This window comes from Cariama cristata, unplaced genomic scaffold, assembly GCF_000690535.1.
Source record: "Cariama cristata isolate BGI_N322 unplaced genomic scaffold, ASM69053v1 scaffold45036, whole genome shotgun sequence".
NCBI classification, from domain to species: Eukaryota; Metazoa; Chordata; class Aves; order Cariamiformes; family Cariamidae; genus Cariama; species Cariama cristata.
In genome coordinates, this window is record NW_009621284.1 from 1 (window position 1) to 51,444 (window position 51,444).

Consider the following 51,444-nt stretch of genomic DNA (forward strand, 5'->3'; position numbering starts at 1 on the left):
AGCTGCTGAAGGGTCTGGAGAAAAAGTCTAATGGGGAGCGGTTGCAGGAGCTGGGGTTGTTTAGTCTGGAGAAGGGGAGGCTGAGGGGAGACCTGATCGCTCTCTACAACAACCTGAAAGGAGGTTGTAGCGAGGTGGGGGTTGGTCTCTTCTCCCCGGTAACTAGCGATAGGACAAGAGGAAACGGTCTCAAGTTGCACCAGGGGAGGTTCAGGCTGGACATTAGGAAGAACGTCTTCACTGTAAGAGTCGTTAAGCATTGGAATGGGCTCCCCAGGGAGGTGGTGGAGTCCCCATCTCTGGAGGTGTTCAAAAAATGTTTAGATGTGGCATTTCGAGACATGGTTTAATGGGCATGGTGGCGTTGAGTAGAAGGTTGGACTTGATGATCTTTGAGGTCTCTTCCAACCATGACGATTCTATGATTTTATGATTTTGTACATGAATTTTTCATACATAAATGGCACTTCATAATATCCAGCTTTCAAAAAAAATTTTCCCCAACTTTAAATATTAGAAAATTTCGAAATTACTAAAAATGCAAAGAAAAAAAGAACAGTAAATAAAAAAACCCACTTATGTTGTCAAAAGGAGTTCTATGACCTTAACTTTGCACAGAAGGAGAAAACATTTCTGTCTGTTCTGGTATCACAGAGCGTATTTATTGCCCTTTAAATGGAGAAACAGATGGAATTAATATCTTTTAAAATGCATTTAAATATCTCACTATTTTTAAGAGGCTACTTTTAAATGGGTTAATTTTATTCCACATGAAGCTGCATAGAGAGTTAAATTTAAAACTTGGAGGCAGGGTGGATATATATGTGGCCCAAACCCATCCCTAAAAGACACAAAATACTCTTTACACAAATGAGGCCCCTATGAGCTGGATCCTCTTGCCTGGCAGAGCGGGTGCTGTGTTCCTGAGGGTGCTGCTTGGAAGCTGTCGTGTGACACAGAAGTAATCTTACTTCTGGAGAAAGAAAACTTTGATGGTTCTCCATTTAATAGAAAAAAACTTCGCATTTGCCAATAAAAAACAGGGCCCTTATGCTGAATAGCATTTTAATTTCTCACTAGAGACAGACTTGCACATTTAGGGCCAGGTATTGAGAAGACGAGTAAGTTTAAGTGCTTGTGTATTGCTGCTGATTCAGGGGCTAGTTCTCTACTGCACCAAGCAGACCTCCATGGTTAAATCTTCCTGGGCACAGCAACAGTGCCATGTTAGGTAACGTGACAGCCTCTACAAACTCAGCTACAAGATGCTGGAGAGAGAATTTGATGAGAGGGGACAGTTGGTGGAAGGAGGTTGCAAGCAGGAGTGTGTTAATCTCTGGGCGTGTTTGAGAGCATCTGGTGGGGGGGGTCTATATGTGGGATAAACTGATGTATCATGTGGTTATTGCATTTTTCTACTTCTCCTTTTTTCTTGTGAGGCCTCTGCTATGGACCAAGGTCAGAGATCAGAAGCTGGGATAATGATTGCTGGTAGCAGACCCTCCAACAGCAGCTCAGCACCCCGATCTCTTTGCAGTCTGGGACCCCTCAAAAGATGCTCAGTGGTTCCTGGGGTGGGGGAAGCAGCAGTGGCAGCCCCAGGGCCAGCGGAGATGCAGACAGTCCTGCCATGGTGCGAGGCAGAAGGCGCATCTCTCCTGCCTTCTCTCAGCACAGAGACCTGAGTGCAGTTACAGACAGGACACAGGGCTGTTGCTGCTCCGCTGCTTCGCAGGAGGCACCCTCTTTGCTCAGGTGTACCATTTCATCTTTGCTGAGCAGCATGATTGGACTTTTCAGGCTTTTAAGCGACAAACGTGTTTTCATGCCAGATGTGTGCAAGGAGCCAGTGCATCTTGTACAGTAATGCTTTACACCCTGATGAAGTCTGCATCTTTCACATGCTTTCAGCATCATCTAACAGGCTTTTGAAAGTCAGGCCCTCTAGGCAAAATCTGCAACTCACTGGCTCTTCTGGAAAGCAAATGTTCACTTTGTGATGCCTACTTTAGGAGCTCTGTTTAATAAGCTAACTGCATGTTCAGCAATGCACCTACAGCATACCACTCTGTGCATAAGTTATTCCACTTAAGTGCTGAAATATCTTTCTTTTGCCTGGTGCAATCTTCATTTCAGTACAGTCTGGAGACTGAAGAGCTGATATTGATGATGGTGAGGGGAGATACTAATCTCTGCTTTCACAGGATCCATGGGAGGCTAGCTGGGCTGGAAAAGTACAAGCATTCATATTTGCAGCACAAAAGCCAGTCTTCAATTTTTTTATCATTTACACATCTACTCTACAGATCTGTTAAGAAGAGTCTGGTCTATGTGGTGAAACAGACACAAGTTGACACAGGGGAGGTAGACATACAGTGTTTGTGAATTGCTCATATAGTCATGTTCAAAAAAAAACTTCTGCTTAAAATGGCATTGATGATAGTTTTGCAAAAAGAGCAGGACAATTCAAAACCAGACCGGCTTCTGTTATTCAAAAGTGACTTCAGCAGAGGAAACCTAGCACATGTTGTTTTTTAACTGGGAAAACTATGCTCTGAAAGAAATACCAGTTTCTTTTTTACACAGCTTCTTGCAGAACAAATTCTTTCTCAATCATCATCATCAATCCTCTGATTTTTACAACAGACTGTAGTGCTTGTCTGCACCATTTCTGTGTACGTGGATGATGTAACTAATACATCAAACCACCGTGCTCACTTAAAGCAGTGATGTGCTGTTGAAAAACTGTCTCTCTGTTCTAGTAAAGGCATAAAAAACTAATCATTTAACCAGCGCAGAAATGGAGAATGTATTATATTTTCCACCAAAAAAAAAAAAAAAATTGTACCCATGCTGGCTGCTTGTATAAGATTGACATGCCATGGGATGCAAAAACTAATAGACCACTGCTAGTTTACGGAGAGGTAGGCTACGCAGCTGTTTATGAGAGTGCAATAGCTAGTGGGGAAATATAGCTGTTACACAAGCTAATACAAAATCTGCTAATTACACAATCAATCCTAGAAGAAAATGAGTACCAGAGGAGTGATTATATAGCTGGCTATCTTAAATATGCATACAAGAAATGTTTGAGAAAGAATTAAGAAAGTTTATTTTAGAATACAATTAAAAACCTGCTCTAAGTAGAAACTGGAGAGTCACAGTTGGCTGCAGTTAGCAGGACAACTGCATACCCCTCCCAAAAGGCCAAATTTTACTTGCTGGCGGGAAGCACACTGAGATTATATTGCAGAGGTGTGAAGAGCACTTCTGTGAGGTCTGCACTGCTGCCCTGGCTCAGGGACAGCCCTCGGTGGGCTGTCACCCCTCGGCATGCCCAGCAGCCTCTCTGGGCACAGCGGCAGTGGGGCACGGGCAGCCCCCACCATGTGCCCATGCCTGTGTCCCCAGCACTGTCCCTGCTGCTGATATGGAACAAAATATATTGGCAGAGGGTGTGGGGGTCAACACGCCATGGAGAGATACCCATTCCTGATGACTGGGACAAGGGCAGAAGGAACCCATCTGAGATGAAACTTTGCCTCCGTGGATCTCTCCCTCACCTAACCCCATCCATCGGTACAACAGTTTCATGATACTTTGGTTTTCTTTCTGGTTCCATTTTAACCTCGGTTTGGTGACTTTCTATTTTATAATGATCATAATCAGGATTGTTAATTAAGACATTTAACATTCTTTTTGTAATTCTCTGAAAACCTCACAGGATTTGAAAGAAGTTTTAAGAGTAAAATGATTATTGTCACACTCTGTCTTATCCTAACTTGCTAAAACTGTAAGCAACTTGTCACCAGAAAACTTATTTGGTGATATTCCTTTATAGCCCTTGAGACTGAAGAAGTGACAGTACAAGTAACAATAGAAGAAACAGACTTCATTCTTTTTAAGCAGAACTGTAATATAAGATGGCATACGCTGCAAAAATAGACCTATAACTTCAGTTATTCTATGCATGCAGTAGCATGCACATCCACAGTTTTGAAGGGATAAGGGTGATAAGCAGAATATATAATCTAAGATGACAGGATGCATAGATTTTGGTAGCATTATTTATCACTTCATGTAAGAAAAAAGCACTAATTTTTTTTCAAGCTGTTTTCTTACTACAACATTAAAATAATTTCTGCATTTAGCTTCTGTATGAAAGGAAACAAGAATTATGTCACTGTACTCAACCATGTTGACCACTATTCACAAATGAATTAGAAGTCTGCCTTTCCTAGTTAATATAGAACTGGATATATTACAGTCAGTAAACCCGATAACCAAGTCATTTAGGGTTTTTTTGCTTTGTTTTTAAAAGAAAACGAAGCAGACTTACTGAATGATGCTGTATTTTCAAAGCATTTATGAAACCAAAATGTCAGTCATATTTTAATTTAAACTGCCTAATAATGGAATTTTGACTCCTGAATGAAGCTTCATTGTTTCAGTCTTTTCTTCTGTGTGTTGGTATTCCCTCTGTACGACAGTTTGCTAATTTTAATATTAACCTCACAGCACCAGTTTCAGTCAATTTGAGCAACAGAACAGAAATTGTGTTGGAACATAAAAGCCCTCTGTGATCTCAGTTTTCTCTCCTTAGTTTAGAAATAGTGCCATCTGATAATTTTTGCTACATTTTTCATTGTTTCCCCTATCTTGTGTTTTTCTTTATGCAGTGGTGCTACTCATGCAAAGGCAGATAATCCAATAATGTGAAAGTGGCTGGAAAAGAACTGCAAAACCATGGTCATGCTCAGTTTCAGGGCAAAACAACTGGCAACAGCATCTTTGGGTAAATTAACTTAACAGCAAGCACCTCACCTAAGCTGAAGCTGCTATTATATAACATACCTGGTAATGCATTAATATATGCATGATGTAATCGTATATTTCTCCAGCAAGTCGGTTTTCTGGTCTCCAGGGAATAATAACAAACTGAATTCCTAATAAGGGCACCAGGATTAAAGTGGCTCTGACAGCTTTCATATACATGTTGGACTCAGCACGGTGGGTATCTCTTAGCTTTGTCACCAAAACTCGCACAATGTTAAGCAAAAAGAAAAAATTGACCTGCAAAAGCAAAGCCATTATAGGTGAAAGCATTCAAATTAAAAAGACATTCAAAATAAAAATACAGAGCACATAAATGGCAGTAAAATGTAACTTTCTAGCTTTATCGTAGCTCATAATTGGCAGCTCCTTGGGAGTCAGGCCTTGGAAAGTACCTTAAATGTCTTCAGAAAAGAGATATTAAGCTGCTCTACATGCTTCCCTTAGGAAGCCTGCATGGATGTTTCAGGTAGGCAGGGATCAGTTCTAGGAAGCACTGGCTGTTTTGACACTGATGTGTGCAAATTTAGGATTTCCAGGGAAGAATTAATCTCACTTTTACGTCTAAAGTTTAAATGGGATGGAAGAATTGTCCCCTAGGAGTAACCATGTCTCTCTTCTGAGTCTGAAGGTCACCGAGGTATCTTGCTTCAGTCGGCACTGAAGATGTCTGCAGCCAGGTGAGACAAACCCCAGTGTGTCCTTGGGTGTAAGGGACCTACGGGGACACACAACTTCTCTGAGGAATATGCTCCAGCTTACATGGAGCAATACTCCAGGCTTCTGTCTGAGCAGAGGGACAAGGCTGCTCCTGAGAAAAACCTAGGCTACTCCTTGCCTCCACCAGGCTGCATGGACCCCATGGTACACTACCCACAGGTAAAAGTTAACACTTGCTGGCTCAGGGCAGAAATGCCAGACACTTGAGAAAGTTTTGTCCCTGACCCTTATGGTCAGCAACGCCAACTAGCTCAGCATCTCATCTCCTCAGTCATTTCTGGAAATCCGCTCCCAGCTGTAGGTGCTCTTCGCCCTGGCTTCACAGAGAGCTCCTTGCGGGATGCGGTGAGAGCATGTGGAGGAAGAGGGAGGGCAGACCCAGGCTGATAATGAGCCCAGTGGGTACCCTCTGGACCTGCTAGGTATCACAGACCTTCTCTCTCTCCAGTGTACCCAGATCACTCTTTTCCACTCTGTTACAGCAATATCAGGCACCTATGCTTCAAAATTTGAATAGGCTTTTTTTTCAGATGATTTTTTAACATAAGTATGTAAGTTGCATAACTTACATAGGTATTTTAATAGCCCAAATTCCATATATAAGTGAGAAATTTCAGTTGAACCTTTTAGAACAATAAAACATGAATCAGTAAGCTTTGGTAAAGTATTTCATCACTTCTTAACTACAGAGAGACCTTTCAACTGTTTCACATATGTGCTCTACTGGAAAAAAGGAATAATAAATGACTTCTGAGGTCCCATTCAGCATTAAATCTAAACCTTATTCTCCATCCTATTCTGACTTCACTCACTCTGCTTAACCTTTACTTTTAGAATTTCTGGAAGTAACTGTGAAAAGTGCAAAAAAGACTTTACAAAGGTAAAAATCCTCAGCTCTTCTGAGTCAGTCTGTCACTATGAGATTTTTGTAGTAAATCATGCAAGGATATTCTGTCGTCATTGACACCTTCACAAGAAAAAAAAGGCTGGAAATGGCATAAGCACAAGCCAGAAATTATAATGTCTTATTCTGAAAGCAGTTAAAGATTGCTCTTCCATAAAAAACAGTCTCTGCTGTTTTCTTTATGTCCAAGATGTACAGACTTGGAGCATGGTAATAAAAATAAAGGTTGAATGGCCTCTCCTAGAAATTAGTTGGCATTACAACAGCAGAAGCAATCGAGATTGAACTAGTAAACCCACAACAGATGTGATTCTATGGGAACAGCGGACTATCTACATGGCAGGGAAGAATGGGCTTCTTCACATTGCTGATGTGCAAGACTGCTTCTCAAGAAATGGTAGAAAGATTTTCAGGTTTTTCAACTATTAAACAGAAAGTTGCTTCTTTATTCAAAGGTGTTCCCAGTATTCACTGCCCTACTGTTTGATCTCTGAGGTAATTACTGCAGGTATGTCCATGCAGATGTTTGCAAGCAAGAGGCAGCTCAAAAGCTGAAAGTGCATCTGGGTGACACACTGAGGTAAGCTTGGGGCTTGGGTTGAATAGAATCCTTTCTGCACCTTTGAGGAAGGTCAGGGTTACCATACCAAACAGCACCACTGGCATACAAAGTGCTATATGTATACACATTGCCAAGCTGCACTTCAAATCTTGTCCTCCTACTCAGACAGACCAGTCCAGTCCCTTCCCTGGACTAGATTAGCTCCCTACTTTTGGACCAGACCAGTTCAGCAACCAGTAAAACTCAAGCTGAGCAACCAGCCTGCCCTCAGCTCACCTCAGCTAAGACACAGCTAAATGCCTCATTGATGTCACATAAATGCAGTACATTTGTCACAAATAAGTTACGCTGGGAGACAGTGATCACCCTGATTTTCAAAAGCAGTCAATGATTCTGTTTGCCTCAAAATCTGATTCTTCACTGGGAGGTCCCTTTACAGGACTTGTTTCGGAAAAGTATTGAGAAGCTGTCCTTGTCACATTGAGTACAGAAAACCTCTAGCTACTTCTGAGTTTTGACCAAAACACTTAAAGTACAGAAACTTCTGTTTTGCATGGGTTAGCAGCATTTCTAAAATAATTGTTAAACTTTTGATAGCAAATAATATGCTTACCAATAAAGCTGCCATTACAGGTCCATGAACAATATACAGCAAGTGTGTGTCAACACTCATCCAGCAGCTGGAGGGGAAATATACCATTAAAATTTATTATTAACTCAAATAAAATGTGTTACACAGCTAAATAATGCTAAGTTCCTTCAAAAAACAGATATGCTACTCACTTGTCATTGAAGTATCTGGCTCTTGCAACAGCATGAATAGATGCTGGCACTAAAGGGAACCCTGAAATGATTAAAGTTATAGATCAGTCTCAGTATTTTTTTAGCTTGAATTCCATGTATCTCACACACTAAGTCTCTTGTCCACAAAACACCCGTATGTGAAGCCACAGCTTTCAGGAAAGAACTGCAATCCCATCGCACTCAGGGCCCTAGCATTACCTCGATGGTGAGACGCAAAAGGGAGTAACATTCAAGGCAGGCCAAAAGGAGAAGCAAAGCCCACGGACCATGCTCTCCAGGGCGGCACAAAGCTGCTGCTTGGCTCCCCTGTGCTGCTGCACCTTGTGCAGGCAAGGGTGTGAGCAGGCAGTGTGGGAAGGACACAGGGATTGTTCAGTTCTCAGCGGGAATGATCTGGGACACTTGTTAAAACCATGCAAATGACTACTGAGCAAGAGAGAGGCACATTAACTCGCATGCCAGGTTACGGAGCAATAAGCAACAGAGCAAGGAGTTGCTCTTTTGGAGTCTACGGCAAGAGAAAAACTTTGGAGCCAGGAGGTTTTTTGGGGGATGGGGATTTGTGATATCTTCCGCAGGCTCCCAGCCTTTGTGCAGCTAAACCCACCTCATGCAGCTTTATCTCAGCAAGGAGTGGAGCTGTGGATATGATAAATCCACATCTCCTGACTTATCGGTGAAGCCTTAGGGAAGACCACTGCTCTGACAGGTTGCTGACAGGAGGAAATTTTCACCGGGCCAAAGGCTTGGGAACATGTCATGCTTAACACACTGGAAGCCTCAGTTTCTTATTTCCAGTCTGCCATTAAGAGTGACAATCTGGTCTGCTCCTGTCCACCTTCCTTCAGCTTGCTGGTATGTTGTGTCCCTCTCCAATAGGCTAGAAACCTGGAACTGGGGAGTCTGCACTATAATACTGACCCCAGTTTGTATAACCTTGCACATACAGACAGCTGGCCAGTGGGGAGATGATCTTCTGCTTTGTCTGTCCTGTGCAAAGAGCTTTGTGGACACTTTTGGTGTTACTGCTGCCTGTTCCCTATAAACCATGGATGTTTCTTCTGAACTTTGGACATTTTATAATTATAAATAAAACTGTGTGAAAACGTCCTGCTGATACCGTGATTAGTCACAGAGCAAAGAATGTGGTTCCTTGTTTCTTCGGGTGTTAGTGATTTCATAAACACTTTTAGAAGAGACAGAGAATCCTTAGCAAAATTCTGTGGAAGTCTTACCTCAGAGCACAGGCCAGCCAATGCTGGAGTGAGAATAAGGTCAAAAAAGTATGTAAATAGGACACTCCGATGTCTCCTGGTATCTTTAAGCAACAGCTACTTACTCTACTGCCAAAAATGTTCTTACTGCAGTTTCCCTTGCGAGCACAACGCAGCTGTGGGAGAACAAACTGGATTGCCTTCTCCTTATAATATAATGTTAGAAAATGATTACTTGGCCTCTGGCTGCAGAATGCCATTTTGGGTGATGGTGCACCGTAGAACAATAAAAAGCTCAGAACAGAAAGAAAGGAGCTTCCAACCTCAGGGTGAGCTTATGGGACTGACAGCTTGAGAAAATCCTTTTGATTTGGAAATGAAGCAAGTCTGGGCCAGTTTTGTTGACAGACAGATTGAAGTGCAATTTTTAAGAGGCCTTTCTGTAATACCAAAAATTCTTTATCCAAAAGCTCTGGCCTGGAGTATCGCGAGTAGAGTGCTCCACTTGATGCCAAGGGACCTTTTTTCTTCTGCTAAACGCATTAGCCTAGAATATTTGGCTCAGCAAACTCAGGAGCAAATCTTCAGAACGCGACGGAAAGTTTTCATTAGTCAGTTACAGGGTAAGAAGCTCATGACTGTCTACGGCTCAGGTTTCCAGCTGCAGGTTGGATGGGTTTTTCTAGGGCTAGATGTTGCTCTTCTCTTGTAATGGGGCAAAAGTCAGAGAGTTATGGAGAAGTGGAGCACCTAGATCTGTTGGGTCTTGGTGGTACAACATGTATCACTCCAGGGGTCCCACAAACACGCGGTGAGCACCAAGTAATGTGAAAATGGTCTTACCCCAGCCATTGCCGGGAAAAGGCATGACATATCCCTTTAGGTCACGCCAGGTCCTTTATGGCACAAACTGGTAATTATGCTTAACTGTCTTTCCAGTTGAATTTGGAAGGCAGTCTCTTTCAGCACTGTCCAAATAAATGATTCCCTTTTCACTTTTATGTGGATGAAGCTGCCTGAAGCTGCCAGAGTGGACTGTAGCTGGATGCACACATTTGATACTGTTTTCTTGCCCTGCATAAGGGTGATTTCCTGACCCAGTGAAACAATAACAAATAAGAAATTACATCCCCAGCAGCAGTTCCCAGAGAAGGGGTCATTTGAAGGCAACAGCCTTGAAAAATATCTGTCCGTGTCAGATTCCATTCAAACATCTCAAGTAGTTTGTAGAAGTGTTTTGTATTTGCTCAGATTTTTACTTTTCTTATAAAGCTATTTTACAAATGTTATTTGTAATGTTTCCAAATAAAATAATCTAGATCTTCTTGTATAGGAATTAGTTATAACAATGAATAATGAGTAATTTCATCTCGTATTGTGCATTTACCTTCATCTTTTGAACTGTAATTCAGAGCACAACCTGCTCTGATTGCTCTGCATTGCCCTTTGGAGAAATGTATCTCTCTCCATTGATTAACACAGCTGGATGTTTAGACTGTGTGACCACTGCTTCTAGAATCAGTGGAATTACACTGATTTATGCAAACTTAAGGAGTGGCCAAATAGTCCTAATTAGATCATTTTGTTATTAATGATTTCTACCTTACTTAGGAGGTGCTAATGATTACTTTCTTTGTGGAAGTATTCATTTACTTTCATTAAAAAGGCTGCAGACTTCATAGTCAAGAGTTGTGTTCATTTTTATTAACCTTTTCCTTCTCAAGATATCATCATCCTACTACCACAGCCACCACTCTATTTATTTTTTAGTCAGTGGTGCAGATACTGATGAGTGTCTTATCTGATAACTTCACTGAATTACCCACCATGATGCTAGTGCCGTTCTCAGCACTACTACAGCTAGCTCATAAGCTTTCACTGCAGGTTAGCTGTCCCAGTTGCACTAAATTGCATTGCCTAAATTGAATGTCACCTGGAAAAAAAAATGTTTATGACCGTCTTCCTCTTGCATAATTGGATATGGAATGACACTATTTTGGGAAGGCTTATGCTGCAAGACATGAAATGGAAAAAGCTTTATCTGGAAGGAAACGCTTAAAATCACTCTTCACATAGGGCTGCCATTTCAAAGGCAAAGTCCTATCAGACTTTGTATGTTAAAGTATTCTGAATTGTGAAAATTTTGTGATAGCACAATTGCTTGCTCCAAGAGGACTCAGTTATTTGGACTGACAAAGTCCAGAAACCTTGACTCAATTTAGGGTTCTTCAGGAAGGCTGTCTTCATTTAAGAGCTGATGATGTCCCACATACTTTTAATTCCAAGAGCACAACAGGTCCCTTTCTTTTAAGAAAAGATGCCTTTGTCATAAGAAAAAAGAGTGCATGATGGCATTCTCATTAAAAAAAAAAAAAAAAGAAGATGAGTTCTTACATGCCTGGAAATTGTTTTGTAGCACTACAATCCATATAAACTAGAAAATCATGTTAATTGTCTAGTTATCTAATGTAGGTATCCAGAGAGCACTAAGTCTTACACCATAAGAAGAAAGTAAGTTACCAGGCTCTTAAATGAAAATCCAAATAGGGGAAGAACAACTTTCCACTTTGCTGTTACTACCTATTTAGGACCTGATACTGGATGCCTAACTAGTGGCTGAAGTCAGAGTTTTAAAGTTCTTCATAACATTGAGAACTGAGTCATTTTTCTCTGACCTAATTAATTCCTAGTTTTTCACTCTTTAAGCAGCAGGGCTATTTTTTATTTTCCTGCTGTAAATGAAATAATGTTGAACAAGTATAACATCTCCAAAGAGGATGGAAAATATAAAGTAAATTCTGTCTGCTTCAGACTGGGATTGCAAGAGATGAATACAAGTGAACATACCTAACTGCAGTGGCACGATGGATAAACGTTCATCATTTGCTGCTTAGCTGCACCAGTGGTTTTAAGATATGGCAACTGGCTAACCAGAAACTGGAATGAGGCCAGAGATTCATGGTTCCCAAACTGGGAAAAAGCTCTTGATAATGATTTTCCATCAACACTGATGTGGACTGCATTTACAATAGTGATTTAAATGTGAAAAAGACTGCACTCCACTGTAATATTTTGGTTGTATTTATATGGCCTTTTATCGGACCAGACAGTCCAAAGGATAAATATCTGCTGTTGCTACTAATTAAAAGGCAAGGCATCCCTTAGTGAAAACAGAAGTGATTTGCATATTTGGATATGAAGGAGCAGACCTAGTTATGGTTCCCTGGGCAATACGCATGCGACTGCACAGTTTGCATCCATAGTGTACAGGTTTGTAACCTCTCTCACAGAATATCATTGAGATTTGCTTATTGACATCTGTCTCTTTCTCTGAAATGCTTTAGAGGTCACTGTTGTGGGACAAAATCAGCCCCCACAGCAGAGCCATTATCTACTCCTGTGCAGGTAAAATTGAATTTTCTCCTTTAAAACATCTGCCAAAATATATCTGATACTGGATTCACTTCCAGAGAAATTCTAGTTCTTCTTTCTGCATGCTGTGTTTTTTCACTTTGGGAGACACAGATACTGATTTTTCCTCTTATTCATTCCAGAAAAAAAAATACTTTTATAGGTACTGTCACAGATTAACATTTTTGCATATAAAGTGACAAAAATAGGCAACTTTTCTTCAGAAAAGATATATGTTTGGATAGAAATATATTTCTCTCCCAAAGTTTTGCTTAACAAAACTTAAGCATTTCTTTCATCAAATCCCAAGATGCAGCAAATAATGGATACTGACTCCTGCCAATTTTTCTAAGTCTCTAGGCCCATCCAAATAAATGCACTCAAATTTAGGACCCAAGAACTCAATCCTAAACTATAATCTAGTGGTATAAATACAACAATTCAAGTGTATAAGAGCTAGAAGAATTCAAACATCCAAAAGAATCAACCATCTTGCTACAAATTATAATGTACATACCCCAGCCCAAGAGGTAATACCAGTGCAAACGCTGCTCTTCAGCAAACACTGCCACCACAATCAACGTGTGAAGATAAATGCCTTCACAGAGCATCCAGAAGTAGTTGCAGCCCAACATGTACTGATGAAAGAATTGCAGCACTTTGCAGCTTACCTGTTAGACAAATGAGATAATGTCACACACTTGACCAGCATTTGGCATTTAAGTAGGTAAAGACAAATGTTACTGCTAGGCTGTAAGAAATCAAAAAGTGGAACAAAATATCTCCAGCTCTTGCTGGGTTTGCTCAGCACCTATCAGTGCCAGGGATCTTAAACTTTTATAAATGAGACAAATGGAACAACCAACCCTCACAAAACAGAAAAAAATGTATGATAACAGCTCTCCAAAAAGTAGCACATCTCAAAAATCCCTTTCAAAAGTCTGTAATCTTATGCTTTTTAGAACTGAAACAAACAACTTGATCTAGATGTACAAGAAAGGCTGTGAAGAAGACTTAAAACTCCAGTTTGGGTTATTTCTTTTACTTCTGATCAATCTTTTCTAAGGTTTGTTCAGCTCTCCCATCTCAGCCACAGTCAGTTACTCTTTAAACTGCACCTAGCTCTGAACTCACTCCTTTGGGAAGGGCAAGTGCTGTTGGCAGTGGAGATCTTTTTGGCTGGGTACCAGGGATACTGGCTTCTCCTCTTTGCGAGAAGACAGCTTTACTTTATTTTGTCCAAATAACAAAATGACACATGGAGCTAAATGGAGCCAATGGAGCCGGGAAGTGGCTCAGATGAGGTTGCAGACCTAGACCTTGACAACAGACTGTGGCTTTGAGACACTGGGAAGTGGTGGGCAGCTGTGGAGGGAAGCGTGTCGTGCCCACTACCAGAGAATCAGCCAGTGCAGGACAACGCTGTTCCTCTTCTGAGAGGGCCTCATGTCCATCTGCCTCCTCAGAGAGGGCAATGAGGTCCTTCACAGGGGTTTCCATGCCACCAGCACCAGGAGGGCGAGGAGGAGTGGGAGGGCATTGCTGTGCTGGCAGAGACCCCCTGCTCCTGGGGAAGCACCTCATGCTACTCGGAAATCTGAGGTCACACCAGTGATGGCAAAGTGACAGTTGTCATCTGTGGCCACAGGAAATAATCCTTCCCCTTAACTTCTGCAGATGTTTTCCAAGCTGACTACCTGGACTGTAAGAGATGTCTTTAGGATTTACTTGTCTCTTTAAAGAGCAGGTAGAGGACTGTATGTTCTGCATCTGTCTGGACAGCCCCTCTGGACCAGAAAAGCTTGTTAACCACCCAGTGCACCACCTTCTGTTGCTGAAAAACATTCCCAAAACAATTGCCCGAACACGTGCATTTAGTTTTGTTTCAACACTTGCAGTGCAGATTGACGCTCACAAAAATATAGGATTATTGATTGGTTAGGATATAGGATTTTGATAGGATTAACTTGAAGGACTGATTTTTACTTTTGGTGATTCATTTTTTCTGCTCATCACACAGGGCAGAGCAGACTGTCACATTTTTTTTTCCACACAGCATCTGAACAGTTCTTACAAAGTATGTCCAAAAGTGTTGTATAGTGGTTTGAAAAGGGTAAAAAAAAAAAAAAAAAACAAACCACAAGGAAGAAGAAGTATTTGCTCCTTTTTCTGTCGGCAAAAGTGTTCATTAAGGTTCTTAAATCATCCTTGGACTGTTTTTCACAAGTCTGGGTCAGTATGTTTCTTGTGTTGTTCCTTCGCCTGTGCTCAATGCAGCCTCCCAGCTGGCAGCTGGCCTTTCTCCCTTCTCCCCTCAATTGATCACCCATCCCTGCAAGGGCTGCCTTCCCTCACAGGCACTTCCCAAAGGCTGCACACACATCCAGGTGGCACCCGCCCTGACATCAGCCAGCTACCCGGCCTCTAAAAAGTCAGCAAACTTTCTGAGCCATCACAGTACTTTTCTGGACAAGTGTGATAAAATCTGCTGCATCCCAGGTTTGGGCTGGGCCAGCCCCATGCTCCCTGTGGGGATCTCCTTGGAGGAGCTGCAGGTCAGGGGGTCGACCCGAGAGCTTGAGACATGGTTTCCCGATGTCTCCGGCAGGAGCGACTCGGGGTGCCTGCACGTTGCACACAGGCTGGTCCTGCTCCCGCCAGTGCCAGGGGTGCTCCAGCTCTCCATCCAGTCCCCGGGGCTCCGGGAACAGTCTCGCACTGCAGTTGGGGAGCTGGAGGGGAGCAGAGAACGGCCGGTGAGCTCTGCAACAAAATCCACGGTATGTTCTCAAACATGTCATTTTAACCTAATGCTTGCACCATTTCATATCGCCAAATGAAAGGGAGAGGACTACAGAGCATCCTTGCTTCCCTTTGCCAGCTGTTTGCACTGTTCAGTAACCTTCTGAGCAGATCTACCAAACATACCTTCCATTTGAACTAAGTCAGTCTTTGCTGGAACTTTTATCTGTAGCTCAAACAAATCCACATATAGAAAGCATACTGCCTGAGAACTACATACCGAAACTTCATTTACTTCATTTCCTGAACATTTCTTTCTTTCCTGTACCCTCCATGTGAACTATCACTTCTGGCTTTAAAAATTAAATCATATACCTGTCTCTTAGGGTAACGGCCATGCAGTCAGCTCATGACTCCTTTGAGGAATTTAATCACTTCCTATGCAGTAAGTTAAAGAAGTAAGAATAGCATTGGCAAAGCATGAAGGATGGGTGTAATCAGTACTTAGATGCATATCACATTAATTTGAAAGTGAATCTGAAAAAGTTAGCACAAGGAGTTTAAGCACAACAATGCATTGAGATGAATTATGTTAAATTCATTAATCAAACTACAGCAAAAATCAGTCTTTGCTTTGGATGAGCTAACAAATGCAGCACCTTTCATTGGTGGCTAAGTGATGCAGTGGAAATATTTCACTACAATAAAAAGTGTTTTTCTTAGGTCAGAGCAGGTAAAAGGAGAAGAATCTATTACTGATGAGAACTGGATTCATGCATGGTAGGAATAAAACATGACAAATATAACCAACATCTCGGTGTACTTTAGTCTTAGCTGGGAAAACTGCAGAACTAGTAAGTTTTATGAAATGTTTATTCTTGCAGAAGCAAGTAAAATAAAACTGCAAGATGATACTGAAGCAAATCTTCCACCACTTCCACGCTTGACAACTGACTTTTAACTTTGAGATAAAAAACATGCCTAGGGATTTTGTCTTTTGCTAAAATCAAATATATTTTGTTGCAAGTTCTTTGAGGCAGAGGCTCTGTCCTTGTTTTGTCTTGTACAATATACAGCACAGTCAAATTCAGGACTCAAAGGATTATCACAGCACCTTCACACTGTGAAAGACAGTAAAATGCCCTGAGCTCTCAGTCTCTGGGTGTGCAGGCGACTGAAGCTAGTTGGTTTTAATTCACGAGCAGGGCAGGCTGAGAGGAAATAGATGGTCCTTTCTAGTGCAGCCCAGTAACTGTTGCTCAGGCTGGTTGCCTGTCTGCTAAACAAAGGAACAAACAAATGCTTCTCTTTTCAACAGCCTGGAGACAGACAGCATTGCACTGCACAGGCTGGTGGCTATGTAGCAAGGGAAAGTGTGATACAATTACCAGGAAAGCCCCCAAAGCCAGGCAACCACCAAAGAAAGCAGCTCCTTTGTGGCTCTGGGAGGACGGTCAAGAACGAACCCTTTTTTGGCAGAATGCAGCCTGGCAAGAAACTCAGTCTGCAAGCAAGGAAAGCTGCCTCTTGCTATTTGTTCTCACTGCACTCATGAACACAAAACCTGAGGAAAGTTCTTTAGAGATCTGCAGGAGAGCACCCGAGGTAAAAAGTCTCCTTTATTGTTAATTTTCCTTCCTCATAAAAGCAACCTGCAATGGTCTTAAATTCTGGCCTAACGGCTCAGGGGCAGATGGGGTCAATAGGAATACAGTCAGTCATATTCTCCTCTCTTGTAAATCTTGCTAGGAGTCATGTAACTCTTGTGAACACCTCAGCTGTGACATTTAACAAAAGCACTTCAAAGGGATGCTGGAATCATTCACACAGAAGAAATAAAATAATTTATTCTCCTTTTACAAGTAGGAGCTAGAACTGGCGTCTATGATGTTTCGCAGGATATATTGGCATATTATAAATACTGATAATGTTCCAATCCTGTCAAAGGAGTCCCAAAGGTCCATCTGCCTATGCAGGACCCTGCGATTGTGCAGTCATGTAACTGGCATGCCATTCTCCTCGGCTAATCCATCAGCCTCTCATCACATGTACTTGGCATTTCTCTTTTAAGGCTCTCCATATTTATCGGTTAATAGCTTACAGACACAGAGCTGCAGTATTAATTACCATCGCTACCCATTAGCGCAAATCAAACCAAAACACTCAGACTACACAAAACCCACAACACTATCATCTTCAACTATAACTACAAAATGTAATGTGAAAATAAACTGCTAACTGTTTTTGAGCAGGTCTTCCTAGTAATTCAGTCAGAGTAGAAGGACTGACTCAGTGTTGGCACAGGAAAGTTGTACAGATTCCTGTGTGTCCTCGTTCCTGCGATGCTTTCCTGGGTGAAGGGACTCAGGCTGGCAAGTTAGGAGGTCTGTGTTTTACAGCAGTCCTTGCCAACTCCGGAGAGCCTGCCCTACGGAAAGCAAGGGTGGGATAGCCCCTAGGTGTGCACACCAAAACCTCTCTTTTCGAACGTTCACTATCCATTGAAATGCTGCTGACGGACTTTTCAATGTTAAGAATAGGGCAACCAAGGTTATCGATTTTAAACCAAGCCAGCTATATGGGCCATCACTACAGCTGTGCACTTCTTTGTTTAAAGGGAACATATTTGACCTTATTAATTTAGTTCCTCTTCACCTCTGTGAACCTCCCCAGTGCATGGCAGCAAAGGACCCTCCTCGAGGGGAGTTCGTACAGCTTGCCACAGAGGTCAGACATGATTTATTCAAATATAGTTTGAAGGCAATACAATATATTCTCAGACATTCTTAACTTAGCATTTTAAATGAGTAGCTTGAAGTTTGATTACTGATCTGCCTTAAACATTTGTTTGTTTGGGTTTTATTCTGGCTATTAGAACGTTATCCTATGAAAATATTCTTAAATTCCAAGTATCCATATGTTACACAAATAAGCAATAAAAGGACTTTCCAACACTATTCTATGAAAATATTCTTAAATTCCAAGTATCCATATGTTACACAAATAAGCAATAAAAGGACTTTCCAAAGCAAGACAGTGCTAAATATTGCAGCTGTAAATCACTGGCTATCAGAACATCATTCCATTACACAACATATCTACTATGAGTCATCCATTATATTGTGTTCCAGTCAGAAACCTGGCACACAGAGGCTTGGGCTAAGATTAATGTTTTAATACACTTTTAAATCATTTACAGAACAAAATGTACACAGTTGCTCAGAGGGATCCTAGGTTTTGTGTTAAAAGAAAGCAAAATATGAAATTAAACAACAGGGGCTATTTTTAACAGGATCTGTGTCCATGTCTACACTACAGAAGAGCAGCCAACCCAGAATTAGGCATTCTGGACAGGAATTAACATAGCTACATCTGCACATCCTTGAGTCCTGGCTGCCGTAGCGATTGCTCTCCCCGGGCTGCAGCGTTGATCTCTGCAGGACGCTGTGCCGGGCTGAGCTCCCACGGGGTTCCTGTGGCACATCCACCACTGCCACCGGCTCCTTGCCCGCCGGCGGCACCATGATACGCGTCACGTAGGGTGCGAGGCAGAGTAAACTGCAGCCTCATCATGCCCGATGGGTTTTATCAGCTTGGTTTCTGAGCTGGGGTTGCCAGAGGGAAGCAGCTTTTCAGGAAGGCGGTGGAAGTACAAGCCTGATCGATGGAGCAGGGCAGTGAGGCCATCAGAAAGGGGCCTCGAGGAGGAGAAAACAGAGGCAGTCAGAGTACCCTAAAAAAATAGCACAGAAACTGCTCAACCTGCTGTTGATTTGGACTGGAAACAGAGCCAGAGTGCTCACAAGATCTGCTGCTATCTTCTCCCAGCAGTGGCAGGTAATCCTCAATGAAAAGGGGTAAGACCTTCAGTTATTCCAGGCACCTCTCCTCTGCCATCAGACCTGAGCAAGTCACCAGGCACAGGACCATGGGACAAGGCAGAAGCTACTCAAAAATATATTCATGCAGTGCCTAAGCTGATTTTGCAGCTATACCTGAGCTCTGGGCTTGCTGTCACACCGTGAACCAGGCTAGTTTAAGCCTACACGGAGTCTATCTAACAGCCGACTGTACTTATGCTTACACTGAGGTGTAAGATCTAGACCTGCAAAGGCGTTTCCTAGGGACTAGGTATGCATATAGTTTTGATGACACGGATATAACTACTCCATGATTCAGTTAAATGCTCCAGGGATTTTCTAATGATATGACTAGGATTCGTGAGACTAAATACAGACACCTAAGCTGCCTCTCCTGTAGGAGAAAAGATAATGAGTCAATAGAGGTGATGGAGATTACAGCAAAAATTACCTCATCCTAAAGGAGATATCTAAAATAAGACAGATGGATAGTGCCCTGAATGTGCCTTTGTCTATCTCTAGCTATAAAAAGAATATGGGACAACTAGCTCAGCTGTATATATCTCCAAAATAGGTGTCCACATGTAAGACATATCTGACCCTAAATGCCTATGGATGTTTTAACTCAGACTCAGCTACAGTGCCTTTCCTGGGGGTGACCTGCTGCCAGGGGGAGCCCCCAACCCTCTGAGGGACGGTGGGCCAAGGGGACACCAGGCAATTCAGAACACAGTCAGTTGTGTGTATGTAACCATAAGCTATTCAGAGTTGAAACGGTGAGGAAAGAGGCTTAATCATCTAAATAACTGACCTATTATTGGTTGATAGCTCATTCGGTCAACTAAAGCTAAAGGCCACGTACATAACTAGCCCAAGCCTCTTGCAGAAAGCCATTACTGTTTCTTCTCCCAGACTCGTACCCCATGCGCTTGTCTGCCATCTATAAAGCCACTTTGATGCCCTTTCAATTTATCTTCTGTTTGATCTTAAAAACCTTCAAGAGGAGCAGGGTGGCTGGGTCATGACCGAAAATGGGCAATAATACCAGTTTGCACAGCAGTCACTGAAGGGCACTGAAATAGCATGGATGGCATTCATCCCGCCTAACCTGGATGTCTGAATTCACGGTATAGATGTGCAGACTAAAGTAGTCCCTGGAGAGGAACGAGCACTCTGCATTTAATTCACCTGACCTGTTTTAGCCACCTGCATTAGAGGAAGGTGAACCGTCTCTTGGACTTAGGTACAGCTGCCTGCACTGCCAGCACTGCCATTAATTCAGACAAATCCCAGTGAGAAAAATAGCTGTGGCAGCATGGCATCAGGGAAAGTATCACATTTTAGAAACATTATGGTACTGTCCTTCTGAGGGGGATTAATTTTGGAAACGTCCATCTTTTGAGGGATTTTCAAAAATCTACTTTCTGGCCCATTCAGACTCAAATTTATCATATTTTAGGTAGACCCTTTCAAAGGCACACAGTGAGGAAAACTTGGAGAGGAATATCAAGTTTAATTGGAATTATCTTGAATTAGTAGTTGCTTCTACAATAGCCAGGTTTCTAAACATAATTGATTTATATTCCCAGAGAAATGTAGAAACCTAAGCTGCTTAAATGCTCTATTCACGTGGGAGGCCTTGTGTAGAAAGCATAGGAGCACGAGTTCATTAGAGGATGTCATGTCCATACAGCGTAGCACAGAATCCACCAAAAAGGCAACTGTTAGCATTTGCACCTGATCTGACATTTAAGAACAAGTTGCTACTTGACATTTTTCCATGCCTGTGTTTTTAGGGGCTAATGACATATCATCTATTTACCTTTCAGTCTCTCAGATGCATAGGAGACAGTGCAACTGATAAAAATTTATGGTCACCCAGGTCCCCCCCTACATTTTTAGGTCATCTTCACTTTGTAATTACAAATCTTTCCCATCTCTTGAGGAAAACCAAAGACAAAAAATGATAAAAAGCCTCAGTAAACCATGGAGAATTGAATCAGTGTCAGAACTCAGTCAAGCACACCACCACACCATGAAAGACTCCTTTCAGGGATCACTACAGCTCAGTTCTGAGGGTAAAATAAGTACACCTTTCTTGAGCAGCAGTTCTGGAGGCATGTCATGAATTTCAGCAAATCTGGAGCAGATTCACTCGTTCTGCACACACAGCCAGCGCGTGCTCTGCTATGACAACCTCACGCCAAAACCCCAGTGGCTGCGAATGGCCGCTGTGGCCGAACAGGAGCATTGTGGGTGATGACAGCAAGACCCCGGATGCTGAGGTTTTGCTGATTTTGAAAACAGCTGGCCTGGGAGTGCTCACTTCTCACTGCCATAATGGCAGAGCTTCAGGATCCAGAGATGGTGCAGGTGCACAATGATTAGGCAGAATGACAGGTTAAGTCAGACTTCCCACAGAGACATTTAAATCTGCAGTTTGGCCTGTGTGCTGGGTATTCAGCCTCCAGCCTTGCTGTGGCTGAGTGCAGGTCTTCCTCACCTGAGCAGAAAAGATGCAACCTGAAAACCTGGGAACAAGCGCCAGGACCTGATGCCTTCAGCTTCGGGACAACAATGCATTTTGCAGTACAAAGTCCTTTCTGGAATCACATTTCTGGAGGAAACGGCACTCTGCCTCCTAAATAAGAGGCTGCTTTGTAGGGATCACACTGCCGAAACACAATCCACAGGATCTGATAGAGCCTCAGTTATTTTGACATGAAATACCTTGGGACTGGGCTACATGAAAGCTATCATCGCTCCTTTTGTGATGTTGCAACAGTTTTGAGAAACCTGAGCCTACTCCTTTAAAAGAAGAGCAAGCAACTGAAATGTAGACAGAATAATTCTTGAGGAAAGTAAGATGAGGAAATCTGTCCCAAAATAAATACTTATTCTTAGAGTCTTAAACCTCTTTTCCCCCATCCTGATGGCAGCTGTTAATTTGATGGTGCCTTCCCATTGAGGAAGCAACCATAATAACATTGTTAAGAAGGCTCAGATCTTCCTCAGAGATGGTGACTGACTGACTTCTTTGCAGCCCAGATTCAGTTGTTCCACATAAACCACAAATACTCTTCACAGAAGTGTCATTTATAAGTGCTGTGAATGTCCTTTAACCATCTGTAGTTCATATTCTGGGCATGGCATGCCACATCAGATCAGTGAATCTGACACCACTAGAATTACATGGTGCTTTGTTTCCTCCATTACTCTGAGAGTTTTGAGAATGTAAACAAGAATACAAAGACCTTGGGAAAAATGATGGGAATTACTACCCTGTTTCATGCCATTTAGACCCTGACAGATCTGTCTTAAAATGAATACAGATATTATTCCAGCCTGAAAATTTGTGAGAATTCTTTTAATATGGCTAGTTCTGATTTCACAGCGTCCCTTAGTCTACATTAGTCTCATTGAACCTCGTGGGAGGGGGAAGACTTGATCTTTCCTAGGATGGAAGACAAGATTCTTATTTACATCTGAATTACTCCAGTGTTATGCCAGTGCAACCCAGTGATTTCAATGAGGGTAAAACTGGTGCAGCAGAGTCCTGGCACTGCCCGTGAGCTTACTGCTGGCAGAAACTTTATTTGCAAATGATTCATCAGCATAAAGCAAGGTGAACACATTTTCCTGAACCGAAGTGACAGTCATTCCCTGCCTCCAAGGAAGGTCACACTGCCCTTTGCTCACAGGCATGGGATGCTGTCAGTGATCCTGTGCTGGCTGTGCCTGGGTGCCAGATCTGGAGAGCAGGCGATCCTGTCCCTGTGCATCCTGCACAGTACTGCTTCATTTTCCCTGTCCCTATGGCTTAGCATGGCTGGACAGGACTAGTGAGGGTGAGTCTAGACAGCAAATGCTGTTAGGAAGCAAGAATTATACCCCAAAGAGTGCAGTTCTGCTCATACTAGAGAAATACAACGGCAGCAGGAGCGACTGTCCTCTCCATGTGTCAGTTCTGTCTTGTGGATGAGGGCATAGGCTGATAGAGCAGGAATTTCCCTTCCCTGTCCCCTCCTCAGGTAACCCCCCTGTAGACACATGCACTTCAGGGACTGTGCTTGCTTGCACCTCTCAGGCTCAGCCATCACAGCTATGAACCTCAGAAATGTGATATGGTCCTTTGTAGTCCAATTCAGAAATGCCCCTTAGCTGGGATAACTTCTTTCTAAACCTGAGCGTTAGAGCCAAGCCTTCCTGTTCTCCCTCTCATTCTATTAATTTCCCAACTACCAGTGGCATCCTTTTTGTGTTTTGTTTTGGTTTGGCTTTTTATAGTTAAATGGATCTTAGAAGGATGTTAGTGACTACACTGTTTCCTGTTTCAAAAGATAGTTTATGACCTCCTGTCCTGGCATAGCATTTGCTATGTCAGGAAAGAACTTGTGCCACACAAACACCTGCTCTTCTCTGCTTTACTGGTGAAAGCTAATGACAAGAGAGGTCATTGTCTTAGGGGAAATGGGAAGGATGGGAGATGCGAGCTTGTCTTTATGTGCCCGGCCAGGTAAAGGAAAACTAATGGGATTTGCATATTTATTTGTAGATGTGAAAAATTATTCTGAGGCACCTTCAAAGTCTAAAGCACAGCCTCAGTCCTTTGCTTGTAAATGATGAATTAAAGGGTTTGGTTCACTTGCCCACAACAGGCACTTTTGCTCCCTGTTTCACTTTGGTGTTGAAAAAAAAAATGCCAGAATTTCATCACTGAACATGGTGTGGTGAAGCACAAAACTTTGGAAAAACCTTTGTCTTCAGTAAAGCTTGGCAGAGACTGACTTTGTCCCTCTTTCACTTACATAAAAGCAAGTAATACATTTTATTCTCTCCATGCCAACCTTGGTAAGCCAGTTTGTCCTAGTGAAGTCAATGCAAAAAATACAATCTGCAAATGCACAAAATTGCACAATTTGTAAATTCACAAATACACACCAGGCCTGGTCTCACCAAGCCTCATCCCTGAGGCAGCAGAAGGGCAATGTTTTAAACAGTTAGATGAAGGGCTCCTAGGCAAGATGATGACAGCTTTCACAAGAACACTGACTCCCTCCTAGTGTAGATACACTAGAAGATTCAGGAGACATGATCGCTAGGCGTTCTCTGTTAGAAGTCTAGTCTTTGATTACTTTTGCATCTAGACGATACTCTAGAATAGCTTTGAGTCATCTCTTTGGGGCTAAACTGGCTGCAGAGGTGCCTGTAAGTAATCTAGTGGAAGCAGGATGGCGGAACAGATGTATTAAGATGAAAGACTTTGGAGATGCTTTGAGAGTGACAGGAAAACTCTGGAAATAGTTACGTTAATAAAGAACTAAATTATTTAACAAGAATGGAGCCTCCTGAAGCCCTACCCTGAGCATAATACATGAAATGACTCAGACAATCAAAGTGCCCTTCTCCTTTGTGAAGCTCCACCTCTGCTGCTTCCAGTTGGGGCTGCATCATGGGGACTGCTGGGACCACTGAGACAAACACAAGTCACGTGGGGTAGCAGTTTTGCCATTTATCTTCACTGGTATCAGCTATGAGCCTCTCATTTGAGAAAAATATGTTTTAACTCCCCCCTGCCCCCCGCCCCCCCCAGGCTCTGCCAGGCTACATCAGAAGGAACTGAAAACAACAAGAGATGAGAAGGTAACATTTACATGGTAAAAAGTCCTAAAATTGACAGCGTTCCTGAAATGCTGTGAATCTCCTTTGTTTTCTTGGCTCTCATTCCCTCTCTGTTCCTTTGAGAACAGGAGAAGTCACCAGTATTGTAACCCCATAAATCACAGTAACTACACTTCATACACTCCTTATCTGCCCACACAGCTCAATGTTTTATTTCTCCTGTTTGACAGTGATAGGGAGGAAAACCTGAGCAGTCATGGTTTTCACTTGAATTTGTCAATGGTGAGATTATTTATAGTGTTCCAGTGTCCATGAGGATACTAGATTTTTTAATATTACTATTACCATGGCCTTGCTTTAATGCTAGTGGACACCAGCTTTTGTGCTCTCCTTCTCACTTTCCCTTGGCCTCACTAATAATGCTGAGTGGGAAGCAGCTTAGTGATTTCTCCTGAAGGCTTGCTTCCTACCAAGACATGGGTTTCAGGCAGTACAGATAAACTGAGTGCCCTTTGTCACCTCACCTCATGCCCATAGTGACAGCAACTTTAGTGAAATACCTGGGAAGGGGAAGGGACTATGTGCTGCTGTCAGAGACAAAGCGTGCATGCTGCACCATCAGCTAGAGTGGTAAACTAGCTCAGGATCTTCGAAGTGTATCCACACCTACACAAGGAGGCAAGAACACACTTCAGCCTGTCACACCCCATGTCCAAGAGCCGAGCAAGTTACAGATACTGCCAACGGAATGGACTGTGCCAGGCTCAGCCCAGCCCATGTCCAACCTGTCTGTTCTGAGAAAATGAAATCACAGTGCTTGTAGTGCAACATTGATTGCTTTGGGTTCTTCCTTACCAGCTCTGCTGCTGCGCCAATGTAAAAAGGGGTACAGATTATTTATACATTAAGGCATAAATAAGTTGTGTGGCAGAGAGCTGGGATTTGACAGTGAGATTGGAGCATGTCTGAATGGGTGTTAGGTCCTTACTCTCTGATATACCACAGCCGAGCATGAGGGCCCACAAAGGGCTCCCAGAAGCTACCAGTGGAGCACTGGTCCTTGCTATGGACTCTACAAAAGCACGCTTGAAATTGAAACTTTCACACCATACAACACCAGAAGCAAGGGTGAAACTACTACATGAAAGGTGAAGATGCTACAGAACAGCCTGGAGAAAGAAGAGAACAGGTATCTCTGCTAGAACAGGAGAGTGATAAAAATACAGTTAGATCTCTAAAAGCTTTTCTGGAAGAGGTTCTAATTACTGAGCCATTACTGATCTGTGACTAAACTTAGTCCCGTCTACAAACATATTTATGTTGATGCCCATGGAGCTGATCAATTACTCAGTTTCTCATTAGCACAGCTATCCCTCCGGTCATTAGCTGTATCTTCTTTTAACCCCATCAGTACTGAGTATTAAAATTACTAGTCTTATGGAATACAAAAAAATGAAAAATAGAGATCCGATGTGCAAGACTATATTAATAGATTAGAAAGTAAGAGTTTTATTTATATTTCCAGGGTTTTTAATGAAGAATATAATGTGCTGTTCACAGATTACCCCTCTTCTGCGGGTCAGTCACATTTAAGAAGGTGATAGAAGATATCCTTTCCTATAAAATCTATTCCAGTAGCAGTGTAATTAATGCAGTTGCTACTTTACATACAACATGCAAAAAATTAGCTCATGTAACATTTTCCAGTATAAAGGTTCAATCATGTGTCCTGCTTATTTTTGTTCAAGTGTCCCTGAGCCTTTTTCATTGCTTCTTTGCTTCTTATATGACCACCTGGGCTTACATCTTTCTCTTCCATCATTTCAGATCCAGACAAATCCAAGACAGAGAGAGAGAGAGAAAATTATATAACTGGAAAGCAGGAAAAAATGAGGGAAAAAGGCAAATTAAGATAAATTGAAAAAGTGGCTTGACTTACCATTTTATATGAGTAGAATGACCATCAAAGGGTTTAACTCTGTGCAGCAAACTATATGCGAGTAAAGATGCAGTATGGCCTCTCCTCATGTAAATGATGCTTTGGATTGTCTCACATCTTTTGTGTCTGGATCACAGGGAGAATGTGGGTGTCTTGGTGTTAGGGATGAATTTCCTCTCTTGCTCCTCCTGTCTTGTCTCTTTGTTGTTTAACAAAACCTTCTTTCTTTCAAAATTATATGGATTTGTTGATATTCTCATAAATATGTATTCACTGTAAGTATTTTCCCATGGCATTGCATATTTAAAATCTATTGTGAAACTTTAGGCAGGGAAAAAAAAGCAGGAGCTATTGGAGCGGAAATACATCTATTATTTTGCAGAATAAATACCACCAACTTAATCTCTATATACGGCCATTACATAAGGGGTATCTGTGACTGAAATTCCTTCTACATACTTCAGTATTTCTGTATATATCAGAGGTAGGAGCCACACACACATGAGTCTGTCAAGCTCAGAAGATGCATAGTTGGAAAGTGGATAAATACAGCAAACTACAGAAAGTCAGAAGTAGTCATCCTAAAATGGACTTAATAAAACAAAGATTGCAGCAGGGATAGAAAAAAACAAGCTATAAAGCCTTCATTTACTCTGTTAATCAGATTAAAATAAAAATATTACGGGAATCTACCTGGAGGAATAAGTAAATTTTTAACATAAATCCTTTAAGTCTTCATATACACATATAGAGACTATATGTAATTTCACCATGTGTTAAAAACTTGCCCTGGCTGTTAATTTTCTTTTCCTAATCATGTATTTACATGTTTATTATGTTACTAAAATAACAGAATACACTGTCTAGTAATGTTGGGAGACTTCGAGCATATTAACAGGTCACCTCACCTCCTTTTTTTCTGATTTTTTTTTAATGAAGGGAAATCGAACGTGAGGTAAGATCAAGCAGTTAGTGTACTTGACTGCAGAACAAAAATGGAAACCCCAGGTCTTCTGGTCCCAAGTTTTGTACCTCACCTCTATACAGCAGTTCACTCCTGAGTTAAACACATGCAAATTTGGTTTGGAAGAAGAAAGTGCAAAACAAGAGCTTTGTTCATCCAAGCACTTGCTTAGCTAACTAGCTCCAGCCGGGTTTGCTAACACAGCTATATTTGGTAACATCAGAGGAAGGACATCGCTCCAGCGATTTCCGTGACTGTATTCAGCACTAAGGGTCCTCTTCATATTCTGGCTGGAGACTCGAAAGCTGACTGCATACATGAACCTCCACACTGCTCTGGGGCTCCACAGCCTCCCAAGGCAACCACTTATGTCATTTCTATACTGTCTGTTACCATAGCAACGGAGGTTGGGGTTTTCATCGAGTGATGCTCAGTGTGCTGGTACCTGTCCTGTAGTGACTCTACTGAAGCCTCTGAGAGCTTTGTCATTGACTTCACTCAGGTCATTGACTTCAGTGGGGTCGCTCCAAATAAAGATCCAGTCCAAAGGAACTAGATAAAGTTTTTAACTAAATCTTAGAGCACAAAATTTGAGCCCTGGTCTCAATTTTTAGTTTAAAGTACTTCAGATAATATACTTCTGCTGTCAGGCAGTATCATTCTTAACCCTGAGGTAATGATCTTACTTCAGTGTAGGTGCCTGATATTGTCTGCCAGCTTTTTATCTTCAAATATCAAGTGTATTTTCATTGCATCTCTTGCACAGGCTACGTACATATGATGCTATGCAATAAGGAGAAACAAAATGTGTGATTTTTTAATTATTCTTCTGCTCTTCTATTTTTTAATCTCCAGATGGTCCCTGGGACTGGTGATGTTTTCTTTAGTCTATATATTTCCCACTTTAATTACCTTACTTAACCAGTAAGCTTTAATTAGCTTCCTTAACCAGTACACATTTGAGAGATACACACGTGATCAGGTAGTATCAGGTGCTAATGTTTAATTGCTTTCACAAAATTAGAAGCGGATAAATGGTTGAACTGTAATTGAACGAACTTATTAGAAGACAAGCTGATCAGTGTTGTGACATAACTTGAGAGATTCCCACACTTGCAGTAACTTCACATCAGCCAGGGCTGCTGTCACGACGGTGAGCACAATGCAATTGCTCTGTTAGAGAGCAGGATCAGAGCTGGGTGACTGAGATCTGCCATACATATTTATCAGCTGAGGGGCAGAATTTGTATCACTATCTAAGAGCAGTGAAGCAAGCTATTGCTTTGATTTAACACCTCCCAAGAAAAAAAATGCAGCAAACAGATCTTTTGGGGGGTGCTTTGAAAAAAAAGCTGCATCTCTCTCCATCCCTGCCCCTCCCCAGCGTGTGTGCTTGTGCGAAAGGACAGGCAGCCACTGAGGGCACCTCTCCCTTCTGGGGTTTTGTTGGGAAATGTCAGGTAGTTAGTGCCGAGAGCAGCGGGGATCTGACACATGTTTGTATGGATGGGCTGGCTGGAGCAAGACTGAGGCTTCTCCTTCTTGTACCAGATTCAAAGATTTTTTATTGCTCGGAGAAAGATCTGAGGAAAGTTGAGTGAAATTCTCAGAATCTGCACCCTCCATGCATGTTTTACCAGATGGCTATCATTAACTGATGAATGGGAATGTTTGGTTTCAATGTAGCCATAGTAATTTTACTTGGGTGTTAAGATGGAAAGGAGTCATGCAGTACTTACAGGATCCCTTTTTACAAGGCCTGGGTTAGGCACAACAGCAATGAGGTGGGCAATTGTAAACATGGAGTTCAGCACATAAGAAAAAAACAAATTCTTATGCAGTGTTATCCTTTGACAGCTGAGGCTCCTGAAAAATATGTAGCACACGTCGTAAATTAGTATTTTTCTTCTGATGTCACTTTAACAAGCTCTTTCTGGCAACAGTCTCTCAAGAATGCCTTTTGGCAAGGCGTAATCGGAAAATACATGCCTTGCATCGCAGCCATAACCTCTGACAAATTTTTGGTTTTGTTTTTACACCTGTTTAGCATCACATGCTTTTTAGACCATGTTGTAAAGAGCCATCCAGCTACATTCTCAGCCCTTGATGCCTGCCTTTATTTCACAGTAATTGAGATATGTAAGTGGTAAAGCAAAACCCTGAGAATTATTAGATGCGCATGATACAAGTAATGAACATCAGGAATAATGCTTTATATGTAACTGTTCCCTGGTGACTCAATTTCTCAAATACTCAGATGAAAATTATTTGCCACTTTAGGAATTAGTGGTGAGATGGATGGGAACTTTAGGTAGGAATCTCCTTAAATTATAGGGGGATTTGAGTTGGTATCCTGCATGTTTCTAACTCCAGCTGAGATCTCAAACCAGAAGAGGTTGTTTTCCTGCTCAGAAGGAGCAGCAGTCTTTTCTGAATGACTGATTTTGGGGAGGGTAGGATTTCTGCTATTGTGTGTAGCAGAATTTCACAAAAGAAGTTCACAGAATTCCTGTGAAACCAAATCATGACTGCGGTTTCAGACCTGAATCATCTCTCCTTTTTAATTCATGCCCAAATCCTCATGCCACCTCCTCAGCTACCCCTGATGCAGAGAACACCCCCCTACCCCCCACATTGCTCCATGCCCTGGAGCACAGCCTGGGGCTGTCAGGAGGTGACTGCAGAAAGGTAATCATTGCGTTGTTCGATACTGCTGTGATATCTGTATTCAATGATCACTGACAGCAAGCAGGCAAAGCCAGTAGGTACAAAACAGCTAAGAAGAGCAAGTATCACTGTCTGGCTGAGGAAGCCTTCCCTCTTGGCACTAGAAGTCTTCTCCAGTCTGGAAAGGAGCACAGGCTGTGACTTTCTGATGCTCTGCATGTGGAGGTCAACAGAGAATGCACTTTCTTTAAAAACAGAGGGCTAATCTAACCAACTGAACTCTTTTCTGCCTATTTTGCTTGTTTGTTCATGTATTTATTTTCCTTTATTAGCTCTTTGGTCACCTGCCACTTATTCTTAGTTCTCCTTACACCTGTTTTCTGAGTTATTGGATGGAATTTTTCCTTTAGCTTGAGGTCATCTTTCATTGCATCATCCTGCAATGCTCATGACTTCTGTTGACCTCCTCATTTATCAAGTCACCTTCTTTGGTTCACGATGTCCAGGAGATACAGGTTCCAGGGCCTAGGAATGAGAGTATCTCTTTATCCTTGCCTTGATTTTATATTCTCCCTTTAGCATCAGCTATTGGCAACTGCTGAGCTCCAGATATGGGGCTAGGTGCACTTTCAGCTTGATCCACTGTAGGACAGGATATTGGGCAAACCAGACTATTCCTTGGAGCTATTTTTGCTATACTGTGTTCTTGTGCTTACTCCACCTGTATTTGCCCCCATCACAAATTGAGTCTAACGTTCCTTTTCTGCTCCTAAGCTCTGGTGGTATTTAACCAGTTCTGAGCCTTCCTTTCTCCCCATTCTCTGTCACTATACTTTGCCTATGCTACTGACCCCACTTTTCTTCAGACCCTATCACGTGCCCATCACCCTCTGTCTTTCTCTTGCACTCCTGCAAGTGGGATTGGTGTGATGCCAATCCTGTTCCCAAGAAATAAAAATTTCCCTATTACTTAGAGAAGTCTTTTCAGCTCCTGGTCACAGAAACGCAGACCCTTGTCTCTCCAGCTGCCTCTCTATATGGCTACCGGAACAGAGAGACAGTCTTTTGTGATAATCTCTGCCAAGTCCATGTGCCTCCACTCCCATTCCTGTCCTTCCTCACTGCCCTGCTTGACTTTTGCCAGTCTTACTCCTCTGACAAATTAGACTGTCCTTCACTGCGTGTTGCCTTTGTCTGCTGTCCAAGCTCCTTTCTCTGCCTGCCTTCCTCTCTTAGTGTTACTCATGCATTGCTCTCCTCCTTTCCTCTCAGTATGCCCAACCTTTCTTCTTTGACTCCAGCTTTCATGTTAAAGACCCATCTGAACTCTTAAGCATGTATTTCTGTACCCTCACTTTTTAATTTGACCTTCAGTGTTTGCCATCAAAATGGCATCAGCATCTGCCTGATTCAACCCACACCAAGAGGAGACCATTTTAGCAAAACCAAAACTCTTACTTGATTCATCCTCTCTGCTGGTTTTGACAATCATCTGTAATCTTCTCCTTCTCTGACCTCTCTTAGCCCTCTTTCTGGCCCCCTCTTCCTGATTTCTTAATCGTTCCTTCGTGGTGTTTTTGAAGGCTCCTTGTCACTCCTCCATCCATCCTTCTGTATGGTCTCTACTTTGCTTCATTGATCAGTATGCAAGAAGGTATCAGTAAGCCAGTTATCTGCATCTAAAACGTGTGAATATTTTGTGTCACTATGTCTTTATCAATTGTGTCTCAGAGTTTCAGAGTCTCCTGTGTTTCTCATGGTTCCCCTGTGTTTCACATTTATTCTGTGTCTCCTACATTTCCTTTGACAGAGATAGGTTCTTCTATCTACTCAGAGAGTTACCCTTACTTTTGAGTTCCTGTTTCCACTGCTCTACTGCATCTAGGATGCTTTGACTTCTGAGGAGCTCTTAGCATTATTTTCTTGACAGACACGTGCTTTGAATCTGTCATTTCTTCTCATTTGTGAATACAGAGAATATCAGTTTTCATGCTCAGTCAGTTATTTTCCGTCTCCTATCAACTTGTTTAGTTTTCAAATTATATTCATGCCTTTTACCATGCTCTCCCTTACTCCTGGGGAAAACTCCCAATAAACTTCCACAGATCATCCTTCCATCCATTATCCTTCTCCAGCTCCCTTTAAAAGCCTTGGCAACAATTAGACTGCAAGTACATTCACAACATACCGTCTATTATTCTGGCAAATCTAGACTTACTTTACTCTCCATCTCTCTTTATACAAATGTCTTTGCTTTAATAATTCAATTGGAAGTGATTTGGAGCTAGGAGTCCCTTCTTCTTTTGTGTTTCATCATATAAGATAATGGGGTCTCAGTTTGCAATTATAAAAATATTGTAATAACATGACGATGCATGAAACTCTTAGACACTCTACTTTATGAATATTCTGTCTCCTGTTAGGAGTTAGTATTGCTTAGTGATGCTCAGCACTACTGATTCAGTATTCCCTTCCAAAAGTACTGCAACATCTGTGGTGCCAGATCATTATGAATCTTGATACCCAAAACTGAAAGGAAAATAAATCTTTGCCAGGAAAGACTTATATGTGGGAAACAGCAACCTCTGCAAGCTGCTTGTTGCCGCCTTTACAGTCAAAGGCTATTATATAGTCCCAAAACCACCTCTTGCTATCTGATTGACTGTGTGACTGACAGCTTGCGTTCTATTGAAGGTCAAATAATCTATTGCTGTCATAGTCAGATGATAGAATACAACTGAAGGTAACACGAACCCTGCTCCCATACAGCTTTACTCTCACTTTCTTATGATGATAGTTTGGTTTCCTCTTTGTCCTCCCATTTTGCAGCACTTTGTTTTAATTCCTTTCTTTACTTCTTGCTGTAACCTTTGTGTCACGGATTAGTCATGGAAGGGGAAGGAGAAGTGGAGGAGGAAAGAGAGGAGGAGGTGTGTTACTGTCTGGAAGGCTGCTGCAAAGATGAGTCTTTCAGCACAGTCTGGGATCAGTCAGGATCGTTCGTAGTCCATGACTCAGAGCTAAAAGTGAGTCAGACAGCCTGATCCTGCCTCACTCGCTGCAAGGAATCACCTTCCTGGTCCATTTTGGGTAGCCAGTTTAACCAGATCCTGTCTTTAGTGTCCCAAAGAACTCTGAGGTCTGGGTACAGGTTTCCAAATCAGATTAAATCGTGCTCTTCCAAGTTTTCTCAAAGCATTACCGTGGCTATGGTTTTGTACCCTTTATCTTCACTTAGGAAGGGAATTCATCAGTTCATTGGGAAGAGTTTCTAGCTATCTCTGTATCTGATTACTGCACATTATCACAGTCACTCATCAAACTGACGCTCTGGATATTAGCAGAATTCACAACCTGTATTTTTGATCCACCTATTTTGAGCTTGTAATCTTACAGACTCTTATAGTCTATGCAAAGTCCAATAATTTCATTTTCCTGTTTCCTAGACTCACTCTTGGTGGTGGTGATGTTGGGGGCTTGTTCTTACCCTTCCTGCCTGACAGCTGAACCACAGACATCTAATTGTATAGCCCTAAGATTTATGCCAGCTTCTTCTGGCCTCTCAATTTACTAAGCATACCCTTTTCCAGCCTATATGGACACCTTCATCCATGGTATACCTTTCCAGCGACCAGCAGCAGATGAAGTAACAAGGGAGAAGCTTTACATAATGTTACTAAGAAAATTACTATCAGAAGGCACACAACCTGAACATACCCACAGATATGTAGTACATATAGATCAAAATTGGGACCAGAAATAGGCTAAGGTGCCTCATGTAAGATTTCTAATCAGTGTCTTTGAGGCTAGAACTGATTTAAGCACTGGCACAAGGTATCTGATGTTTTGTGGAGTACCTTTCACTGCAGATTTTTAGAGCAAGGCAACCATCCCTTGTGCACTACAGATCGGGGTGTAACAAGGGATTCTTTTTATCCCCAAATTTATGCAAACACTATGCATGTGTAAGATGGAATTTTGTGTTTGCTATGTGCTGATGGATTCTACAAATCTTCGTATATGTATTTGTGGCCAAAAAAACATATCTCAGAAACTCAGATAATGAAGTTGTTGATACCTCATAATCCAGCATGTAAAGTTTGTCACTTTGCATCAAAGTTTTTCATTGATGCTGCAGAACATTAAATCTAGCAATTCCAAGATACTTAACAAATGCCAATTAGTTTAGACACATAAAAATGCTGTACTGAGTCACAGCAAATGTTTAATGCTAAATGGTCATGACAGAAAATGTGCTGAGTGTACTTCATTACGACTCCTTGACCTTACAGGTGACAAAAAAGAATAGTTGAAAGTTTATAGAAATATCCTTTGTTTTAATGATAAAGGATAAAGTTAAAGGAATATAAAAAATGACCATTTTTTCCCTTTTCAGACTTGGAGATTTCAGTGTGAAAAACTGCTTTGGAAAATAAAGGTTCTACAGAGAATGAAACCTGATCTTTTTGAAAATAAGGCAGATACACATTCACGATTTGGCATGAATGGGAAGCTATAAATTTAGAACCTGCTTTTAATTCAGTTACTATTTTGGTCACTAACATTTGAAAAAAATGCATTTGATGTATTTGTTAAATTTCAGTTCAGAGATTTGAGGGTTTATTTTTGGCTTTCATTTTTCTAGAAACATCAGCCAAATGAAAACAAATTCTGACCTGTACACAAAAGTCATGCTCTTTATCTGTCTGCTGGAAAGATAATTAATCCCTAGAAGCATCCTATGATTCTGGATTGCAAATATGTCTTTGAGCTGCTGAAATAGATTGATGAATACACAAAAATATATAATTTATCTTTCTATGAGGATGATGATAAAGAAACAAAAAACTGTATTTTGGATGCTCATCAAGGGCTCAAATCTTTTGACATTCATGTAGAAAGAAGATTACTAATACTCTCACACAGGTCTATTTGTGTTCTGGCATAATTTTAGCCTGAAATAATTTCTTGCAACCTAAATTACAATCTTGAAAGAATACACTCTTACAATGACAACAGTGAAGGACTTTTAATTACTACAGGTTGCCATTATTGTGCAACTATTCTTTCTTAAACTCTGTAAAGAAGCTTCTGAAGAAAAAAAGATTTTTGTGCGTTCCCTTTTCCTTGTATTCTTGATGCTCAAAGAATACTGCATTCTTTGAAGAGTGTGGGGTTTTTCTGTATTCTTGAATGAAGTAAGTGTTTTGGCAATAAAAGCCCATCAGTTTACAACTGTTTTTTATCCAGAAGCAGTTGTAATTGTTTCTTATATTACTGTTATTTTGTTTCCCAGTGTGCAGTGTGTGGAATACTCCTTTGTATCCTTGGAAACCTTCATCCAGGTAAAGTTGGTAAACTTTACCTGGCCTTTTAGATATACCTTGCAGTTATCTCCACATATATTCTATTGATGGTGAGCATTTGTCTATCTCTAGTCATGAACTGATGGTCTGGCTATTTGATTACAAGTAACTGATGCACCTTTGCTGAAATTAGTTAAGATACCATCCCATTTGGGTCATTATACTGGATATATCATCCTGTTTCATCAAAGTATATGTGAATGGACATTGCAACCCTGATTTCTGAGTGTGCTATCAGTCAGGGAAGTTTGCAGTTTATAGTAACGTTATGGAAGTGAACTATCTTAAGAAGGTTGCTTAACAGCTAGGAAAATATAGCTTATGCAAGTCACCATAGATCTGGATGTACAATAGCTCAGGATCTTGTCCACTGTTTATTTTTGAATATTTTCCCTGGTGCCTTTGATGTCTTCTAGTGCTTACCATTTCCCTGAGCTGAAAACTGAAGGTGGCTCCCAGACAGCCCTTCACTACTGATTGCGACTGAAGCTGTGACTACATGTCTGATGGCAAATCTGAGCTCCCTCTGCTCCTTCACTGCAGACACATTACAACAGTGTGCAAACAGGTTCACCAAAGGACAAGATTTAAATGGTCTAGTTAAGTTGCCATACAGCAGCTGCAATGCTTTCAGTGAATATCAATTTAAGTCTCCTTTAAAGTTCTGATAGAGCACATCACTGTTTTTCCTTTTAATGACAACAGGTTTCACACTAGTGTCAGATTCACTCCTAGTGTTGAGTCCAGTAAGCACCTACTCAAGCCAATAGCTCAGTCCTTCAGCGTTGGACAAAGGTATTCCTGCTCTTTGGGGGCTGGGGGCTCCAAGCCACTGCCCTGTGCAGTCACTGCACCTGCCAGGGGCTGGACGTGCCCTTCAAGGAACAACAGGCAACTGGTAACGGGCCTTACCAAATCCCCAGTTACACCATTTCCCTATGCGCTGCACTTTTACACCAGTCTTGACCAATCTAACACTATGATCTTGACTACACACCACTGGGAGATGTCCCATTGGCGAGAGGATCCTGTGCTAAGATTTTTTCACCAGGTTTATATAGAAAGGCACTCAGAAGAGCTACTTCTCACTGCCATGTCCCCTTCCAAGCTTTTCTTTGGTTACCCCTTAAAATCCCTCAGGGAAAGGAGAGTGTCTATAAGAAACACTTACTTGAAATAGAAGAAAATTGCCAAGGAAATCAACAGCGATGTTATAGACAAAGCATGGCCAACGATTGCCATATAATAAAGTATGAACGCCATCTGCAATTTAACAAAAAGAAAAGGCAAACATGAAAAATTTGCAGGCACTCAGTTTTTTTTCTCATTAAGGAAGAATCTACAAAATCAACCTTCCATTTTGTATTTCTTTTCTTTCAAAGATTCTTTTTCAATATACTTTTAATATCAGCAATGTATTAAATAGCACGACTCATGGTCTAAAGATGAGATACATGTTCCTTACATGAGTTGATCTGTTTCTGCTGCACTGAAGTAACTGGCTAGATTCCCTCTCACACTATGTGTCACTAACTTTCCCAAGCTCTAGGAGAGTGCAGCAGACATAATACATTCAGATTTTCAAAAAGCCCACAACAAGTTTCCACACACAAAAAATTATTAAAGAAAATAGGTTGCTGCAGGATTGGTAGAAAGCTTTTATGGTTTGAAAGCAGTTTAAACAACAGGGAGCAACAACTTAACGGTCACTTCTGGAGATGAGTGAGTGGTTAGGTGCCCTCAGGACTCGTACCAGGGCTGGCGTTTTGTTCAACATATTAATCAGTGACCTGATGCAGAGAAATCTAAGTTTCCAGGTGATACTTAGGTCTTTCAGATAATAGTGAGGGATTCCAGAAGGGTCTCACATAACTGAGGGGACAAGAAGATGCCATAGGAGTTTTAATACAGAAAAAAGTAGGGTGGTACAGCTAGGGTCAAAGGATCTAAACCCTGCCTACACAATGCTGAACTCAGAATTGGAAACCAAACTCAGGAAGGAGATCTTGGAGTCATCCCAGCCAGTTCTCTGAATCATTGGCTTACTGTGTAATGACAGCCAAAAAGTCAATGAAATGTTGGATATCATCAGGAAAGGCACTCAGTGTAGAACATCATTGTGCCTCTGTTCAAAATTTACATCACGCATCTTAAATGCATGTGTGTTTCTAGTCTCCACACCTTATGGACATGGCAGAGCTAGGAAAGGTGCAAAGAAGGCAACTAAAAGAACTGAGGTAGAGTAGCTGTGTTATGACAAGTTGGTACAAATGCTGGGATTCTCCCCTTTAGAGAAAAGAAGTCAGAGGGGGCTTATGATTAAGGCCTACAGAGTCATGAAAGCAGCAGACGAGATGAAAATTATCTTCAACTCCTACCACACTGGAACAGCACACCCTGAGACAAATTCTGGTTCACACTGGCGTGAACCTTCTTATTGGGTAACTAGATGGTCTTACAATGCTGTGAAGGCAGTATGCATGAACAGATAATCAGGCTTACACTTTGACTAGTATCAGTGAAATTTAAGATAGGCCTATCCACATTTTGCATGCCAATAATGAAACAAAACTGCAGGACAGCACCTGGGCTTCAGAATGCTGCAGTATTTAGATGTCATACTTTGGTCTCAACCAAGCTCTTAAGCATCACCCAGCTGTAAGAAGACTGCAGGAGGCTAAACGGCATGCCAGGCTTCACCGTTGCCTTCCTTCCTGAAAGCACTAATATAGTATCCACATGTCCTGAAAAAAACCACTGGATAGGAGGTCCTAGTTCCTCTGCTGGGTTTATTTTCTTTTCACCTCTATTTCATTAATTTTTCTTTTGTTATGCATGAGCAATATTCCTTTTTTTCAACAATTAGATTAATTGCTTTCTGTAGCCCTAAGTTTTGCTACTCACATCTCTTTGGTGTTTCTAAGTAATTTAAACTTTCGTTTGAAAACAAATATGAATAAAATTCAGAAAACAAAGCCATTTCTCTTAGGTGCACATCTTCTTATCTAGTTTGTTCTTCAGTCATTTTACAAATTTGGAATCAGCTCCTGCTTTCATTAACCTAGGTGGTGGTGGTCTGATTCAGATTTAAACCGTTTACACTATCTTGACCATGTAGAACAGACATGATCTGAGTGTAAATATCATTCACCAATTTATGGAAACCTATGCATATTAACTACAAATACCCTAGATCTCCTAGTTTTCCTTCACAAAGACTAACCACTACATTGCCAGTGAATGCAAATGCTTGACAACTTGTTTTGAGAGCATCAGCAACCCCAGAGAGGGCAGAGAAGATGAGACAACTTTCTGAATATAGAGTAGTGAGAGAGGTTTTTACCTGTGTGCATGTGACATTTCTTCCACTCCACACTAAGTAGTTACTATGCTTTTTCATGAGATTAGATTGATGTAATTTTTAAGTCTGAATTTAATTTACAGATGAACTGTTCAAAAGGACGCTGTTTTGTTGCCTATCCTGTATACAGCCCTTAGTCTGAAACAGCTAGAAGTAGGAAAAGCTTCCAGATAGCTACATGCAAGTGCATGTGCACCCTGGAGGACTTGGTTATTTGAACTATCTACCTTTCAGCATACGACTGCAAACTCAGCTTAACCGTGTATCTGGGACTCAGCAACAGCATTTTTGATTACTCCACGTAAACTTACTATGGTAACTGCTCAAAAAACTTTCCAACTACAACAACAAAGACAGATCAGAATGGACTGAACTGTCAGCTAACAAAGCATATGGTCTATCACTGTATTTTTAAGAACCGGCTGCAATACTTTTGGTTTTTAAGTGATTTTTCTCAAAAGTATAGCATGTTGGTATTTTCAGTTAACTTCAAACAAATAATGAACTATTTTATTAATTTCTGCACTCCTTTTATTAATTTCTGCACTCTGTCTTGTCCCTTCTGACTTACAGGACTTATAACATGCTGACTCACCAAATTTTTAGCTTTTGTAGATTTTGTCATCCCAGGCTTAGAAAATTTCTAAAAGAAACACTTAATTGCTTTTTTTTGTCCCCTTAGAATTCTTCACTTGAGGAAAGAGAATTCTTTAACTCAGTTAATTATATTATTTGTAGGTACATGGAAATAGTCTACAAATGAAACATACTCCTGTTTTTGAAGTCTTGGATTAAAGGTCAGAATCTAACTTGGCATTTCTGCAAAGAGAGATTCTTTCTGCATTTTCCGTCATTTTTTGTTTCAGAAGAATCTCGATGTACGTATAATTTTTCTTTGACTTCTATCTGCACTTTGCTTGAATGATGTTCAAAATTGTTCTTCTGGAAGGCATGGATAATAGGTAACAGAACTACATTTTTTGCCTCCCTACATGGGCCAACATCTGGAAAAATTATATTTTTACGGTGCTTCCATTTAATGCCTCTGTGAACTCATATTGATACTATTATTCTCTCTTTGTCACATAGGTAAGCCCCATTTTACCATGATGGTTCCTCATGCTGCAAAAACTTTTAGAATTCACCTCCTGCCTGGTCCAGTAGACTTTTCCAAGGCCCTTTGGGCAGGATCATTACTAAATATAACCACATACTGCTTTTTGGCTGCATAAAAAGAAGATCCTCCAACACAAACCCCAAATCAAATCACTTTTTGACTCTTTTCCTTCCACAACTCCAACTAGTCACAAATTATTCTGTCACAAATATGTAATCAGATTTTCCTGGAGCTCCACTCACATTTGAGAAATATGTTTATTTTCATGAACTTTCCTAACTTGATTTTTTTAAAGTTTTTCTCAGATTTCTCTCTCCTTGTTTCTTTTGGTGTTTTTGTATTTAGCTCTCCTCTTTCAGCTTAGCAACTTGATTTTGGAAATATTGATGCAAATGCTTAATTCATTATCGTCAATAGTCTCAATAACTTCAGTCAAACTGTTAAAGTTAAATGTGTTCAGGCTTGTAGGATTTTCTGGATTGATGGTACCTTCATAAATATTTCTTTTCAAAGGGAGTGAGTATAACGTTGTGTTCTTTGTTTAAGTAAAATAATTTTACCTTACATTAACATTGCTAGCTGTGCAGAGAATCACAGAGATCAGGCGTTCTCAGGGTGGTATGGCCATAGGCATACCACACATCATACCAGATATCAACAGATTGGAAAATACTTGCTACAGAAAGCAAAACTTAATTCTAAATGATTATTTTATAACTGTTGGGCAATCAGGGAAAATCATAGGAATTAAAAAATGCATTTGAAAAATTCTGCAAAACTTGTCACATGAATTGATACTAAATTATCCTCTCTTTAGCAAACCTATATTTAGGTTTGAGCACTCATCAAATAATTTTAATAAGCTAAAATCACGAGGACAATGCCATTAAATTCTGATGTAACAAATAAAGCTGAAAGATGAGGACTATTCTGATCTCTCTTATATGTGTCTTACTGCTAGCCCAGCCTAAAACCATTCCCAAACAAACACTGCCTTTTTAACTGTAGCATACCTTCAATTTTTCAGAGGTGAAAGAGTTGCACAGGGTATAGTTGGACCAAGTTCGGTTGCTCTCAGGATGGCGGAACCAGTTTCCAGTTTCATCACAATATTTTGAAGCCCTCTCTGAAGATAAATTGCAATAGTAGTTATTTTAGCATATGCATATTACACAATTAAAAATCCATAAAAAAGAATTTCTATGTTTGGGAATAAAATGTCTGCATAACAAAATCCAAAGGATTTCCAACTTGTGCAATTAATATACATTTTGCTGTTTGTTTTTTTTTTTCACTCAGAGATTTATCTGTTGGTTTACTTCTTGTTTATCTGTCTCCTTTTGTCTTGAATAAATGCAGTAGAGTATATATACCCAGCCTTCATTCAGATGCAATTATTTATGTGATAATAATCCATTTAAAGAGGTTGTTGAAAGCTGTTTATGGAAGAGAAAGTAACTTCAGGCCCTGACACCGAACCTGAAGGAAGTATATCAAGGTTTCAGGTATCAAATGAAATAATCAGTTAAAAATACTGTGTAGAGAAAGGCCAGCAAGCAGTGTACAAACCACAGCCTGAGTGCTGGAGATGCTGACAGCCTCAAAGCCAGTGCCGTGTTTACACAGAGGGGTGGAAGAGTCCTGTGCCAGCTAAATCCTGCCAGGGGTGATGGGAGCACTGCTTGTTTTCCTCTGAGGCTGCAAAGCATGCAGGTACAGAGGGAAGCAGTCTTGCAAACTCTTTGGTGGAGGTCCTAAGTGTCCAGTTTAATTGAAAATGGCTGCAGAGTTCTCTGTTTAAATAGTCTGATGTGTGTTTGGCCTCTCCACCTGTGTCTCTGGTGCTGGCTCCTGTGCTGCAGGCGGCTCTAGCATCCTTCCCCAAAGCCCTGCTGTATAGATCGCTCTCCAGTCTTACACTCCTTCGTGTGCGTCCTTTTACTGTGGCTGGGGGATGGCGGAGGCTTCATCACCGTACAGCTCCGAGGAACAGCAGATGTGTGCTGTGCCCGCATCCTCGAGGCCACGCTCACCTTTCTGCCTGGGAAACCCTGGACGCTGAGGCACAGACAGTCACTTCTAATCATCTGTCAAGTTTTGGACTAGTTCTTTTTGGCCTTCCCTCAAGCATTAGCCACATGGGATTCACTGGAAAGTTTGCCCGAGTAACAAAGGAATGATAAGATCATAAACTTAAATTATTTGATGTTTTCTTAGATAGTGACAGAGCTGTTTATTTATGAAAAACACAATTTTTCAAGTCTGACTTTTAAAATAGTCTAAAAAGTCTGTCTTGATTTCCCTTTGCCTATTCTAGCTTTATAATTTTATTGGTTTTATACACAGATTATCAGCTTTTCCAGTCAATACACTTTTACAGAGCCAATTACCGTTTGAACATACACATTTTCATTTTTTGTGGTCAACATTTGCATTTATTTTTCTTAATCAGCCCTGATGATTAAAGATTCTATTAATTTGGAAGATTCATATTCCCTCTATACACCCAAAATAAAGCAAGGAATTGATCATATTGTCAAGATAAGGATTGTATAGACTGAGCTGTCTTCCTCTGACTAGAAATACACTTTATATAGCGCTACTGTAAAAAAAAAAAAAAGAAAAAACAATCCTTCAGAACACTCCATAACAAAGCATACTTTTGAAATCACTGTGAGTTTCAAATCATTGTTTTGGGGGACTTGCTGAACATCAATACATGCATCAACAACACCAAGATCAGTACATGTTATCTCGGTCTTCCATCACTGCAGCTTGGAGATAATCTCAGACTGCCTGTGTAGCAATGTTCCTGTTGTACTCGTTGCCAGATATTAGCTAAAGCTGGAAAAAGTTTTCAGTCACAGATAAAAGATTAATGGATACACTACCACGGAACACAGTGTACAAACATTGTACCTACTATCCCATGCACTCTGCAAAGTACACAGCTTTTGCTAATATGCTATAGAATATAAGAATAATATCATCGATCATCTCTGTACTTTAGTGCCTAGGTAGGCACTCTGCCGAAGTTTAATGTGGCCTCTGTGAGTCAGAGACAAACCTATTGCCTCATAGTTTTCATTGAAGCCAGACAAACACAACTGATCCTAGTTTGGAAGCAGCCATGGCCCACGGATTTCTTGGTGTGATGTTGTCAGAATATGGGACTTGGGGATAGGTCTCCACACTGTCCATCCCAATGACTCAAATAAGTCAAACATCTCTTCTAAATCTCTGGTTTTACTCAGAAATAAAACTGTGAGCCTGTAACCCAACCACTGTTCTACTGCAAGTTATTCTACAGTGGTCCAGCAGCAGGTGTGGGATTATGAACCTGGGCACGTGTTGGTTTTTATAATAACCAGAAGAATCTAGTAACCTCCAAAGAAATACACAATGTGTAAGGATGGGTAAGGTAACACTAGCAAGGCAAAGTGGAAGTGTGGGCTTTAAGATTATTAAAATATTATGTAAATACTAATTTTTTAGGCTCTGTCTGTACCATATCAGCTTGGATAGGGCACCACTTGGGCATTACATTATTCAAAGTGGAGGAACAGTGACATTGCATGGGATTCAGGTTAGATATTAGGAGGCATTTCTTCACAGAAAGGGTTGTTAGGCATTGGAATGGGCTGCCCAGGGAGGTGGTGGAGTCACCATCCCTAGAGGTGTTTAAGAAAAGACTGGAAGTGGCACTTAGTGCCATGGTCTAGCAGACATGGTGGTGTTAGGGCTAAGGTTGGACTTGATGATCCCAGAGGTCTCTTCCAACCTCATCGACTCTGTGATTCTGTGATTCTGTTCTTCGTCTCACCTGATTTTAGCAACCTTAAAGTTATGCAATCCATAGGCAGTTGTGCAGGAGCTCTGTAGTTAGCTTAGAAAGACAGACACTTCAAGAGCTGCCTGGGAAAAATGGATGAGCGAAATTTCACCCACAAGGGCGGTTTCATGGGAGTAGCGAGCTGTCTAAAAAGATTAACCAGTAGTAATAGTTTTGTGTGTAGTATTGTTTGTGCTACCAATAGTGCTTTTATGAATTATATTTTCATAAAACCAACTCATTCATTTATATGTAACAAATGTCTTAACCCAATAACTGGAACAAACATGAAAGGTCTATCAATCATTTTTTTTACAATTAGACTACTTCTAGTCTAGTTGTATTCTAGTACATGTCAAAAGAGTCAACACCATTTTTGTATTTATTGTTGAGTTATAAGCTGGAAGTAGAAAGAAGTTTTCCTCTGCTGCAGTGCGTGCTCGGCACATACCAGACATTGGATTCTCTGCCATTGTTTGGATAGACCTGTATAGTGCTTAGTTCTGCAGATGAGGGAATAGCTGATGTAGCACATCTGATTTACTTACATCCTCAGTAAAATATTCTAGAAGAAGATTTTTCAGAAATGAAAAAATAATCTGATGTAATACAATGGAAACCCTAGAAAACTTTAATTCCAGTGTCCTAATAAGTGAAGAATTATCACTATCATCAGAATGCCTCAAACAGCAGAACTGGAATCTATATAATAGAGTCATATTGGGCACTGCGGATATAAGAATTGATTTTTAAAATACAGCTGCCAAGCCTGCTAAGAAGCAGGACAGAATTACACAAAAGGGCAGGGGGAAAAGAAGCAGCTGAACAAGGAGTTCAGATTTGTTTTATTTATCACTGTCTAAATGATATCACTTCAAGACAGGAAAATAGGACCAGCAGAAATCCAGAGCTGGCTTTTTTAGTCAGTCAGGAAATCTGCATTTTGTGGCAACAAGAGAAGGGCTCTTGCAGGTCCAGCCCTTCCTGTGCTCTCAGGGTGCTCCAGCAGGTCCATGGGGCTCCTGCCCACCAAGAATGCTGCTCCTTGCCCGCCGCCCACTGTAAGCACAGGCACATCACCCTGCCGAGGCACAGTGCCGAGTGCGAAGGAGCACATGGTGGACTGGCTACGCAGGAGGGGAGATCACAGTTGGGAAGGTGTTTGAATTAGGGGATGCCTGACGAAGTGGCCTCCCTGCCTGTCAGGAGCCAGCGGAGTGGAAGGAGCCTGCGACCCAGAAGGTCTCTCTCTCTCTCTCTGGTTTGTGGAAGGCCATGGTTTCTCATCTGCAATGCCTGCTCTTGTCAGCTTGGCAACCTACTCAGCTGAACGCTTTGTGCATTTTGCCAGCTGTGAGAAGGGTGTACCTGTGTCTCTCAAATTCAGTCCCTTGTGGTCAGAGGCATCACAGCTGGTAAACCCAAAAGGGTCAGCAAGAGCTATTCAGTCTGTTCCCCCTTCTCTTGCATGGAGCATTTATCCTTATTTCTCTATAGATCATTTTGCCAGAAAGACAAAGCAATTCAGAGACCGCGGTATGGCACAAGAAGAAAGCTGCAGAGAACACAAATACCCCAGCACCTCTGCCCCCTCCGCTGCTGTGATCCCCACTCCCGAGCATGGGGACCTCACTCCCTCTAGTCAGTGTCAGAGCAGGAAGGCAAGGCTGTACTTCCATGTTCCTCAGTTCTGAGAGGTAACAACACATTAATCATCATCTGAAGTAATTGCTTATGGATACATATGAATCTGTTTCCAGATTGCACTTCTAGAAACTCTACTCTTGGAGAGACATGAAGAGTTCTGAGTAACTGGTTTACAAAATGGAATCAAAGACAGAAACCCAACAAAGTGGAAAACTGAGTGGAGTTTTGCTAAATGCAGCCTTGGATCACAAAGTTGGGCTGGGCTTGCTCCCTGCTGAGGTGGCTACTGCTCTTAACCACTGCTCTTTGCAAAAGAGGAAAGGTAGTGAAAGTAAAAAGGCAGGGCTGCCACAGCGCAGCTTGCTCATTCAGCTCCCTTGCTATGTGACTGCACCAAATTAATCCTGACCAAATGCACCGTGCAGGGAAAGTGAGGTGGATAATACAAGAAACCCCTGCCACAAACACAGCAGCCTCTGGATGGCATAGGGCAATGCTCTGCCCCTCCTGCTGCCCCCAGTAAATCTGCCTTGCTAGAAGGCCATTACATCCACAATAGATTTCTCTTTTTTTCATTAGCAAGAATATTACCAGCATGAATTACAGACTACATTCCTATCAAATTCAATTCCTAGCAATTTCAGCATGACCTGGAACCATTTCAAAGGGATTATACCAAAGATTAACCTGGATAAAATATGAATATAAAATACAACTCAAGGGAAGCTGTGCATGTTGCCTGAATAGCGGAGTATAAAACAGCCCTGCTCGGAGCTTCACAGTCAGGAGTGGATGAGACAATGAACTTCCTGCTGTCACCGGCATTAAAGCAGTAGGTCTCGGTATGTTTTCCAGACAAATTGATTTGTTTTTACCCATTATCACATTGCGCATGATGGTCATTGTGAGAAAGATATTGCTACAAGAGGCAACAGTTGTTTATTGAAAAGGACAAAGTTGTCACAGCTTGTAGAGATGTAGAGAGGGGTTTCTGTTTGTCTGCTAGCTTTAAGATACTAATTTCCTTTCACAGGATAGAGCTTGTTCAGGTGGGGAAAGAAGTGTCAGGAGCCCCAGCTAACCGAACAGACCAGATTATCAGAGTGGTCCTTCCTTCTTTCAGAACACAGATTCCTATCTAGTGAGAACTGATCTAAGTTCAGTGAAACAAGTGGGACTACATCTGGTAGTTAGTTGTGAAGTTGTCAGACATGAAAGGAATGGAGCACTGAGCATGTTCTCCATAATTTTGCTTCTGGGTCCTTTTCTCCAGAATATGATTTCACCTTGTTTACTTTCTAACATACTCTAGTAATTCCCTCTTGGCATCAATGCTGAATGTTGTTGGGGGTTCAGGTATAGAGAGCTGGTATACAGCACTCACAGGTGCAGACGGGACGAGGATCTGATCCTAAGCTGCCAGATAATGTTTCACTTTTCCAGTTACGAATGATGTAAGTATCAAAGAACAGAAAGAAAGCTGCATACATCATTTTATTCCAGGACTCAAAGCTATACATGGCCTCAAACTAAGGTAACTCAACCATCAGTGAGCTGATACATAGTGGTTCTGCAGATCTCAGTGCAGCTCGCAGCAGCATAGTGTGAAATAGTAATTTCAGAAGTCTATGGGGTTACTTGCATGCCTAAAATATATGCTGAGGTGGTTTGATACCACCGAGAGTTAACGAACAGGAAGGAAATCTGACAGGCACTGCAGTTTTCATCATGTGAAATCATTGTTCTTTAGGATGAACTTTCTGTTTCTCACCAGAAAATCTAGCTGTATTTTGTTTAACAGGCATAAGTTACCAAAGGAAATAATGACTTGTGACACAAAACCTGACAGACTTTTCAGGACAGCTGAACTAGTGGCTCTGGCCACCTGTAAGTGGCAGCCACTTCCATTAGCAGAAGAAGGACTTCTAGTCAGCCCCACGATTTCTTGTCTCCTTTCTACTTTATAAAGTCTCTGTGTGACAATCAGCCACTTGTAAAGCAAAGGCTGGTTACCTGCTGGTTTGATGCCACAGCTGTAAAATGTGCTGGGTTACTCAACTGCTACTCTGGGAAAGCATCTCTGGCTCAACCAGGAGATGCTGAGCTGCTGCCGAGCCAGGGAAACAGTGTTGACTGACCAGGATGCAGGCAAACAGGCTGACAAAGGTGCTGACAAGGAGAAGAGAGATGTGCCAGGGGAAAATGCTGAGTCCAGAAGACCACAGGTATTGTTCCTAAACAGGACAGCAGTGAGAATAGTAGGAAATTAATTACTGGAGGAGGCTTTTCCTCCTATGGCGGTGTACAGAGAACAGGAATACTAAAAAATTCGCAAATCTGCAAGTTTCAAAGTGTGGCAGAAAGAGAAATTGCAGCACGCATACGCTATGGGCCAGACTCTGCAGCACGCATCTGTACATTGAGTGATTTGCGATCAGTTGTATGAGCCACAGAGCTTGGTGTTAATAAGCATTAATAAGTGGAGTGAGGTGCTTCTCCATGGATGGTTTCAAGTGTTACTTTGGAGAGTGCTGTTGTAGCGCAGCAGTTAGTTCAGAATAAGTCACTGGAGACAAGGAGGCAAGTGGAAAAGCTGGGAATGGGTGGCCTGGGAGCAAGCAGGAGAGTGGCTCTGTAATGACCCCCATGCACTGAGGGATGAGGACCTCAAGTCATGGGGAAAGTTCTGTGATCATGTCGCTGACAACACCCACTTTTGCAGGTACAAGCCATATAGCACAAGGAATATACACAAACTAGGACTGTTAGAGCTACATTTTTTTTCTATGAAAAACATGGAAGCAGGGAAAGCACAAGCCTTGTAGTAAATCTTCCTATACATCAAAGGGACTGCTGCCACATGGGGAGAATACCATGAACAAAATGGAGGCCGAAGCGGAAGGTACAGATGCCATCCAAGAGGCACCTCTAACATGCATGTTGGAAAAGGCTTGTGCAACCTCAGGATCCAGAGCTTCAAGCTCTCTCCTGAACGTGGGCACTTCTGTCTGGGAACTGAATTAAGTTTGGCCAGTTCTTTTAAAATGCTCTTCTGGTACCTTTTGTTCAAATAACGTAATGGTTGAAGCACTTGTCCACAGAGAGGGAGACCTGGGTCAAAGGCACCCCTCCAGCTGAGGGTCTCATCTCCTCAGCCTGTTTCCCACCAGGTGCTCCAATGATCAGCCATGAGCACAGCCCTTCCTTGAAAACTATGACACTGTACGGAAAAGAGGGCAAGACTAAGTGTGTCAGAAGGCAAAAAAAGGTCACAAAAGACAAGACTTTGTGATTTAGTGCCAGTTGTCTGTCTCAGGGATGTAAACTGCTGTGAAGATTTGTGGGGCAGGTCTCAGAGGAATCCCACAAGAGACGGACAGTCACCCTGCCACATGAGCTCACTTTCCAGGCACACATGTTGTCCTTCAGTCCATCCTGTCCAATGCCTACTTCCACTGGAAAGGGGGAGGTTCCTCCATCAAAGTTGGGATGCAGGTTTGAACGTCCTCAGACTGGGGCTGACACGGGAAGTTTCCCACTTGCTGGGTGAATTCTCTAATCATGGATATCTTGATTTATAAAGAACAGAAATATCGAAAAATCTGGTTGCTACTGTGAATGGGATTTAGCAAAATGCATACTGGATCTGATCCAACCTGGAAACTCTTCTGTTTCTAAACAGGCAACAAGCTCAACAAAATCAACAGTTTTAGCTAATGGCACCACGTAATTAACTCACAGCTATGAAAATGGTACTGGGTAATTAATTCATAGCTATGCAATAGTCTGTTTCCTTAGTTTTCAGTTGGGCACATACATTCTGGTTTAATCTTGTTGAAAATTTTTAGATTTATAAACCCTTGCCCCAAATGTTTAGTTTCATAGTTTTTCACTGCAATTGGTACACTGTCTATGCTGGATTTAGCACACCGTGGCACCAAGCACCACCTATAAGCAACACGTCCTGAGCGTGTAACACACAACTGTGTCTTTCTTCAAACAATACTCTCTGTTGAGTTATACTTGTGTCTAATATTTCCTCACATCTATTTGGCAATATTTCTGTCCTTGATTTTTCCTTTCACTTGTCCTTTTAAATGTTCTTGAATTACTTCTTGTATTCTGCATGGCTGCTAGTATCTGTATGAATAATTCAATGAACAACTGAAACTTGGAGACTCACAGAACATTATTTCTGCTCATCTTCTTTGATAAGATTTTTCCAATAAAAACCGAACAAAGAACATGTTGCTATATATTTCATGCACATAAGCATTTTCTCTTCATTGTAACACTTAGAATGAGGTGCTAAAATGTTTCTGTATTATAAGTAGTTAATATTTTCATAAACTAGGTTCCATAAATCTATCAGTTATATTTAGATAAATATATAAAAAATATTTTATAAATGAAAATATATAAATTAGGCAACCCAAAAGCTCGATATATTTTAATTTCAGACAAACTCTCTGAGATTTCACACTGCTGCAAAACTGTCACTGGAAACAGGTTTCCACTCAATAACATGAATGTTCTGAAGTCTTCCTTTGAAAGATAAGGCAGTAAAAAGAAATACTGTACCAGTTGGATCAAAGTCTGGAAAATAATCTGGACAATTCTGAGCAGTGATTCTTCCAGCAGGCGTGTCGTCCCAGCACAACCAGCCATCCCATGTTCGATTGCAGAACAGACCTGGACATTTAAGAGCAACGCTGGAGTTAATTCAACACACAGCCGCTCCTGAACCTGCTCTGTTCTAGTCTCTCAAGGAATATTGCCATCTCTAGACAATCATGTTTTCTTTTTTGCAATAAAACCCCTTGTTATTGCTACACTTTGAGTGGCATTCAGGTGCTACAAGGTACTTGGTTTTGCTGACGTGACGTTAGTGGTGTTCATTTTACCAGAAAGTAATGTTTTAAAGTCTGTTGAACTGAACTTTGAATGTAGGGTCTGATCCTACAAATTCCTCTTTTTGATCCTGCCTTCGAGCTTAGCCGTAAGCATGTACACTAGTGGTACCCAAAGACCTTACAGACAGCCACTTTTCACTTTACCTTGTGCTGTCTGAAAATCAAGCCTTTGAAATGTAAAGGCACGAAGGGCTTCCAGGGAAGTCCCAGCTAAACACATTTACGGAGACAGCTCCCTGCAAGGTTGCTGCATTGCTCAGCACTAGAGGTCCGCGACACAACTACAGACCCAGTGGAGCAAGTGCAAGACCAACCTGTGACAGGCGAGCTCTGCCTGGTGCTGTTGTTCGGGTAGGCATGCAGTGATCCTGTCCTCACCATGCACCTCCTGGGAAGGCAGCACTGTCGAGGCTGTGTCCCTTACGAGGACTGTTCCCAGCCCCAGAAACAATGGCCGTACTACGGAGGCAGAGCACAGCTCATTCTTGATTCCCGTTATGGAGGTGTCCATTGCTATCAACCACAGAAATTGTGCCTGCCTGCTTGCAGTAACACAATTTCCTGACTCATTGTGGATTTATTCAAGTAACACATTAAAAAAATCCCACACTTCTTAGTTATTTTCCATTTAAAATCAGTTTGTGTCAGGGAAAATGTATTTATCATCATGATCATCAGGTTAAAGAGAAATACAGTGAGAAGATACATCTTGCCTTTTCTACTCTGGTCTCAGGGGAGTTTCATAATGGTTGCTACGACCATGTAGGTTGTTTTTGAGAGAACCATATGGAAGGCACATAATAACCACTGAAATTTAATAAAATATGGGGAGCTAATTGCTGCTGGTGCTTTTGAAATTACCACAGATAAGATTTCTTACTGAAGCAAGAAAGCTGTAAAGACATATGAATTGTTCAGATTTGCACCAACTGTTTTGAAGGTCACTTCAGCGAAGCCACTGAGGCG

General features: G+C 41.5%; 1 protein-coding gene across 1 annotated transcript; it reads right to left on the bottom strand.

Annotated features, from left to right (window-relative positions):
* Window positions 1-4,512: 4,512 nt before the first annotated feature.
* Window positions 4,513-50,989, bottom strand: CALCR (calcitonin receptor). The gene is given in 10 exon segments (XM_009701881.1): window positions 4,513-4,575; window positions 4,855-5,073; window positions 7,633-7,699; window positions 7,803-7,863; window positions 12,966-13,119; window positions 29,315-29,441; window positions 36,780-36,871; window positions 41,100-41,212; window positions 50,147-50,257; window positions 50,857-50,989. Coding segments are annotated over 10 exon segments (1,140 nt in total).
* Between the last annotated feature and the right edge of the window lie 455 nt (window positions 50,990-51,444).